The sequence below is a fragment of the Coenobita brevimanus genome, chromosome 53 (assembly GCF_032717465.1).
Source record: "Coenobita brevimanus isolate Jiangsu-jjx chromosome 53, ASM3271746v2, whole genome shotgun sequence".
In the NCBI taxonomy this organism is placed as follows: domain Eukaryota; kingdom Metazoa; phylum Arthropoda; class Malacostraca; order Decapoda; family Coenobitidae; genus Coenobita; species Coenobita brevimanus.
Window position 1 is genome coordinate 31,522,340 of NC_137006.1, and position 72,089 is coordinate 31,594,428.

Consider the following 72,089-nt stretch of genomic DNA (forward strand, 5'->3'; position numbering starts at 1 on the left):
TAAAGTTCAGTACCTTGGGTATGTAATTGGTGATGGACATGTTGCACCACCAGGAGCTAAGGTTCAGGTTATAAGTGATCTTCCCAGACCTAAAAGTAGGAAAGAGCTACAAAGATTTTTGGGAATGGTAGGTTATTACAGGAGATTTGTTCTTAACTTTTCTATTCTTGTATCACCACTTACAGACCTACTGAAAAAGGGAGTTAAATTTGTCTGGACCGATAACTGTGAATCCTCTTTCAACAAACTTAAAGCTATCCTGTTAAGTCAGCCAGTGCTCGCTACTCCAAATTTTACTAAGTCTTCTAAGATGGCTGTTGATGCAAGTGATACAGGAGCTGGGGCTGTTTTGCTGCAAGAGGATGATCAGGGTATTGAACACCTTTTATCTTATTACAGTTAGAAGTTCACTCCACCTCAAAAGAACTACTCAACTATTGAGAAAGAGCTTTTGGCCTTGATTTTGGGTTTACAGCATTTTTCATTTTATTTGTGTTCTGGTTTTGACCCCATAGTCATTTATACCGATCATAACCCACTGAAATTCCTTAGTAAGTTTAAAGATAAAAATCAGAGATTGACAAGATGGAGTCTACTTCTTCAGGAGTATTCATTAGACATACAACATGTCAAGGGGAAAGGAAATGTTATTGCAGATTGCTTATCTAGACTTTAGACAGATTGTTTTAGAGGAATAAGAAATTTCCTTTGTAAATTTCTTTTTCTTTGTGGGGGGTGTTACATAGCCTATGATTTCATGATCCTTTGTGTAATTTTAACGCACAGTATGCTGCATGTTTGATCACGAGCGTGTTCTGCCTCGGTCCCCCCCTTCTACCGTTATAGTAGAGTAAGTCGTCCTTTCTGTTGTTCAGAGCGGGATTGTCAACTCTTTGTCCCCATGGCTTCATTTGCACGTCCTTTTTACAAGTTGTATCAAGCTCTGCCGGCCCCTATATAATGAGCTCAGTCTCTACATTAATTGCCACTTAGATCTACTCCTCATTTTGTTCACATCTCTGTCCTCCCCTGTACAGTTATTGTTGTGAGTGCTCAGGAAGTCTCCAGCCATCTAACTGCTGTGTAATTTGAGTATGATTGTTATTACATTTTGTTCTTGTACTGTATAGCATGGGGTGTTGGTTTGTAGGCCTAGTGAGGTTTTTGTGCTTGGTGTTTGGTTTTACTATCAGCCATCATTAATAATATTTTGTATCTGTAATAATATATCTGGCATTCACTGAGTATTATCTGGTATCTTATTTTGACAGGGCTGACTTAGATAAATTTACTCATGCTAATTTCGTGTTAATAGAGGCTATTGCAGTTAACCATATATTTAACCTGTTTTTTGCCATTACATTATCCTTATGAGTCCTGAATGTTTTGTTGTTGGTTTGAGCATTAAACTTTAACTTGTAATTTTACCTAACTCTTTTGTTTTGAACCTGGAACTTTACGGGACAGTAGTGATTATTAGTATTCTCACTTAAAGTGTACATTATCTTTCTCTGTTCCGTAACAATATATATATATATATATATATATATATATATATATATATATATATATATATATATATATATATATGGTGTTTCAAAAGTCCCTTGTTATTAAAAAAAAAAAAAAATTGCAATTACAAGAGGAACCAAGTGACAATTTGGTTGCTGAGTCTACGATTCACGAGAATTTTGGTGGCATCAAACTTGGCTTCATAAGTCCACTGGAAAGTCACTGGTACACCTCAACGTGGGCACCACATTTTTCAAAACAAGCGAGCCACCGTTTTACGCATTCTTGGCCGACACTGGACAACATTTCGGGAGTAACAGAAGCACATGCATTCCTGATCCACTCTTCTGGTGTGGGGAGGTCTCGTGGCTTGGTGGTGTACACTTTGCTCTTAATGTAGCCCCACAAAAAGAAGTCGCATAGTGTAAGATCCGGCGAGCGAGCAGCCCATTCGATGGAACCACGGCGACCATTCCACCGATCTGGGAACTGCTCATTCAGAAATGAGCGAACCTCATGCGAGTAATAAGCAGGGGCACCGACTTGCTGAAAAATGACTTCTTGCATGTCGGTCACAGCTGACAGCTGGGGGATGCAGAACTCCTGAAGCATACGATGTTGATGTTCATGGAATTTCCATCTTTATCCTGGAAGAAGAACGGACCAATCAGCCCAACTGAGGAGATGGATCACCAGAACCAATTTCGGCGTGTCCCTTTCATGTTCACAGATTTCCACAGGACTGTGAGTTCCCCAGATGCGGGTGTTGTGCCGATTGACGTGACCAGAAAAGTGGAAGAGAGCTTGATCACTGAACCACATGTGCTCCATGATCGATGGGTCTCTTTCGTAGTGATGCAGCAGTGTCTCACACATCTCCTCCCGGCAATCGTAGTCTTGAGGTTCCAGCTTCTAAACCACCTGGATCTTGTTCAGATACAACTTGAGATCCAGCTGCAAAATCCGTTAGATAGATGTCACGATGATGTTCAGTTCCGCAGCTCCTCGCCGAATGGACTTTCCTTGACTCTGAGCAAAAGCCTAACGGACAGTTTCGACATTCTCCTCACTCCACCCAATTCAAGGTCTTCCTGATCGGGGTTTGTCCTTAACGGATCCAGTCTCCATAAACTTCTGGTGGGTGGCGACGATGGTGTTCCTATCCTGTGCATAATGCTGTCCGTAGACTGCCTGGAATCGTTGCTGCACTTCAACCACAGATTGGAAAACCTCCTGCCATGCAGAGATTTTACACCTCTGTTCTAAAGTCAGCATGGTATCAGAAGAAAAAGGTGCAAAACTTCAAATGTAGACTCAAAAATTTTTTCAACTATTGAGTAAGAGTTTACCACAAGATGAACGTCGTTGGTCGATTATCTGCAAAGAAAATTGAGAATCAAATTAGTGAGGGATTTTTTACTTTTATATATATATATATATATATATATATATATATATATATATATATATATATATATATATATATATATATATATATATATATATATACTGTGTAAAATCCTTTACATAAGTTCAGTAACAATGTACTTCTCCAGTTATCTGGGTTATCAGCTACAGATTTTTTTTTATCCGTGGCTGCGGGAAGAGATAAGTTTTCTATGACTGATAAATGGTAATTTAGCTATTTAGATTTGTGGTAGGTGGGGGAGCTCACCATCCACTCACTCAATGTAGTGTTGCTCTCGGGTGTCTGCCCTGTCCTCTCCTCCATCCTTCTTTCTTTCCATCTTCTATCTTTCTTTCCTTCATTCTTTCCTCGTCCTTCTGCCTAAGGGTGACTTTACACTCCCTCTTCTGTCTTTCATTCCTTCTTTCCTTTTCCTTCTGCCTATGGGTGACTACACTGAGTGACAAGCCAAATGGTTTCCTGTACACCAGTAAACTATTTACTACGCTGGGTGGTAACCATATAACCAAATTTTGGCGCCTGGTGATTTAGTGGGTAATTATTGTGCTCCAATCGGATTGAGCCTGTGAAGGTTTAGATCCAAGGGGTGGTTGGGGTTTATTGTTCACGTAATGCCACTCGGGGATGAGTGAGGTTGGTCACTCTCATCTTAAATGTCAGGACCAACTGCCTAGCCCCGGGCTCCTACGCTCCTCATGGGGCGACATAGGATTGGATGATGGATGGATGGATGGAAGATGTGCTGACGTATTGCATTCCCTTAGTTTGTTTATTCTTTCTTCTTTTATTCCAAAGACTTTCAGGTCTGGTGCCATTCAATCATTTCTCCACAAATTCACTACAAATTTGGCACACTTACTTCTTGGTCCGTTGACCCAAAACATCAATTTAGGTCAATTACAGGGATGTATGGGATATACGAAACCATGTAAACATACATCTTTGTTAACCTATATAACTGTATGTTCATTAATCATCATGGCAATTTGCACTGAAGCATATCAGTGCTGTGTAGGTACGTGGAGACCATCTTGTATTCCCTTGGGAGTGTTGGGAGTGTTTAAGATTACTGTATTTAGCCTATAGGGATGTTTTAAAACATTCCTCGACATCCCCGTTAAGACAGTCACGGCCTTATTTTAACAATGCCGGCACGAAAATAATGAGAGACCTTAAAACGAACTGGTAATAAATTATCTCCGCTGATCCTTTCAGTCCGCAGATGATAATCCCTTTTTACTGTGACTATCACAATCACACTTTTTTTTTTTTTCCAAATCAGTGTAAAATTTTCAAGCTATGGCAGATAATCAAGTCATTGTATAATTTTATTATTTTTGTACTTATACCCACTAATTTAGTATAAATGATGTATGTACAACTAACACCATAAAGTATCGGTGCACACTTGATGCAAAGCAATTTGAGACATGGACGATGGCTACTAGGAACTAAACAACGATTTTTTCTCCATGCTGATAAACTTGCTCTCTCAAGCATGCAATGTATGGCTTGTTTATGACATTTTCTAGTCCGTATTTTAATTATATATATAGCAAAGTAATCACAAATAAATCTTACCGGGAATTTATGAGGTATAATGGTCATTTCCGATATCATCGTGCCTTAGCTGCGCGATAATTTTTGGTGTGACCGTACAACTAACAATATAGAAAGATGTATTCTTTTAAAAGCAGGGTATCCCGAATGATATTTAAACAATATTATATTAATATAGATAAAGCGAGTTCCTGCTACTCTTGTGTACGATATGGATGGGTGCCATCATCCTGTAACATCAGTGTAACCAGATGACATCGTTGCCCGGTTATATACTCCTTTAACTCCTTCCCTGTCTCCCGAATGAATAATGGTGGACTGCGTGAGAAAGGCTGCTTCAGCCTAAAGTCCACCTGGTTCTCTTTCAGATGAATATGTGACTACAACTACTACTACTATTACAAAGGAAAACTAATCTTTGTTCTTAACCTTTAGTGATAGTTCAGATGTCAGAGTCATCTCAATATGAACCCATAAAACAGCAGAGTGAAGTTGTCATCCCTTCCTGCAGTCCTCTTTTCGCCTTTCAGGGGACAGAGAGAAAGTTGAAGGGCGTTTGCATAACCAGGCAGCTGAGCCTTCCAGATATGTCAATGACACCTCGCGAGAGCACCCCTCTCCAGCGCCATCATAACTCATACAAATAGTACCGGTAGCCTACTTTATTAATGCCATAATAATGTTTTTTATCTAACCTAATTTCATTTAATCTTGTTTGACCTATGATAAATATATGTTACTATATTTTCATGTCGTAAAAGACTTTGTAGTTACTTGTAGAGAAGTTATCTATTAGACTTGTGGACGAGCGGTTGTTATCCTTGAGTTGTTTGTAAGTAGATAATCTTGGTTTCCATTTGTCATGCAATGACAGGAGAGGTAAAGAATAGTATGGGACTATTTTTATTTGTCTTGGAAATATTAACAAAGTCTCTCACACACGAGTGAAGTATAAGTAGAGTCCCGTTAGCTACCTCCCTGTCTCGCTCTCTCTCTCTCTCTTCCAAGTTGCTAAGCCTTTCTCCCTACTACCTGCCTATTCTATGACCTCTCTCCTTCTGAGCTCTCTTTCCTAAATTCTGGTGAAACAGGGGTCGTGTCACGTGTGTTACACTGTTGTTGGAAAGTTCCAGAAACCTGTGTGTGTGTATGTGTGTATGTCACTAGGCTTTGTTCCCCTACTATTTCGCTGACAAACTACCTGCATCATCTCCTGACATTGCTACTTCCTAATCTGTCGTCAGCTTTTCCTCAGATAACTTGCAAGATCATTTCCCATTCCCAGGCTCGCATAGAGCTGTCTATCTGTCTATTTACCTATCTGTCTATTATGATTTGTAAATATAATATGGACTCATAACATTGCTCGGCCGTGCCGCTGAAGGTCCTCCAACAGCAATTATCATTGACATATGCTAATCTGTTAGTACATAATATTGATTATAATATTGTATACATATAACATTCATAGTAAATAGCAATTATCCAGTAATATTACATTATAAACAAGTTGTATACATATTTGAATAAATGCATTAAAAGTAAACTATTTAACTGTAATACAGTATGTACTTGGGTTATTGTAGTAAAATGCATACATGCAAGAAAAAAAAAAAGTTTAAAATTCAGATTATGGTAAGAGTTATTGATATTTCATTTAAAGATAATGGTACTGGTATGCCATACATGGGTCATTCTTCTTTGTATATACATATATATATATATATATATATATATATATATATATATATATATATATATATATATATATATATAAAATTGATACTATATACAAAATATGTACACTTCATTCAGGGGGGTTAACTTGGATGTTAACTCTCCCCCCACTAAATACTGACTCCAAATTAGCAATTCTTGCATGCATTCTGTGCATTGCGAACAGCAGTACTGCAAATACAATGCAGAAGATTATAAAGACAGTAGGTGCTTGGCTATACACATAATATGGGTTGAACATACTCAAACTCAAATCTTTCCAGGGCTTCATTGTTTCATTGATCAGCTGCATAGTTTCAAACTTAGGTGAAGTCAACTTAATACTTGTGCTCATGTTTAAGTCCATATCAGGCAGTGGGTGGAAATGTTTGTGTGTATGATTGAGAATGGCTTAGTGATTGATGATGGATAAAGTAGACATGGCTGGTGTAAATACCGCACAGTAGTCTGGTGCTATGTATAATCCTGAGGTTGAAGTATGAGATGGTGGTATATCTGGACAGACTATGTAAACTGATGTGTTATGAGTGAAATAAAAAAAACTGTGAATGTTCGATGCGTTGATGGTGTACAAGTTTATCTGGAGCAAAAGTGAAGTTGCAATGATTTTGAATATTGTCATTTCTGATGATAGCCATTTCACAAGGGACTGTATCAGTAGGCTGAAACATGAAAATGTACGCAGGACAAAGATGAACAGCATGTAAGGATGTGCGGCACTTTCGTTCAATCATTGATTCAGTTGTGAAAGTGACAGTGTCCCGTCTTTTGGAGACCATGATGAGTTCGGTGTCTGTGTTGATGTTGATGATGACCAAAGTGTTGTTATTTTTATAGGGGAAGGGATGTATTTGGTATACTGTGAACAGGTCTTCAGTTATGAATGGTACATGAACTACTACTGATGTTGGTGTTAGTGTTGCTTCTAAATATGGATAATATTGCATGAATTCCCTACTGCGGAACAGCGGCTTCAATTTATGCTTATGTATGCCTTGACTAATTATCTGACGTAGCTCATCAACTGGGAGTAAGTCAGTTGTGATCTTGCCGTCACCAGCATTCGAAATTCCTTGCATAATAAGTGCCCTGAAACGATCTCTAGTGTTGTGTAATTGGAGAAGAATCGCGTCAATATGTTCTGTGATGATGGAGAAGTGTTGGAAAAGTGTAATGTTTCCTTCCATTTCATTTATTTTATCTACACTCTCGAGAGCTATGTTTTCTGCCTTTTTCAGATTTTTCACAATTGTCTTCATTGCTGAGTTCTGTCCTGTGATGAATTTATCTTGGTATGTTAGTATCTGAGCTAGTTTATTAAATTTGTTATTTATTTCTTTAAGGTCATCCTCTGTAGCCAATCCAAAGATGTTCCCAAGAACTGCGCCACCCAAGTCGAACAAACCGCGCTTTTGGCGAGTACGTGTGATGTTGTTCCTGTCGCTCAGTACCTCCGTTCCATAAGATGGGAGATCTTGGATCATGATGAGCATAGTTGACTTTGCCTGTTCTAGTTTCCATTTCGCTAACTTTACCATTTCATTCACTTCCTTTGTGTTATGTGCTTGTGAAACATAATTTCCTATCATGAAGTCCAGAGTTCGCATCGGCTTCGCAAGACTGTCTCGATAAGTAGGTAATTCATACAAGTAATATAGACTTATTTCAGTACTCATGACGTCCTTAACGATTGTAGTCGTGGCCGTTGGAGCTATGAGGCATCCTTGTCGTACTATGTGTTGGGGATCTAAGTGCGCATATCCTCTTGCTATGTAGAGGAGAATCCATAGCTTAAGTTCCTTCATCGTAACCTACCGAAAAAAAAATCTATTAATTTCCTAATATGGTCATGCTGTTGTCAATGATAGTGATGATGTGCGTTACGGTTGATTGTTATTTCATTTATAGAAGGAGTTTAAATCGATATGTAATTCTTGTAAATGATGTACTGTAGATTTTATTGGAACAGTTGCACCTATGTTCGAATGTTTGGTATATGACCTTAATTTCTTTTTGTAATCATTGTTGTTTTCTTGCTGGTTTTTTTGAGGTACGTTCGCCTGTTCGGTTGTATCCGAGGCTGAATAATTATTGGATAATTCCCTTGAAACTCGTTTTAAATGGTCAATATGAACTTGTTTCTCTTCGCCACTTGACAGTGACTTAATTAAAACTTTGCTTATATGTTAATTACTCTGTATGGGCCCTCAAATTTTGGGGATAATTTATCGCCTCTCGTATGAATGATACCGTAAACAATGTCTCCTAAGCTGATAGGTGAATCTCTTGCCTTCTTGTTAAATGCCTCCGTCATTTCTTCCTTGGACATCGTTAATTGTTTTTTGACTCTTTTGTGTATGTCCTGGAATTCACGTAAACGGAGTTTAGAGTAATCATCGTAATTGTATATGGGCATACTGTCACCTTGTAGGAGCTCATATGGTAGTTTGTTATCTGTTCCATATATAATGAAATGTGGTGTGTCACCTATGGATTTATTTATAGATCCATTAATTGAGGCTTCTACTCTGAGAATCCAATCATCCCAGCTTGCATAATTTTCACTGAGAATGTGTCGTAGCACATCTAATACTTTTTTATTTTGTCTCTCTACCAACCCATTCGATGCTGGGTGATAGGCTAAAACGTTAACCTTTTTGATGTTGTATTGTTTACATATTTCTTGTAAGATCTCAGAATTAAATTCTCCTCCATTATCACTTATTAGTACCTTTGAGGTAGTAAAGCGACATATTACATTATCTGTTATTGCCTTTGCTACTGTCTCTGCTGTCTTATCTTTAATTGGAGCTAAAATGACAACGGGAAAAATGATCCGTTGCTACGAATAAGTATAGGTTATTATTGTATGATAATGGCATCTTGAGTAAATCAACAGCGACAACGTCCCATGGTTGATGTGGTACAGGGTAATTACCCATCGGTGCAGGTGTGATTGGGTATCCTTTGTGTTTCGCACATGATTCGCATCTCTCTATATGATTGTTTATATCTTTTCGTAATGAATGCCAGTAATATAACAGCTGGGCTTGGTTGAATGTCTTATCCTTTCCAGGATATCCTGCATGTGGGCTGTCGTGTATCGTTCGTAATACTTGGGGTATCATGTCATTAGGTACTACCAACTGGTTAGTATTTCTTTGGCGTTTTGGTTGTTTAGAGTTAATCTTGTATAATGTATTATTGACCATTGTGAATTGTTCGAGTGGGACATGCAGTTTGGGTAATTGTATGTCATCTCCACTTTCTGACTTGTATATAACTTTAGACCATATTGGGTCAAGTCTTTGTGCCTTTGCGATATCATCGTGGTTTGGGATATTTCCTTTGAGATCTAACGCCGCGACCTGAATTGTGTTCAGGTTCCTAGATAATGCGTCAGCTACTATGTTCATATTACCTTGTATATAATGAATTTGTACATTGTAGTTTTCAACTGTACATTTCCATCTTGCTCTCCTCCCAGAAAGGAGTTTTTCTTTAAACATAGCCACCAGTGGTTTATGGTCGGTGAATAAGTGGATTTCGTAACCATATACCAAATCTCGAAACTTTTGTAATGCAAAAACCACTGCAAGTGCCTCTAAGTCTGTAGTGCAATAATTTTTCTCTGCACCTCTTGTTTGTCTGCTGGCAAATGCAATTGGTTGATTTTTTCCTCTTTTATCTTCCTGCATCAATACAGCCCTTACTGATGCGTCTGTACAAATAAGAAATGATTTTGTGTAATCTGGATATGCTAAACAAGGTGCATTTGTTAGTTTAATTTGTAGATTGTTAAATGCCCTTTTTTGTTCTTCTTCCCATTGGAATACAGCATCTTTTTTGAGTAGTTGGAATAGACGAAAGGTTCTATGAGAGAATTGTGGTACGAATGACCTATAGTACCCAGCCAGACCTAAAAATTGTCTAACTTCGTCAGTCGTAGTAGGTTCAGGAAAACCTCTCTGCCTGTATTTTGTCATCATTAGAACTTAATTTGTGGCCTAAGAAATTTATTTCCTTAAAGCAAAATTTGCATTTAGAAAGTTAAATTTTTAAACCAGCATCACTAAGCTTTTGTAAGAGTAAGGCTAATTTCCTGAGATGATCCTTAATATTCTCCGTTGCGATTATAATATCGTCAAGATAAACAAGTATTCCTTGTAAAATTCAGGACAATACGTAATTCATAAGACGCTGTAATGTGCCTGGGGTTGTCCTCAGTCCCAGTGGCATTCTTGTATATTGATAATGGCCTCTTTGTGGAAAAGGCAGTGTATTTACGTGACTCCTCCGAAACCGGAATCTGATAATAGCCGTTTAGGAGATCGATGGTTGAGAATATATTATTCTCAAGACCAATATTCTGTAGAACGTCGCTTAGCAATGGCATGGGAAATCTGTCTGGGATTGTGTGATTATTAAGTTTACGGTAATCTATTACCGCACGCATTTCTCCATTTCGTTTGGGCACGAAGAATAATGGGGCATTCCACGGGGAGACTGAAGGCTCAATAATTCCAAATTATAACATTTCATCGACATACTGATTTGCAAGTGTACGTTGGGAGTCTGGTACGCGGTAAGCTGGTACGAAAATTGGTGGTGTTTCTGGGTGCACATTAGTCATGTGATTAATCAAGTTAGTACACCCTAATTGTTCTCTGGGTAATGCTACGGTGTCCCTGTGTGTTTCCAGCAGGGTTAACAAATCATTTTCTTCATCAAATTCACCTGAGTGAATTAAATTCTCTTTTATTCTTTCTCTATCCCTAGATTTTATCTCACTTATCACTCCAGCTATAACTATTTCCTTCACAGGGGCAGGACATTTTTCAATATTAACTATGCAAGTCCCCTTTTTCAACTGAACTTCCCCATTCATGTGATTAATTATGAATATCTGAGTTTGCCCTTCGTCGTTCGTATGACATAATGCGTTTTCTACTGACAATCCCTTTACTTTACATAATTCTTCTAAGACAAGAACAGTACTATTCCGTAATTTGCTCTTTATGGTAACTTTCATGTAGGAATTAGGTGGTATAACTAAATCATTAGTGAGATGGGCTGGAAAAATTGATGAATCAGTACTGTTATCTGGGTCACTAATTCTGGAGGATGGGGTGGGTGGTGGGAGTGGATCTATACACTCATCTGTTTGTGTATGTTTGTTTAAGCCTTTAATATTACCAATTCTTTTTGGCTCTCTTTTACCAATCGGTGAGGGCTATGAAGGTATTTCCTCTATGAATTCATTGTCAAAGTCTATTTCATTCATTTGTGGGAGTATAGTTATGTTCTCTGCTCTCATGGATCTTAAGCCCAGTAACATATGAGCTTTAATTGCTAAGTTTTCAACGATATAGAAAAATGCAAAGAATGGTCTTGTAGTCTCTGTGAAACTGATATTTAATCTTATCATACCTTTCACTGTAATTTTTTTTCCATCTACCGTGTATAAATCTAAATCAGCTTCGTCCAGAAAAGTTACCTTCTTCTTATTTTTAAGAATTCTATTTATTTCTTCATGTGTTATTAAGTTCACTGGAGAGCCTGTATCTAAAAATAAGGAAACGTTTTGATCCTCACATACGGCTGGTATCAAGATACATTCATTTCCCAACATGCCTCCTATGTGAATTTTGGACTTGTTTTTCTTTACGTTTGTTCGTTTTTTGTCATGACTTGGTCTTCCCCCGATTTGAACATAGACACAATTTTTTCTACTGTTTTGCAATCACTGGTCCAGTGCCCTTGGTATCTGTGATGCCTACAGTAAGGACCAAATCCTTGTGTCTTTTGTTTGTCCTCTTTTGCTTTGATAAAGCATTCATACCTTGTGTGTCCTGGTTTTGCATAATAATGACATAGAATGGACCTATCCCTTGACTGTGACCTACGAGGTGACTTCCCATAAGTAGTGTTGTTTATGGCGCAAGACCTGCTCGGGCTGCGCGAAAACTTATGAAACTGCCTGTAGCCTGGCGTCTGTGATTGAGCCCTCGTCAGATTTGCTTGTTTGCTCTGCCTGCTTTCGGGTAGCGATCGATTTTGTTCTCTGTTTGGGGTCGGTGTAGATGTTTTCGCAGGTGATACTGTCTCAGGTACCCTCATTCTACTAGAATGTGCATGTGTGTCGACCATACCTGCTTTACTGAACTGCATCTCTACCTCGTTCATTAAGTCTAGTAAGCAAATGCCTGGGGTGTACGCGATCGTCTTGGCGATCTTAAGGGTCCTATCAGGTAATTTACACAAGGCAGCTACATAATCAATGATGTCCACGACGAGATCTGGGGACATCTTTCCATCATCTGTTATCCAATTTGAGTTTTCCAAAGTATCTAACAATGTTCTTTTGATTGTGGAGACATCAGCAGTTATTTCACTGAGCACATGGTTTGTAGTGTGCTCCCTTACAAGATCTACAATTTTATGTAATTCTGGAATTATACCTGGCAAGAAGTTCATACCTCCAGAAAATTTCTTCAAAAATTCAGTTTTAAATTCATCATATGTCCTAGCTTTATGGAGCTTATCTGATCGCAATAAATTGCTTGCTGGACATCTTTCCTGGCTTATGCAAGATGAAAAAATAGCAACTTTCTCTTGTTCATCTAGTATGTGGCGCTTCATGAACATTTGTTCGCACTGACTGACTAATGAAATGACATCAATGCGATCTTTTTCTGTGCCAGAGAATTTTGGGGCAGTTTTATCCTCGTGATACACAAACACATGAGGTGTGGTTGTTAGATCATCGGTATTTGTTTCTTGATTCATTTTCACTGTTTGCTCTGTTAATTTAACTTGGACTTGTTTATCATTGTGTGAGGGAATGGTGGAATATGTACGACCGGACCGGTGAACCCTGTTAAGTATATTGGCATACGTGTGCAAGTCAGCGACAAAGTCCTCATTTGCTACGTCAGAGGGGGTTTCCCACTCATCTGAAACTGCCGTATTTGTTTCTTGGTCTTTAGTTTGTGGTGAGGTTTGTACAAGGGGTGGGTTGCCTTGGTGCTCTCTTATTTGTGAGTCTGTTGTTGTGGCTAATTGTGTCATCTGGTGTGTTGCCTTGGTGCTCTCTTAATTGTGAGTCTGCTGTTGTGGCTAATTGTGTGTCAGCTGGTAATAACGTGGGTGGTGGTGAAAATATTCCTATCATTAAGATATGGTGTTATGAAATACAAAATGGATGAGTAAATAAGTTGAAATAAATGATAGATAGTGAGAGTATAAGTGTATATATGGAAATAAGTAAAAAAGTTGAATATAGCTAATTTTAGCACTGAGAAGAAATGAGTAAGTATAATTTTACCCACTTGATACAGATCGTAGAGGTGTGTCGATACAAAAGTCGATCTCGGAAGAAAAATGCAGGGTTGACTGAAGATCTCTTGATAATTCTAGTGCTGTGTTGATGGACGATATTACTCAGGAAATTCCATGGCCTGGTGCTTGTGGTGGTTAACAGCTGTCCCAGGCAAACCTCCGCATGGAACGTCGAATTTCCAACTCAATACTGTGGAAATAAATGAGTATGAGTAGGAGCTATGTGAATAATGAGTAATGAGTAGTGGGTGAGAAGTGCCTGGTGTCAGTCACACGTTGCTTGGCGTGGCAAACTCGCGTTGTGATGTCATCTCAGCACATGGTGACGTCGGCTTCCCACACTGGTAGCTGTAGTGAATACTGTTACGGAACAGAGAAAACTGTCCCGCAAAGTTCCAGGTTCAAAACAAAAGAGTTAGGTAAAATTACAAGTTAAAGTTTAATGCTCAAACTAACAACTAAACATTCAGGACTCATAAGGATAATGTAATGGCAAAAACAGGTTAAATATATGGTTAACTGCAATAGCCGCTATTAACACGAAATTAGCAAGAGTAAATTTATCTAAGTCAGCCCTGATAAAATGAGAAAACCGGATAATGCTCAGTTAATGCAATATATATTATTACAGATACAAAATATTATTACTACTGGCTGACAGTAAAAACTCCACATTAATCACAAAAACCTCACCAGGCCTACGAATTAACACCTTATGCTATACAGTACAAGAAAAAATGTAACAACACTTATACTCAAATTACACAGCAGCTAGATGGTTGGAGACTTCCTGAGCACTCACAAAAATAATAACAACTGTACAGGGGAGGACAGAGATGTGAACAAAATGAGGAGTATATCTAAGTGGCAATGAATGCAGAGACAAGCTCAACTTGCAAGAAGGACGCGCAAATGAAGCCATAGGGGACAAAGAGTTGACACTCCTGCTCTGAACAACAGAAAGAACGACTTACTCTACTATAAGGGAGGAGGGGGGGAGTGAGGTAGAACACGCACTATGGAAGCCACGAGGCGAATCGTGATCAAACATGCAGCATACTGTACGTTAGAATTATACAAAGGATGATGAAATCATAGGCTATGTAACACCCCCCACCCCACAAAGAAAAAGAAATTTACAAAGTAAATTTCTTATTCCTCTAAAACAATCTGTCTAAAGTCTAGATAAGCAATCTGCAATAACATTTTCTTTCCCCTTCATATGCTGTATGTCTAATGAATACTCCTGAAGAAGTAGACTCCATCCTGTCAGTCTCTGATTTTTATCTTTAAACTTACTAAGGAATTTCAGTGGGTTATGATCAGTATAAATGACTATGGGGTCAAAACCAGAACACAAATAAAATGAAAAATGCTGTAAACCCAAAATCAAGGCCAAAAGCTCTTTCTCAATAGCTGAGTAGTTCTTTTGAGGTGGAGTGAACTTCTTACTGTAATAAGATACAGGGTGTTCAATACCCTGATCATCCTCTTGCAGCAAAACAGCCCTAGCTCCTGTATCACTTGCGTCAACAGCCATCTTAAAAGGCTTAGCAAAATTTGGAGTAGCGAGCACTGGCTGACTTAATAGGATAGATTTAAGTTTGCTGAAAGAGGATTCACAGTCATCGGTCCAGACAAATTTAACTCCCTTTTTCAGTGGGTCTGTAAGTGGTGATACAAGAATTGAAAAGTTAAGAACAAATCTCCTGTAATAACCTACCATTTCCAAAAATCTTTGTAGCTCTTTCCTACTTTTAGGTCTGGGAAGATCACTTATAACCTGAACCATAGCTCCTGGTGGTACAACGTGTCCATCACCAATTACATACCCAAGGTACTGAACTTTAGCTTGACCAAACTCACACTTTGATAACTTAGCTACAAGATTTGCCTGAACCAAACGCTCAAGAAATTTACTGACATGGCATAGGTGATCTTTCCAGTTGTCACTGAAGATTAATACATCATCAATATAAACAACACACCCTGCCAAACCCTCTGTTACAACATTCATGAGCTTCTGAAATGTGGCTGGTGCATTCTTCATACCATATGGCATTACGGAACATGCAAAAGTCTTTCCTAGTGTTACAAAACATGAGATCTCCCTAGCACATTCAGTCATAGGTACTTGCCAGTATCCCTTTAACAAATCAAACTTACTTATGTACCTAGCCTTTCCGATCTTGTCTATGCAATCTTCCACGCGAGGGAGAGGGTAAGTGTCTGTTTTAGTTATCTGATTAACACGTCTGTAGTCGATGCAAAGCCGTTGTGACCCACCTGGCTTAGGGACTAGAGTGACAGGAGAACTCCACTCGCTCTGACAGGGCTCAATCATCTTGTGGTCCAACAGGTAGCCAAGCTCCTTCTGGATGAGAGGAACTTTCACTGGGTTCACATGGTAAGGAGGCAGTTTAATTGGCTTTGCGTCTCCAACATCGACATCATGCATCAACACAGTGGTTTTTCCTGGAGTAGCACGGAACACTTGCGGGTACTCCTGCATTAATGCTCAAAACTCCTGCCTTTCCTCGGGAGCTAGATGAGAAAGCTTAATTTGGAGATCATTCATGATATCAGGATTCTTCCCCAAACTATCACTCAGGCTCATGCTGCATGGGAGAACTTCACTTGCAGACTCGGGTGGAATAGCTACAGTGCAGATTGAGGTATTTTCATCCCGCCTGTGATATAACTTTAGCATGTTGATGTGACAAAGTTGCTTGTTCTTTCTACGATCTGGTGTGGCGATGACTTAGTTGACATCACTGAGTTTCTTCTCCACGAAATAAGGACCACTAAACTTGGCTTGAAGAGGTTGCCCATGAACTGGTAGCAGAATCAAAACCTGATCTCCTGGCTGAAAGTGGCGTAACCTGGACTTCTTATCATACCAAGTCTTCATCTTCTCCTGAGCAGCTCATAAATTCTCTCTCGCCAGCTGTCAAGCAGTGGACAGCCGTTCTTTGAACTTCATCACATACTCCAGCAGGTTGACGTCATCTTCCTCCCACAGCCAGCATGCATTGAGTAGCTGAAGGGGTCCTCTTACTTCATGGCCAAACAGTAGTTCAAAGGGTGAGAAGCCCAGTGATTCATTTGGAGATTCTCTTGCGGCAAATACAACGAATGGAAGACCTTTATCCCAGTCTTTCTGATGATCCCAACAGTATTTCTTGAGCATCGATTTGAGTGTTTGATGATATCTCTCCAACGCTCCTTGGGTCTGGGGATGGTAAGCTGAAGATGTGATCTGGGTGATGCCCAACTCTTTCAGAGACTGCTTGAAAACATTTGACATGAAATTACTTCCCCGGTCTGACTGTACCTCCTTGGGCAGACCAAACTTTGTGAAGAACCCTAGCATTTCCTTAACCACGTTCTTTGCTGAGATATTTCTAAGTGGAATGGCTTCAGGATAACGAGTTTCCTTATCAATCAGGGTCAACACATAAGAAAATCCTGAAGAAGTCTTAGGAAGAGGGCCCACAATATCCACCAACACACGGGTGAAAGGCGCCTCAAAAGGAGGAATGGGAACTAGAGGTGCAACCTTTTCGGTCTCATTACACTTCCCCACAACTTGACAGGTGTGACAAAACTTACAATACCAGGAAACATCTCTGAAGATACCTGGCCAGTAGAAGTGTTTCAAAATGCGTGCCACAGTCTTCCTCACTCCAAGGTGTCCTGCCAAACTGGAATCATGAGCCACTCTAATGATATCCTGCCTACAAATACGAGGGATGACAACTTGATGTACAACCTCCCATTCACAGTCGGCTGATGCTGTTGGGGGTCTCCACTTCCTCATAAGTACTCCTGACTTTATATAATAACAAGTAGAAGAACCAGCTGATTCTTCCTCACTGCAAGCAGAGTTAGCTAGACCTTTCAACCCAGGGTCAGCAACCTGCAACTCAACCAACTCTTGACGAGACAAATTATCAACACTACGGGGTACTGCCTCATCTGGTGAGTGGTCCAAATTAGGAAGAAAAGTGTCAGCTAGGATAACATCATCATCATCATTATCCTCTAAGTCACCGGTAACTTTAGACTTAGCCCTAGTGACAGCACATGTAGAGAACACATCAGGGACATCACAATCCTGGGTCGCAGCCACTAGCTCACTAGACAACTGAGGAGCTGGACACACTTGACTTCCACCAATATCATTTCCAAGTAAGAAAGTTACACCTGACATTGGGAGTGTCTCAACCAACCCAACCATAACGGAACCATTAACAAAACCAGACTCTAAATTCACTCTACACAGAGGGACAGAGAAGTAATTATTCCCTACACCTTGTAAGATTACAGTTTCATCAGAGGAATTAACATTAGAGCCTAGAACACTGGTCAGCATAAGGGACTGGCAGGCACCTGTATCACGATATATTTTAACTGATTTCCTGTCATTATTGTCCAGAGGACTGACAAAACCATCAGACAGGAAATTAGCACATGAACTCTTCAGAGTGTCACCCACGTTACTGCTCAAAAGAGGAGCTTCATTATGAGAATTTAATTTACCCCTCAAAGCAGGTTCAGTTAACTCAGTTAAAGAATTCTGGGAACTCTCAAGGGTGGACACTAGACCAATTGACTGAATATTTAAAGACTCCTTTTTGTTCACATCACGCTGTCTCCTGAAACATTTCTCCGTAGTATGACCAAGCTTACTACAATAAGTACATTTACTTTTCTGAAATCTAGAGGTGAAGCTGGTATTTACTTCCTGAGAAACATCATCTTTATTCTCTTTCCTGTTACCTGTACTCTGAGTAGAGGCAACGTACTTACTCTCAGCTTTCCTTTTTTCTTTATAATATCTCTTGTGAGTGAGAACATATTCATCAGCTAAAACTGCAGCATCAGACAAATTATCTATTCTTCTCTCATCAAGATATAGGTTTACATCTTTATTAATACACCTTTTGAAGTCCTCCAGCAAAATCATCTGCTTAAATTTATCAAAATCAGAATTTACATTCTTAGAATTTAACCACTGCTCTAACAGATCTTCTTTGATTTTTGCATACTCAACATGGGATTGCTTATCTTGCTTATAAGTTGTCCTAAATTTTACTCTATAGGCTTCAGGAACAAGCTCATAGGCCTTAAGAATCAAGCTCTTAACTACATCATAATTATCAGATTGATCCTGAGGCAAAGATGCATAAGTTACTTGAGCTTTACCGGTGAGAACAGTTTGAAGGAGTACTGGCCAATACTTTTTGGGCCAATTAAAACCTGTAGCTACCCTCTCAAACAACTGAAAATACTTTGTTAAATCAGATTCATTAAAAGGAGGGACAAGTTTAACATTTTTAGCCACATCAAAATCATCAGAGCTAGATGATCCAGTTCCAATTTGTTTCATGCGATACTCATGGTCTGCCTGAATCCTAGCAAGTTCAACTTGTGCGTGAAACTCAGCCTCCTTAGCACGAGCCTCCTGCAGGGCTAGCTGTAACTTAGCTAATTCAATCTGCGTTTGCTCATCTGGAGGAGTTAAATTAAACAAGCTTTCACTAATCATGTCAACAATTTGATCTTTAGAATGATGAGAGCAAACAGCATTTCCCAATTGTTGCGCAACAAGCTTAAGTTCATTCTTTGTTCTGTTTTCTACATCACACACTGTTTGCACATTTGACAAAAAATCTTTGGCTTCATCAAGAGTAGTAATAGTAGACATCATGAATAAATCACAGTCACAAAATATCAAGCAATATCCTTATGATAATATCCTGAATATCCTGATAAGAGGTCGCCAAATTTATGTTACGGAACAGAGAAAACTGTCCCACAAAGTTCCAGGTTCAAAACAAAAGAGTTACGTAAAATTACAAGTTAAAGTTTAATGCTCAAACTAACAACTAAACATTCAGGACTCATAAGGATAATGTAATGGTAAAAACAGGTTAAATATATGGTTAACTGCAATAGCCGCTATTAACACGAAATTAGCAAGAGTAAATTTATCTAAGTCAGCCCTGATAAAATGAGAAAACCGGATAATGCTCAGTGAATGCAAGATATATTATTACAGATACAAAATATTATTACTACTGGCTGACAGTAAAAACTCCACATTAATCACAAAAACCTCACCAGGCCTACGAATTAACACCTTATGCTATACAGTACAAGAAAAAATGTAACAACACTTATACTCAAATTACACAGCAGCTAGATGGTTGGAGACTTCCTGAGCACTCACAAAAATAATAATAACTGTACAGGGGAGGACAGAGATGTGAACAAAATGAGGAGTAGATCTAAGTGGCAATTAATGCAGAGACTGAGCTCATTACGTAGGGGCCGGCAGAGCTTGATTCAACTTGTAAGAAGGACGCGCAAATGAAGCCATGGGGACAAAGAGTTGACACTCCTGCTCTGAACAACAGAAAGAACGACTTACTCTACTATAAGGGAGGAGGGGGGGAGTGAGGTAGAACACGCACTATGGAAGCCACGAGGCGAATCGTGATCAAACATGCGCATACTGTACGTTAGAATTATACAAAGGATGATGAAATCATAGGCTATGTAACAATGCTGAGTAGCGATGCTTAAGCTGGGTGAAGAAAAGTGAGTAAGTCGCGTTATAAATGTGGCTCTGGTGTTTTGCTGCGTGTCTTGACCTTTGCGTCAGCGATGGAGGTAGGCGGAAGAGAATGGTAGGGGTATGTTAGCTTGTTGCTTTAATATTTCCTTTTCTTTACTTGCTTTGTTTTTTATTCTTCTTGCTGCTGCTTGAAGTTACGTGAAGATTATAGAGTTGTTTTGTAGACTTGTAGGCTATTTGCACTGTAGGCTGGATTTTGTAGGAATTCACTGTAGAACTGAAGTTAATCTTGTAGAGTGTCGCCTGCTTTTGTAGAAATTCACTGTTGATTCAAAGACGATGTGCGTTCTTTCGCTGCTACCAAATGTCATAAACGACTTTGTAGTTACTTGTAGAGAAGTTATATATTAGACTTGAGGACGAGCAGTTGTTATACTTGAGTTGTTTGTAAGTAGATAATCTTGGTTCCCATTTGTCATGCAATGACAGAAGAGGTAAAGAATAGTATGGGACTATTTTTATTTGTCTTGGAAATATTAACAAAGTCTCTCACACACGAGTGAAGTATAAGTAGAGTTCTGCTAGCTACCTCCCTGTCTCGCTCTCTCTCTCTTCCAAGTTGCTAAGCCTTTCTCCCTACTACCTGCCTATTCTATGGCCTCTCTCCTTCTGAGCTCTCTTTCCTAAATTCTGGTGAAACAGGGGTCGTGTCACGTGTGTTACACTGTTGTTGGAAAGTTCCAGAAACCTGTGTGTGTGTATGTATGTATGTCACTAGGCTTTGTTCCCCTACTATTTCGCTGACAAACTACCTGCATCATCTCCTGACATTGCTACTTCCTAATCTGTCGTCAGCTTTTCCTCAGATAACTTGCAAGATCATTTCCCATTCCCAGGCTCGCATAGAGCTGTCTATCTGTCTATTTATCTATCTATCTATTATGATTTGTAAATATAATATGGACTCATAACATTCACATTATTAGGATACTGAGTCTACAAAGCGGCTAACCTAATTTCCCTTAATCATGGTTGACGGATAAATAAATACATTTGATACTACACTTAAAAGTTACTGAGATACTGAGTCCACTGAGTGGTTCCAGCTGAGTCGATTATTTCCGTTATAAGTGGTGCACTAGTTCTTCAGAAAATAAACAAGTGAGAGATATACCATACATGTGAGATTGCAGTAAAGAGAAAGACTCAAGTCCTGCAGCAGAATCTCGTGATTTTGAAACTATTACAGCATCTCTGTAGTGAGTGTTTTTTTTAATTTCAGTCCCTGTTGTATGTACTATTAAAAGGATAATAAAGTCCATTAACACAAACAGGTATTTTATTCATTATGATATAGACCAATAATAGTATTTTGAGATGAATGTTGTTAACGACACAAATAATTTGTAAAAATACCCTTAAAATGTAACTGATAATTACATACTGATGTGCCTAAGCACTTATTCAAATTTCCATGCTTATCGTCATGAACAAGGTTAAATACGTTATGTGGTCAATAATTCTTTACAATTTCAACACTGTGCATTACATTCGTTGAAAGTAAATTAGTTATGACAAAATGTAAAATTCTCAAGTTCGAAACTCCAAATTAACAACAGTCAAGTTGAGCTATTACTCCTCACAGAATATCAGTCTTGCATCATAACTAAATGAAATTAACAAAACTGAATCAAAGGTGATGGAGTATCTATTCAATAGAAGAAGCTCGTAACCTCGACTATGTGGTGTAAACTGTACCAGTGTAAGTGTCATATAGTCATAATGTCATTAAACATAATAAATGATGGTAAAGTTGTTGCATAATAGCGCCATATTTATGAAAACTGTAGATAGGAGGAGTTGACTGAATGATGGAGTGACTGCAAGACTGAATATATGAATCATCCTAAGGTCACAAATCACAGGTCATTGATGCACACACACACACACACACACACACACACACACACACACACACACACACAGACTGCTCTATAAGACCAAAACGAGACTGTGTGTAATGTTATCCTTGGAGCTTATCAAATTTTCCAGAATGTAAGTATTATGTTAGGACGTCATTACTGTTCGACAATAATGTGAATGTAGTAAGAATAAACAAAGAAGAATTAATTAAGATGTCATGAAGGGTGCCAGTGAAGGAAGTAGGTACTAAAGGGAGGAAGAGATTCAGATAAAGAGATGGTATGGAGCGAGAAACTGGGAAATGAGTATGCAAGAGGAGGACTGGTAGACGAAGAAATGGGAGGAGATGAAGGAGAGTGGCCAAACACTACTGGATATAAGGCCATGTAGAAGAAATGATTATATATATATATATATATATATATATATATATATATATATATATATATATATATATATATATATATATATATATATGTATAAAATCTTCAAGGCAGATCACTTGCAAAATGTATCCTCATTCGTGGTGGTCGGTATTCAGTTGAGTGGCCTTGGAAACAGAAGCAGATCCGCTCTTAAGGACTCCACGAAAAGCCAAAGGTGCCCTGATTGGAGTGAAAAAGACGGGTTATAGTTGAGGTAGGGAAACATTTTATGCTATAACTTCTCCTAATCTTTTCACTACGATGAACTTTCTTCTTTCAGTATTACTACCACCTGACAATTTTATTCTATGTAAGAGGCATGTTCGACCTTTTTTGCTAACATCTTGAAATCATCAATACGGGGACATATCATCAATCTGTGGGAGGATGGATTAAATATGTAATGTAAGTTTAGGAGGCATTATTTTTTAAATGCAATTGTTTTATACGAACTCTGTAATCCCTTTTCAATTGCAGACACTCTGTATGTTGAATATAGTCGTCTGGTAAACCAGGGTTTACTTCAACGAACACTCATGAGGTCACACCCATTTCACTAAGAAGAACGCGGCTGAGGCTCCCAGCAGCTTCAGTTTGCCCCTGGACCGGTCAGAAGAAAGTTATATCACTCAGCTCCAATTCCGTTTTTTTTTTTTTTTTTCACAGACTTTGTGTTGGTTTTTCTGGACCTAGGGTAAGTGGCAGTGCTTAAACAAACAAACAAAAAAATAGGGTTTGCAGGAGCCATGGCCAATGTTTGCGTACAAATTACAAGTGTTGTGCTTTCATATTTTCCCTTTCAAGTTGTGTTTCTTGTGTTCCAGAGTGACTATTTATGATGACGATCAAAGAAAACCTTTAAAATGTTACAGAAGCTAGGAAGAGATCTTTCTCAGGAAAAATTAGAAGAAATGATGAATCGTGAAAGCAGTAAAGAGAAAGTTGAGTACTTGAAACAGGAATAACTGTATGATAGTGATATTGATGTGGACCATGTGCAGGGACTGAAGGAAGACAGTAGTGAAGATGGAGACAGTGACCTTGACCCAGGATTAGCACGGCACCGAAGGCAAACATATGTGACGAGGGGTCGCGCTGGTAGGCCTAGACATTCCCCCAGCCATATGTCTGCTACCTCTTCCCCTGCCTCCTGTGTTGCTGTTTGTTCTGCATCCTCTGCCTCCCCTTCTGCAGCCGTCAGTCCTTCTGCATCCCCGGCCTCCCCTGGTTCCAGTACATCAACTTTACCTTGCTGCTGCTAAACGCTCCCACCCCTCCTGCTGCTTCTGCTAGTCTTTGGGGACGACGACGTCTCCATGACTAGGAAGTGGACGAGGATCTGGTTGTCAAATTCAGCTTGAGCACCGTCAAAAGTATAGCAGGCTTTGTTTGGAGCTGCAGACCTCAGATACCCTCAGCAACATGAACATCAGCAAGGAATATCATGCCTACAACCATGCCTGGGCCCACCAAAGAAGTTTCTCAAGCTAACACCCCAAAGAAGTGTTTCTCTTTATTCTTTCAGGATGAGATCGTGAACAAAGAAGTGCACTGGACGTACAAAAAGATTGATGCTGAGACAGTGAAATTCAGAAGGAGGACAGCCACCATGCAGAGAACTTGCAAAGATTCATGTCCTGCTAGGGATCCTTATCTTTTGTGACTACAAGAAAGAAAACCACCTGTCCACTAAAGATGTGTGAAACCCTAAAAAATACCCCACTGTTTACAGGGCAGCTATGTCTGAGGGGCGCTTCACCTCACCTCCTGTCCTGCCTAAGTAAGGTTTGACGACCCCAACGAGAGGAAGCAGCAGCAGGCCAGTGACAAATTTGCCCCAGTCAGAAAGGTGTGGGACATCATCATTGCTAACTGTAGCATGCCCTGTACCCCACATGAGAACCTGACTGTGGACAAACAGTTGCTGGCTTTCAGAGGGAGGTGCCCCTTCTGTTTGTGTATGCCGAATAAGCCAGAAAAGTATGGCATCAAAACTGTCCAAGCAAACATGACATACAAGTACCTGCTGGCAAAAGGTCTCCTACCTCGGGTAGCAGGGGACATGGCCGAGGGATGAGCAAAACCTCAGCCACCACTCTACAAAAGAAGTGACAAAGCTGTACCACCACAGCAAAAGAAATGGGATCACCGATCACTGGTTCACCTTCGTACCCCTCACTCATGATCTCCCGAAGCATGAAGCCATTTCTCTTCAGAATTCACAAAAGCACACAGTTTCTTGGCGCACTGGTTAGCTCATTCAGCTCATAACTGGAAGGACCCGAGCTTGAAGCTCGGGTGTTACTTTGTTAGAGGTACCCTGTAATTTGCTTCCCTCTTCAGCCGTACAATTTGAGATCGGGATATAACACCAGCGGTTGCAGGACGTATTCTAGAGAAAGACTTGGGTTAAAAAAAATAACTGTCTTAATGACCTTCGAGTAGTCGAACTGAATAATGTATTCAGTTTCCAGTGTTAATACTTAAATCCTTGAGCCCAGGATGTGTTTGTTCTACTTCCAGTCCCGGATGTTTTTATTCACCCAAATGCAGGGGGCTTTCCTAAGCTGAATCATGTCAGGTAGCAGCACAAATATGGTAAAATGACGTCCTAGGATTAAAGTGGAATTAAACATTATTTTGTTGCATTATTCACCTTTTAATGTCAAGAACAGTTTCGTACTGAAAATCTTTAAATTAGTGAACAATAAAACACCAGATTTGTGAGATGAACCCTAATTAAGTATTTTGAGAAGAATCATATAGGGCCTACTAGTGCTCTGGTGGAACACCAAAAGTATTTTAACCCTTGGAAACCTGTGACTTCTCATTTTGTTTAGCATTGCTTCCTCAAGACGATTTTGTTGAATTTCTGAAAGGCTTCATGAACTGAAGGGATTGACGAAGGCTGTATTGAAATTTTCCAGATTGAAAAGTTTCTCCTAAACTGGATAAAACGTGTGAAAGTTGAAAAAATACAATGAAAATGACATCTCCGAAGTGAGGAAGGTTTGAGGGAGCGACAGCGGTCTTTTGAATAACTTAGCAGTTGTCCTGCGGATTTGTGTGTATGTGTGTGTGTGTGTGTGTGTGTGTGTGTGTGTGTGTGTGTGTGTGTGTGTGTGTGTGTGTGTTTTCTGGTGCCAGGGAAATTTGTATTGTGGTAATGGAGACATCTGTGCTGTGGTACTGAGGCTGTTGTACTGGTATGCTTTGTGTTGTAGGGGTGATATCGGGGTGACGAGACCAGGCCCGTAGCCAGGACTTGAAATTCGGGGGGGGCCATCTCCATCGCAGGGGGCTTTATTTTTTTTATACCATTCCTTCCACGTATGTTTCTTCTAGAATTTATTGTATGAACATGTAATGAACTAAATATATGCCGCATTATACTAGTGTAAACACTAAAACCAGCTGAAACCAGTTCGTTGGTACCAAGATGAACATTATTCTTTTCTCTACACGTGAACGTCACTTACATGTCTGTGGAACTGATATCATACGGACGAAAATTCCGACGGAAGATTTAACTTTTCTGTCCAAATTACTTTCACCTGGAGAAACTGATATTGTCTAAGAGTATCTTAACCCTCTCAGGCTCGAGGAGTTTCCTTACGACGAAAAAAAAAATCGTCTGGCGTTAGCCAGAGTAAAACACAAAGTGCGTTTATGAGGCTGAAAATGTCTAAGACCTGTAACCTATACCAGCTTATTTTGCATATAATGAATTACCTCGTGACCATATGATAACCGTCATTAAATATGTAGCTGTATAGAATCAAATCATGTGTCATGAATAAGTAGTATACCTGGCTTGAATTTTCGTATATTTTCCAGGTTTGTGTGTAAGCAAATCATATACAGTTCTAAGTGAAAAAAAAATGTGGGGGGGGGGGCTAATGAGATTTTTTTGAGGGGCTAAGCCCCTCCATAGACCCCAGTGGCTACGGGCCTAGACGAGACAACGAGCAAGGATATGTAACAGAGTGCTGCCTCTTTGTAACTATAACTGGATTCATTCGAAGGCTGCGTGTCGTACTTTGAGGAAGATCAGAATTTTGGTAAAATGGAAGGTCTACCATAAGTAACGACATATAGTCAAGACATTTACCTAAGCATTCTTTTCCTTGTTAGGGAGAATTGTGTATTGTTACTAAGGCCATCCCTATGCAGCGTCATGGAATAGACAGATGAATAGATAAAATGGTTAAGAGCTTATGCGGAACGTATTCTCGTTGAAACTGTAACACCTCTTCATTAGTAATGTAATTTATAATACACTTTATCATCCTCTTGTATGTAAGGTTCATAAGGTATTTCGACATAAAAAGCAAAAAAGAACAACCAAGACATTATGTAGATGAACTGTGGAAAATGCATTTCAAAGATGAAGCTACGAATTCCGAGTCAGCGAGAACACGTTTAATTGTGGCAGTGGCGTCACCTGGTGCCTGGAGGGAGGATGGAGACGTCAGCACAGGCGCGAAACTCCTCCTGAGGGCCACACCCCAGCGCTCCCATCCCGTTCTCACACAAGCCCCAGTTGTTGCCACTCACGTAGCGCCACTGGCAAAGTAACAAAGCATACACATCATTTAGCTTTTTTTTTTTTTCAATATTGCAGATGAAAAATACTTCATCGCCAAATTCATTGCCATATCCCAACCCTTGTCATTGCTGGCGTGTGCCCACTGGACAGTAGAGAGCCGACCACTTCAACCAGTTATTGCAGGAGATCTTTTGTTGAAGTTAATATTGAAGAACTGTGTTGTGAGAGCATTGTGAAGGAGAGGTGCATAAGTGTGTTCTGATGTGGGGTGCTGCATTGCATTGTGGGCATAATGCATTGTTTGTGATCTGTAACCTGTTTTGCTTACTGAGACTGGAAAGGCTGATGGTCGCATCGTGGATTGGATGTGTGCACTCGTGTCCCCTTTCTTAGAGATACTTCTTAGGAGTGAGTGTTTTTAATTCAAGAAGGATTCTGTTTAGCTGGGGATTTTGAATGGCTGTGATGATTGTGCGTTTATTTAAGTGTTTGTGGAGTGTGTTGAGGTGTGAGTCGTGTTGGGATGTTGTTTTTGTTTCTTTTTGCTGAGGACTGATAAAATATGAAGTTATATCGATGATACGGGTTCTAAGCTAAGAGGACGAACTGTCTACGTTTCATGTTCATATTATCTTTGATTTGGAGTATTAGTGTTTCGTAAGATAAATGCCTTGTACTTGAGGCTTTTTGTACATTGTGGTAGTAGGCTATTATTAAGACATTGTTATGTGTTTTTGAAGCATTTACCTGTTTGTGTTTGCTAAGGCCAAGCTTGGGCACTATTGAACCGTTGTTGGCTGTTTGCAGAAATTCCTTCTGCTGTTCGAAGGCAGTGGTTGGGAGTGCTTTAAAAGCATCGAATTTAAGAGATGCCTTTGTACTGATGCTTCTTGTGTGTTCAGAAAAGGTGATGTGTGTGTCCTGGAACGTCCATCATTTGGGTACACCAGTGTCACCATTGGAAGGTTTCCGTCACTAGCAAAATTTTTACCCTATTCCCCGCTATTGAACATAGTTGATGTAGGTGAAAATCAGGATACAGAAAAAAGAAAGCACAAAAGTATGGAAGCATCAATGTTTTGTGGATTCCAATGGGGATGGGGGACACAGTTGGTGCAGGTGAGAATGGGGGTGGACAACACAATAGGTGCAGGTGGGGTGAGGGTGGGGCACTCAGTGGATGGGGGTGGAATACATAGTGGATATAGATAGGGGTGAGGGTGGGATACACAATAGGTTTAGACAAGGGTAAGGGTGGGATACACAGGGGGTGTAGGTAGGGGTGAGGGTGGGGTACACAGTGGGTGTTGGTAGGGGTGAGGGTGGGGTACACAGTGGGTGTTGGTAGAGGCGCTGGTGGGATACACAATGGGTGTAGGTGGGGATGAAGGTGGGATACACAGTAGATGTAGGTGGGGGTGATGGTGGGATGCACAGAAGGTGCAGGTGGGGTGAGGGTGGGGGACTCACCTGGAACACACAGTGGATGCATGTTAGGGTGGGGGGGAGGCTAAACATGGCGGTGTGAAGTCCAGTGTCGTCGGAGATGTTAAAGTTGTAGCCAGAACCGTCCGCCAAGGGAAGTTGGTGACTGCGGCCAAGCAAAACCATCAACACAACTTGTACAAAAATTAGAAAGATGTGTTTCGACAAACAACACCAAGACTGTTATTTTAATGATACATTTGAGATTTGCAGAAATAAACAGGAAGCCCTGCTGTATGTGCTCTCACTCGTATAAAAGCTTTACAGTATTGGATTTAAAATTTGTTTTGAACACCACAGACTATAAAGAAAATGTAAAATTTAAAATGAAAAATAGAGCTGTTAGTCCAGTTTTTTTTTTTTTTTTTTTTTTTTTTATGTGTTCGACTCTGGGCATAGGCTTCACAGCCTGCCCCCAAGGCCCAGCAGTCCTCTTGCATACTAGCAAGGGGTATATGTCAGAGCTATATATTCCTTTTCATTAATGAGACATCGTAGCATTTCTTCCATATCCATATATTTTGCATTTTATACCCTAATATGCCCTCCATAGTATCGTTTAAAACTACATCGATATCTATCTATCTATCTATCTATAGCCCGACGCCCTAATCCCGCAAAGGGTGGCCGCAGACAAAACGCCTCCAAGTCACTCTGTCACCCACCATTTGACTACCCTCCCCCCAACTCACCCCCCCTCCCTCATATACCTCTCAACTCCATCCCTCCACCTCATCCTTGGTCTACCCCTCCCTCTCCCTCCCTCCACCTCACCTACATACACCCTCTTAGTCAGTCTTTCATTCTACCATTCTCTCCACATGTCCAGACCACCTCAGTGTATTTCTCCTAATCTTTTCAACCACATCCACATCTACCCCACAACGTTCCTTCACTTCTTCATTCGTCAACCTGTCCCTCCACATCACTCCACATGCTCCTCTCAAGTAACTCATTTCCACTGCTCTCACTCTTGACTTGTTCCCCTCTTGCAAGGTCCACGCCTCGCTTCCATATGTCAGGGTAGGGATCACAATACCATCATGCAGTGACTTCTTAACTTCCATATTCACCTCCCTATTTCTCATCACTGCATTCAGTGTACCAACAACCTTACTTCCCTGCTGTACCCTTTCACGTACTTCATCCCCCAATGTTCCATCCTTACTCATCACACTACCCAAGTACTTGAATGCACTCACATTCTCCATATCCTCACCATCCAACCTCACTGCACACTCTGTGACTTCATTCCTCTCAAACACCATAACTTTACTTTTGTTTACATTAACTTTCAGCTTCCTCCTCCTACACACTGTCCCAAATTCTTTCACCAAACCTTGCAACTCCCATTCATCTTCACTCAACAATACTGTATCATCAGCAAACAGCAACACCGGAAGCTTCCAAATCTCACCCTCATTCATTAGGGCCACCCCCACATCCACTGCCCTACCTTGCACCTCCTTTACAACCCCATCCATATATATATTAAACAGCCATGGAGACATCACACACCCCTGTTTCAGTCCCACATTGAGATCAAAGAACTCACTCAGCTCACCATCCACTCGCACCGTAGCCCTAGCTCCCTCGTACATACTCTTCACAGCGTTCAACAATTTCCCCTCCACTCCATATATTCTTAATACCTTCCACATACCTTGCCTATCTATTCTGTCATAAGCTTTCTCCAAGTCCATGAAGGCAGCATACACTTTCCTTCCCTTCTTTAGATACTTCTCCACTAAACATCTCAGAACAAATATCTGATCTACACACCCTTTTCCCTTCCTAAATCCCCCTTGTTCTTCTCCAACTAGCTCCTCTGTCATATGCCTAACCCTATCAATGAGTATTCTACCATATATTTTACCAGTCACACTAAGAAGGCAAATACCCCTATGGTTACCACATACTTCTCTCTCCCCTTTTCCTTTGTACAGAGGAACAATTATACCTGATTTCCAGTCCTCTGGAACCCTTCCCTCTTCCCAAGCCAATCTACACAACTTCCATATCCACTCCACAACAATCTCACCCCCATACCTAAGCATTTCACCACACACTCCATCAATTCCTGGGGCCTTTCCCATCTTGATCTTCTTCATCGCTTCCAATACTTCCAACCTACTGATCTCTTCCTCCCTCCTCTCATCTCTTCTTCTCCCAGCCATTCCCCAACCACTTATACTCATACTGCTCTCACTCTCTACATTCAACAAATCCTCAAAGTGCTCCTTCCATCTCCTCAATTTCTCTCTCTTCTCCACCAACAATCTATTATTCCTATCTTTCACTCCCCTACTATTTCCCCCTTCACACTGCCTTACTTTCTTTACCTCCTTCCAAAACAATTTCTTACTCTCCCTCCATTTCACACTCAGATTCCTCCCAAACTCTTCATCCACTTTCTTCTTACTCTCCATCACCAGTCTCTTAACCTCCCTTTTCCTGCTCACATATACCTCTCTCTTCTCTCTCTCATCTTCTCCCCTACCTCTACTCGCCAACCATTCACCATATGCCTTCTTCTTTTGTTCCACAGCTCGTTTCACCTCATCATTCCACCATGCTGTCCCTTCCACACCCTTGCATCTCCTCCTCACTCCACAAACCGCCTCACACGCTGCGCTTATCTCTTCCGTGAATATCTTACATACGTCTAACACCCCTTCCATCTGCTGTAGCTCATACCTTCCCAATCTTTCTTCCACAGTGATAAATATTACATGGACCATAAGGGTGTAATATACAATATAATTACCAGGAGAAAAGACATTACCAAATCAACAGAGCCTAGTAGAACACAGCTTTCAGACTCACGCATCAAGGCACTCCTGTGTGGCCTCAGGGTTGGCATCAGGACAGATGCGCGCCTCAAAGTGTCCGAGGTGGTTGCTGGTGATGTCAACGGTGAGGATGATGTCCTGACCCTGCGTGTATTGCCTCACCAGCGTGCCAGTGGCGTATAGTCCGTCGGGCGCCTCATGTGGTCGCGGCACATCATCCCAAGCGTCACCACAAATGCCACACTTACCACCGTTCACATCATACTGGTGCTGCATCATACCATATTTAATGTTTGTGTCAACTATAGAATACGATTTTTTTTTTTTTTTCATACTGTACATAAACATCACATTATATCATTGGTGTAACCTGTCGATCTGGCCATTTTAACAGGCTAATTCAATCCTGAACAGGTATATGCGAGTGATCTTAACGCTAAGTGCGCAGTTTATGTGTCGATACGTTTCATGGCTACCGAGTCATATTGATCCTTGTAGTTGTGATCAAGGCTAAACTATCATTAAGGATGTAGGTGTTTTCTCTGTAACTGTTCAGTACTCTGTGACATTAATCTATGTTTCTACAGCACCTGTTTAAGCCTGTAAAGAAATTAAAATGCCAACTTCTTGGTACGAATAAATTTTAGTCTAATTATATTCTTAACCAATGCTTGTGCATGAAATGTTGGAAATATCTTCAAATGATATGGTCCAAGCAAATGGGAGCCTACATTTAATTGGTTAAGCATTCATATGGATTTCGCTATAAAGTACGATTTGTTAGATAATGTTCGACACGTCAATGACTGGTCTCCCAATGCATATATCCTAACTGCCTCGACAGTGGCGGGGTTACACCCTTGTGTACCTGTACCATGATTTTAAAAATGAGAAGCCAATTTACAGACATTAAGAAGGACCGTGAAAAGGAACGACTGAAATGCCATAACAACAGGAAAATATTAGATAGGGGTATGCCTGGAATAGCATATGAGAGAACTATATTGAGCTAATATTACAAGACATCTTATAAGATATGGGCACGCTTGAAAATAATCGAATTACATTCCCATCAACAATAGTAACGCACCCCTGCAAAATGGCAGTAATATGATAAACAAGAGATGGATATGATCTAATGACTCACCCTTGGAAAACACATGGACACCAAACATTCGGATTCGTCTAAATCAGACATGTTGAGCTGAGGAATGAAGTACTGGCATGGTCACCAATTTCACTATTAACATCCATAGCATTCAATATAGCTGCGGTGTAATTTATGTCAATGGAATGTTTTCTTGGAACAGTAAAAGATGTGCCGCGACCTGACATAGTGCCTGTCTGTGCGATTATTCGTTTCTTTCAAGAGAATGGTAGTAGATATCGACCTATATGTTTTTTCATTAAGCCAGGGTAAGTCTAGGAAGTGTCAAAAATATCAAACAAAAATATTCGCAATCGCGCGCGACACGACTGCACAAAATTGTCAAAAATCACGACCCGCAAAAATATGTGACTTTTTGTCAGCATTGGTCATTGTGGGCTCCATAATGGTATGGAACCAGATAATGGTATTTGCAAACATTTTGTGATGGAACGGCTATTAGGTAGTCACGTAAGTTTTTGCAGGCAAGAACTAATATATATATATATATAGAGAGAGAGAGAGAGAGAGAGATATATATATATATATATATATATATATATAAAGTGTTTGACATTCCAGTCAGGAATCGAACCCAGGACCTCTAACAAGAAGTTAGGCACCGTTACCACTACACCATGGCGTGATATAAGTCAAAGCACCTGAAATCCTTGAAGAACCAGGTAAATCCGTTATGGGAGTTTTTTTTTTTTTTTTTTTTCAATGCCAACCTATATGATAACATATTTCAGACACATCAGAATTTTTGCTTGGGCCTACGTAGTAGAGCATATAATGGAAAAATCGTGCAAATGGCGACGCAAGAATGAAATTTGGCATGATCAAACCCTAGGGGCTACTTATCAAATCGGCCCAATTGGTCATTTGGATATCCAAGATGGCGGCCATTTTTAAGATGGCTGCCAAACTGACCTTCGAAAAATGATTTTTTTTCTTTTTTAGAAAGTGATGTAGTTGATCACTCTAAATGATCTTAGCGTTGATAGGTATGTTTTCAAGCATGCTCAGATGATTTTTTCTAATTCTGTTACTCTCAGATATATATGTCTTATTTATGGCTGGTTTTATGTACTGGTTTTATGTTTTGTCCTGAGAGCAAGGCTTGCTCGCTTCTAACATTGTACATATCAGTAACTACTAATATAATAATACACGGGGTGTAGAGTTCTAGTGGTAGAGGTAGTACGTTTGTTTTAGCATTCAGCCACATGCTTTGCATGGACTGCTGACACTGGTCCTCACCTATGTACATGCTGTACATGTACACAGCAACGGCCATATCCCGGTACACAGCGTTGGCTCACAGGCTAAACTAAGTGAGGGTAGCATGTAGAGCAGGGGTCGGCGGCAACCTTTTGAACATGGTGTGCCAATTTATAATTAATGCCAATTTTTTCGCCACTTTGCGTGTCAGGTAAGATTTTTTAACACTGTAGCGACAGTGTTAATTGATTTAGTAAGAAAGGATGTGCCCACCTCTCTCTCTCTCTTTCTTTCTCTCTCTCTCCCTCTCTCTTTGCATTTTCAATATTTTCTTTGTTACACTGGATCACGTTGAGTGCCATAGTATAACACTTCACGTGCCAAGTCTGGCACGCGTGCCTAGGGTTGCCAACCCCTGATGTAGAGGGTCTCTGCATGTCAGGGAGTAATTGGCGGCCACTGCCAGGACACACTGGTGACAGCACTGCTGTGCAACCCAGTATGGGATTCAGTGTCAGCTAAGAAAATGCATGTCATAAAGCAATAGCTAAGTGTCCCTAATGTTGCTTAACCAGCCCCATATCAATTAAACAGCAGCACCTGAATTGACAGGATGTGCCAGTGCAGGAAAGCCGAGCCAAGGATAGCGGGGTTTTAGTTATCTGGATGATGTACAAATTGCACAGGACTATTAACACTGGATGAACAGTCGGACTAGCTGTAGGGCAAAAGGCATGAACCTAGTTGTCCCATACAAGAAAGTGCTCATCACGATGGTAAAAGGATAAACAGTCGGTCCTGAAGGTCAAAAATTGTTATGGACACAAAATCTACCAACGAATCATTCCTCACTGACTGGGCAAAGTGTTGTCTTTGCCAGCAGGTTGAGAAGGAAAATCTTTAGTCTCCACGTGCAAATCCTTCCAAAAAAGGAGATGACTGTTACAAGACCTTGGCAAGAAATAATACTAAATTTCATTCAACCAGTGCACAAAAAGGCTTGACCTTGCAAGGCTTGTTGATGATGATGGGATAGAGGAGACCTTCAGGAGAAACAAGGCACAGTATCATGAGAGTTTCGGGCTTCTGTTCAACAACACAAAGTTAAATAGAGCTAAGAAAAGGCGAATCTCTGCATCTGCTACAGAGGAGGGCAGCAGTAGCAAGATACCGCAAATGGTCAGAGACACCAAATCAACAGAATTCCTTCTATATGAGGAAGAAACTTCGGGAGTTGACATAAGACATGCAATGACAATGATACTGAATAAAAGACTGAATGATTGTTCGAGACACTTGGCGATGAAAAACTTCTTGCCAAACTAAGTGCAGGAGATGTGGCACAAGAACTGAAGTAACGCCCTCGCTGCCTGACAGACCTGTACAACCGAGAAAGAACACACCAAAAAAGCTAATGAGCACTGATTTTATACGTTTTTTTTTTTTCCACCACTGCGTAGAGAACAAGTCTCATGTGTGGGGAGGCTGCCCACACACAGCTCTTCTCAACAGGATGGAGTCAAATGGTTTTTGTTTCATTAACTCTCCTCCTCTTACTGATTCTCTTCAACCTCTGTCTCATTGCCGCACTGTTGCATCTTTATCTCTTTTCTATGCTACATCAATGTTCATTGCTCCTCTGAACTGTCTGCTTGCATCACTTCACCACTACGGTGGGCACATAGCACTCGTTTAGCAACAAACTCTCATCCCATTTGTCAAACTCTCTAATGCAAGAATTAACCCCAACTCCCAATCCTTCATGTATGCAACAGCTCAGCTCTGAAACTATCTCTCTTTGTTTTTCCTACTACCTACGATCTCTAGTCTTTCAAACGCAGTGTGTTCAGGCATCTCGAACTGAATGGTTCTTGAATTTGGCTTTCTGTTTTTTTTTTTTTTTTTTTTTTTTTTTTTTTTTTTTTGTGGGAGCAGTTCGCAGGCCCCTGGCCTTTTGTTTTCTTCTTTGAATATATATATATATATATATATATATATATATATATATATATATATATATATTATGCGAGGAAGAAGGAACTAAAGGCCGCTAGCCCGCAATTATTGTTCCTTCCAAGAGAAAAACAAAATACAAGAGAGAGCCAAATTCAAGATCCGATCATTTCGAGATGCCTGGACACACTGCGTTTGCAAGACTGGAGATCATAGGAAGCAGGAAATACAGACAGAGGGAGACAGTTCCAGAGTTGACCTGTTGCATAAATGAAGGACTGGGAGCAACGGTCAACTCTTGCATTAGAGAGTTGGACAGAAAAGGGATGAGAGTTTGCTACTAGACGGGTGCTACACACCCGTCGTAGAGGTGGAGGAATGCATGCAAACAGTTCAGAGGAGCAGTGACAACTGAAGTAGTGATAGAAAAGAGATAAAGATGCAACAGTGCGACGAAGAGACAGGTTGAAAGGAGTCAGTAAGAGGAGGATAGTTAATGAGACGAAAAGCCTTTGACTCCACCCTGTTGAGAAGAGCTGTATGTGGGGAGCCTCCCCACACATGAGAGTTGTATTCTAAACAGGGGCGGATAAAACAGGGCAAAACTGTATAGAGCCAACAATTTTGCAGGAATAAAGAAGGAACGGAGTCGGCTTAGCACACCTAATCTAATGTATACCGGTATATATATATATATATATATATATATATATATATATATATATATATATATATATATATATATATATATAGTAATCAGCACATCAGCAATGGACCCATGGCACCGTAATTTCCATAAAAGACAAATAAGGATGGAGATGACACCCGCCAGCATTTTCTTTCAATATATTTCTCCGAATTTTCGGACACTACACGTGGCCATCATCAGGGTACATATGTGGGATCCTACCAAAGAGCAACACTCGTTGTACTACAACAGATATGGATCTAAAGTTAATCATTTTCTATATACTTTATATATGTATTATTAAAATGAAGAACATGAACACAAATTATAAACTAACATAAACCAAACTTATCAAATCTATAGTCTTCGTATAGTATAAATAAAGACAAGAAAAGGAAACTACAGCAAAAATACACATATAAAATTAATACACAGAAGCAATGCACAAAAAATATAATAATATAATAATAGGCGATAACCTGAGAAACAGGATTAAGGAAATTGCAAATTACAACTATAGTTTAGCCAGAAGGCATTGGGATAAAATTCATTCCATGGTGTTCAAGAAGGAGGACATAAAAGTGCTTGAAGAACTTGGTGCTGATGACTCCATTGTGATAGTTAGACCGGACAAAGGGAAAGGAGTTGTTGTCATGGATAAACTGGACTATCTGAGTAAGATGGGAGGGATACTTAATGACGAAACTAAATTTATAGAGATTAAAGGTGATATATTTGACACTACTGTGAAACTTGAGGATAGATTGAACAGAATGCTTAGATCTATTAAGGATAAGATAGGATCTGTAACTTTTAATAATTTATATGCGTCAGGTTCAGTCCCTGGAGTTATGTGTGGTTTACCCAAGGTTCACAAGTCAGGAGTTCCTCTTAGACCAATAGTTTCCTCCATTAAGACAGCGGTGTATAACTTGGCTAAATTTCTACAACCTTTGGTGATACCACTCACGACTAATGAGTTCACTGTTTCGAATTCTAGTAGTTTTGTTAGAGAAATTTTAGCACTAAAGTTACCGAAAGAGTCTATATATTATCTAGTTATGATGTACAATCTTTGTTTACAAATGTACCTCGATGAGACTTTGGATATAATTTTGGAGAATTATAAACCATCAGACTTTTTCGATATAAGTAAGGAGCTAATCAGGAGATTGTTTAAATTTGTCACTTCTGAATCTTGCTTTCTTTTTAACAGTAAATTATATAATCAGGTTGACGGTGTCACCATGGAGTCTAGCTTAGGTCCAATTTTTGCTAATGCTTTTTTATGTAATAAGGAGGTTAAATGGTTAAGGGATTGTCCGATTGATTTTAGGCCTATATATTATAAGAGATATGTGGATGACACGTTCCTAATGTTCAAATGTGAGGAGGATAACCGTAGATTTTTCCAGTATTTGAATAGTAGGCATAAAAACATAAGGTTTACGTGTGAAAAGGAAAATATTGGTTCACTGTCATTTTTGGACATTCTTATTACAAAGTCTGGTAGTGGGTTTGTTACTGGGGTTTATAGAAAACCTACATACACAGGTCTTGGATTAAGTTGGTTTAGTTTTTGCCCTCGGATCTATAAGGTTAATTCAGTCAAAACCTTGCTAAATAGGGCCTATGATATCTGCTCCAGCTATATGACTTTTCATGAGGAAATATGTAAATTGAGAAGCTATTTTGTAAGTAACAACTATCAGCAAGAATTGTTTGACTGTATTCTTAAGAAATTTCTTAGCAACAGGCTGTCACAGGACTATAGAAAGAAATGTGATGTACATAAGTTGATGAAATATGTTAAGATGTCATTTTATGGTAAAATTAGTTATGAGTATCGTAAGTTAGTTATGAACATTTTAAGAAATAGTTTCCCTGCCGTAAATTTTAGGATTATCTTTACCAACGATTTCAGAATAGGATCTTTTTTCAACTTCAAGGATCGTGTGCCGGACCCTCTGTGCTCGAATATTGTTTACAAGTTCACTTGTCCTAGTTGTCAGGCTAGGTATGCGGGGTGCTCTAGTTACTAGTAGGGCATTCCGAATACGAGTATTCGAGCACATTGGGAAAAGTTACAGGTCTGGAAAGTTTTTGCATAAGATGTCCTTCTCTGCTGTTAGGGATCATTCACTGAACAACGATCACCCTTTCACGCTGAATGATTTTCAAATTATTGGTAGGTTTGAGACTCACGGGGATGCATTATTGGGAGAAAAACTGTTCATTAAAAAGCTTTTTCCGGAATTAAATATTGTAAACAATACTTAGTGGTTTGATGTCTGACCTGTCATTTGACATAGTTGTACCAGTTCCTTACGAGCTCTATTCAGCTTAGTGTCTTGGGGGCTTTACTTCTGATTGGTGAGCTTTATATTTTTTGTGCATTGCTGCTGTGTATTAATTTTATATGTGTATTTTTGCTGTAGTTTCCTTTTCTTGTCTTTATTTATACTATACGAAGACTATAGATTTGATAAGTTTGGTTTATGTTAGTTTATAATTTGTGTTCATGTTCTTCATTTTAATAATACATATATACAGTATATAGAAAATGATTAACTTTAGATCCATATCTGTTGTAGTACAACTAGTGTTGCTCTTTGGTAGGATCCCACATATGTACCCTGATGATGGCCACGTGTAGTGTCCGAAAATTCGGAGAAATATATTGAAAGAAAATGCTGGCGGGTGTCATCTCCATCCTTATTTGTCTTTATATATATATATATATATATATATATATATATATATATATATATATATATATATATATATATTGCCAGACGCCTCAATCCCGTTTGGGGTGGCCACAAACAAATCGCCTCCAAGTCGCCCTGTCCCCCGCCATTTCACTGCCCTGCTCCCAACTCACACCCCCTCTCTCATATACCTCTCCACCCCATCCTTCCATCTCATCCTCGGCCTCCCCCTCCCTCTTCCCCCCTCCACCTCACTCACATACACTCTCTTCGTCAGTCTTTCACCCTCATATATATATATATATATATATATATATATATATATATATATATATATATATATATATATATATATATATATATAAGTACTCCCCCAGTATCCCTGCTTGTCGTAAAAGGCGACTAAAAGGGATCGCGGAGGGTTAGTGCCCACCCACGGAAAACAACTAACTAAAAAGACAAACAATAAGCCTCGGACAAGGACTGACCAAAAGATGACGACCAAGGACAGGACAAAGGACATGGTTACCGGAACTTGGAATGTAAGGGGACCGAATGATGAGGTGAAAGAGAGAGAGATTGTCCAGGTGCTTGAGGGTGTGAAAGTTGATGTATGCGGATTAACTGAAACGAAATGGAGAGGTGAGAGTGAGAGAGAATGGGAGTATGGATGGGGTATATGTGCAGGAGTAGGTGAGAATGAGAGGGCAAAAGAAGGAGTATGTATAGTTGTGAGTAAAAGATGGAAGAAGAGCATAAAAGAGTATGGATTAGTTGGGTCAAGGATTGTGTGGGTAAGATTGAAAGTTGGAATACAAATGTGGGCGATTGTGTGTGTGTATGCGCCAACGTAAGATCGTGCAAGCAGAGTGAGAGAAGAGTTCTGGACAAATGTGGAAGTTTGCATGGAAAAGTTTGGAAGGAATGAAAGAGTGTTTTTGATCAATGATATGAATGGTAAAGTAGGGAATGTGAAGGTGGATGGAATAGTTGCTGACTGGGGTGTGCCTGCTGAGATAGACGAGAATGGCAGTGCGTTAGTGGACATCTGTGCTGGGAGGGGGTTGGTGATAGCCAATACCCTCTTCAGGCACAAGATGGTCCACAGGTATACATGGCGAGTGTTGAGAAGGGTGGGTGGTGAACTGAATGAAAGGAAGGCAATGATTGATTATATGTGTGTGTTGATGAAAGGATGCAAAAGGGTGTAATGGATGCAAGAGCTTATAGAGGTTGGGGGAGTGGACTTTCTGACCACTACTTGATGGTGGCCAGAATCAAGGTCCAATTAGGATGGAGATATACAAGAAGGGAGGGATGGGAAGAAGGAGTATTTGTAAGGAGAGTGGAAAGGTTACAAGAGGATGAGAAAAAGGCAGAGTATAAGAGAGAAGTGGAGGAACGATTGGGCAAAAATGAATTGGAGCAGATCGGGGACATGGAAGGTGTGTGCAGGATATTTACAGAAGAAATATGTGCAGCATGTAATGTGGTGTGTGGGATGAAGAGAAGACGGAGGGGGGTGCAAGGAAGAGCGTGGTGGAGTGAAGAGGTAAGACAGGCTGTGGCACAAAAGAAGAAAGCATACAATGAATGGATGAGAAACAGGGGCGTGGAAGAAGCTGAGAGGCGGAAGAGAGAGTTATATGTAGAAAGAAAGAGAGAGGTGAAAAGATTAGTAAGAGAGAGTAAGAAGAGAGCAGATGAGGAATTTGAAAGGAATTTGAGTGTAAAGTGCAGGGACTGGAAGAAAATGTTCTGGAAAGAGGTGAAAAGAGTAAGACAGGGTGGAAGTGAAGTTAGCAGGGGAGTGAAAGAGAAAAATGGTAGATTACTCGTGGAGAAGGGAGAAAAAGTGAGCAGATGGAGAGAACACTTTAAGGAACTGTTGAACATAGAGGATGAAAGTAATGCGAGTATAAGTGGCTGGGGAATGGCTTGGAGGAGGAGGGAGGTGAGAAGACAGGAAGAAATCAGTAAGCTAGAAGTTGTGGAAGCAATGAAGAAAGTTAAATTGGGGAAAGCCCCAGGAATTGATGGAGTGTGTGGTGAAATGCTGAAGTATGGGGGAGAGATAGTAGTAGACTTGATGTGGAAAATGTGCAGATTGGCCTGGGAGGAAGGTAGAGTCCCGGAGGATTGGAAGTCAGGTATAATTATTCCCTTGTACAAAGGAAAAGGGGAAAAAGAAGTTTCTGGAATTCATAGGGGCATCTGTCTTCTTAGTATAATACGAAAAGTCTATGGTAGGATACTTATTGACAGAGTTAGAGAAAGAATAGAGGAATTAGTTGGAGAAGAACAGGGAGGCTTTAGGAAGGGAAGAGGTTGTGTAGATCAGATATTCATTCTTAGATCTTTAGTGGAAAAGTTTCTAGAGAAGGGAAAGAAGTTGTACGCGGCTTTCATGGATTTGGAGAAAGCATATGACAGGGTGGCTAGACAAGGACTGTGGAAAGTATTAAGAATATATGGAGTAGATGGGAAGTTGTTGAATGCTGTGAAGAGTATATATGATGGTTCTAAGGCTGCAGTGCGTGTGGATGGTGAAGTGAGTGAATTTTTCTCTTTGAAGGTTGGGTTGAAACAGGGATGTGTCATGTCTCCATGGTTGTTCAATCTGTACATGGATGGGGTAATAAAAGAGGTATAAGGTAGCGTAGTGGATGTTGGAGTGGCCCTGGTGAGAGAGGGTAGGTTTGGAAACTCCCTGTACTGTTATTTGCAGATGATACTGTGTTGTTGAGTGAAGACGAAGGAGAGCTGCAAGGCTTGGTGGATGAGTTTGGGAGAGTGTGTAAGAAATGGAATCTAAACATGAATGTAGGGAAGAGTAAAGTGATGGTCTATGAGAGAGGTGAAGTCAGTGAATGTACAGCGAGGTTGGATGGTGAGGAACTCGAAAATGTGAGTACGTTTAAGTACTTGGGTAGTGTGATGAGTAAGGATCGAGGTTTGGAGGATGAAGTGCTTGAAAGGGTACAGCAGGGAAGAAAGGTTGCTGGTTCCTTGAAAACAGTGATAAGCAGCAGGGAAGTAAGCATGGAAGTGAAAAAGTTACTACATGACAGTATTGTGATACCAACTCTAACGTATGGAAGTGAAGCTTGGACGTTGTTGGAAGGACACAAGTCAAGAGTGAGAGCAGTGGAAATGAGTTATTTAAGAGGAGCCTGTGGAGTCACATGGAGAGACAGGCTGACGAATGAGAATATAAAGGAGCGTTGTGGTGTGGATGTGGATGTGATAGGAAATGTTTGGAGGAATACACTGAGGTGGTTTAGCCATGTAGAGAGGATGGAGGGTGAAAGACTGACGACGAGAGTGTATGTGAGTGAGGTGGAGGAGGGAAGAGGGGGGGGGAGGACGAGGATGAGATGGAGGGATGGGGTGGAGAGGAATATGAGAGAGGCGGGTGTGAGCTGGGCGTGGGGCAGTGAAATGGCTGGGGACGGGGAGACGTGGAGGCGATTTGTTTGTGGCCACCGCGAACGGGATTTAGGCGTCTGGCAATATATTTATATATATATATATATATATATATATATATATATATATATATATAAATATATATATATATATATAGATAGATAGATAGATATATAGATACATATATATATATATATATATATATATATATATATAGAGAGAGAGAGAGAGAGAGAGAGAGAGAGAGAGAGAGAGAGACGCTCTCTCTCTCTCTCTCTCTCTCTCTCTCTCTCTCTCTCTATATATATATATATATATATATATATATATATATATATATATATATATATATATATATATATATATATATATATATCTGTCTGTGTGTGTGTAACATTAGAAAAAATGATATCCTCGAGTATGAAAACTGATAGCGATCATTATGTTGCTTTCATATACTATAACCTACACAACTACTGTATTTTATTATTAAAACCATTGACTCGGGTGTGTTAGTTTAACGACATGTGGAGTACACGTTAACTGCCCTAGGCACGTGACTGCTTTCGGCCCACTTCGATGTTGCCAAATTCAAACTAACTGGAAGCTGGTAGTGAGGATGGGCGTATGTCCGAGCAATCTTAAAGTATAATAAATAAATTAGCTGTTAAGAACTTTGCCGACGTTATACTAAATCTAACCCTCCCTGGTTTTTTATTGACCACTGCATTGTCGTTGTTTGTTAATTGTTGTGTGGACTTGGTGATGGCATGATTAATGACTGAGCTGGCAGCATCAACATCTCGTGATTCTTGTCTCACATAGCGACTGCAAAGCTGGTTGAGTATTGTTACTTCTAGGCTAATAATTATGTACAGTCGTCAGCATAAATTCGCTGCAAGTCTACTCGCGTGATGTGAGTCCTTTTGTCTGGCAACAGTGTAAGGGGACTAGTTGCCACGTAGCCTTTTATACACTTTAACGACGTGTTTTTTAAAAATGGTACTGGAGGCTGGCTAGAGTACAATATTATGTATACCGTATTTAATAAGTATAAAAAAAAAGTGCAAAAGCTGACAATGTTATGAAACGACGTACGAGAGTAATACTCTGATATTCCTCATAACCGTGTCTAAACTCCCTTCCCCTCTCTCCCCCTTTCTCCTCCTGATGTCCTCCCACCCCTCCTTCCCCCTCCTACTCCCCACTCACGTTCATGCCTCTCCACTTTCTCCTCTCCTCACTCTACCTTCATTCATTTATCCACGGCATTAACCCGACTGGTGCATCACAATTCTCTCTTGACTGTTTACTAAACCAATACTGTCCTGTTCTCAATTGCTCGAAAAGCTTTAATAAAATGTATCCAAGGCTAATTACCAATATTCCTTCCTGTTCTAATCCCATTCTCACCCTCCCCGTCTGATTCCCACTCTTTTTATTCCAGTTGTCATTCTTTTCTCCACCCTTTGTCACTACCAACAGCCGCTAGATACAGAAACGTTTGAGGTCTCGTTCTTGTGATGTATTATTCCTTACTGTGTGTGTGTTTGTGTGTGTGTGTGTGTGTGTGTGTGTGTGTGTGTGTGTTTAGTGAGCCTGGCAGTTGATGGCTATTATTTCAGTAGGCGAAATTAAACAAACATTTGTGCCCATTCCTCCTACTTCCTCTGTCTGTCTGTCTGTCTGTCTGTCTGTCTCTCTCTCTCTCTCTCTCTCTCTCTCTCTCTCTCTCTCTCTCTCTCTCTCTCTCTCTCTCTTTCAAGGAAAATGTTCCCATCCTCCTCATACTGTTCACTGATTCATGAAGCAGAATCAGAACCCATCATGTTTCGAACTACTGCATCACGTTTGGAGTAAAGAGTGGGTGAAAAAGACTGAGGCATGGCAAGATACTCTCCAATGTAAGGAGCTAAAAGTTTCAGGAATAGACAAGAAATGGAGAAGAGTGCAGTTCATTACGTAGATCTGCGCCGTGGTTAAGGTAGACAGGGTGAGGAGAGAGGGGAGTGGAAATTAAGGAGCACGGGGGGGGGGGAGGTTGAGAGGTAGGGTGGGGAGGGACATGGGGTGGGTACGAGGGAGAGAGCAGAGGTTTCATCACTCTACAACATTTTTCTGTCGTCTTTTGCTCACTTTTATGCTAATCAGATATAAAGACTATTGCATTCTTGGCGATTTATAGCACTAATTCTTACAAACACGTCTTTAAAGCGTATAAAAGCCTGTGTGGCAACTAGTTCCTATACACTGTTGCCAAACAAAAACAACCACATCACACGAGCAGGCTTGCAGCGAATTTGTGCTGACGACTGTACATAGTTAGGTTAGCAACATGTTACTAAAATCAGTGTTTTAGGTCATAATCAGGAATTTCCTTGGGACTCACGAAAGTATTCAGAGTCTTCTTTATTTGGCCAGCCCATGTTTGGTACTGCACGCATTATTCTTTGCAAGGAAATTATTCTCGAATTATAAGTGGAAAAGAATGATTTTATAGTATTAATATTACTGTGCCCATTGTCTTAAGTACAACAGTGGCATTAGATTCGTTAAGCTGAAGTAAATGTTGTTGCATATATATTAGTATAATAATGAAAATGATGGTGACGATGCTGATGATGATAATGATGATGATAATAATAATAATAATAATAATAATAATAATAATAATAATAATAATAATATTGATAAAAAAAATTTATTATTATTACTATCATTATTGTTATCATTATTATTATATGTGAGCAGGAGAAAGGAGGTGAAGAGACTAGTGAAGGAGAGTAAGAAGAAAGTGGATGAAGAATCTGGGAGGAATCTGAGTGTGAAATGGAGGGAGAGTAAGAAATTGTTTTGGAAGGAGGTAAAGAAAGTAAGGCAGTGTGAAAGGGGAAATAGTAGGGGAGTGAAAGATAGGAATAATAGATTGTTGGTGGAGAAGAGAGAGAAATTGAGGAGATGGAAGGAGCACTTTGAGGATTTGTTGAATGTAGAGTGAGAGCAGTGCTAGTATAAGTGGTTGGGGAATGGCTGGATGAAGAAGAGATGAGTGGAGGGAGGAAGAGATCAGTAGGGCGAAAGTAGTGGAAACAATGAAGAAGATCAAGATGGGAAAGGCCCCAGGAATTGATGGAGTGTGTGGTGAAATGCTGAGGTATGGGAGTGAGATTGTTGTGGAGTGGAAGTTGCGTAGATTGGCTTGGGAAAAGGGAAGGGTTCCAGAGGACTGGAAATCAAGTATAATTGTTCCTTTATACAAAGGAAAAGGGGAGAGAGAAGTATGTGGTAACCATAAAGGTATTTGCCTTCTTAGTGTGACTGGAAACATATATGGTAGAATACTCATTGATAGGGTTAGGCATATGACAGAGGAGCTAGTTGGAGAAGAACAAAGGGGATTTAGGAATGGAAAAGGGTGTGTAGATCAGATATTCTTTCTAAGATTTTTAGTGGAGAAGTATCTAGAGAAGGGAAAGAAAATGTATGCTGCCTTCATGGACTTGGAGAAAGCTTATGACAGAATAGATAGGCAAGTTATGTGGAAGGTATTTAGAATATATGGAGTGGAGGGGAAATTGTTGAGTGCTGTGAAGAGTATGTAGGAAGGAGCTAGGGATACGGTGCGAGTGGATGGTGAGCTGAATGAGTTCATTGATCTCAATGTGGTACTGAAACAGGGTTGTGTGATGTCTGCATGGCTGTTTAATATACACATGGATGGGGTTGTAAAGGAGGTGCAAGGTAGGGCAACGGATGTGGGGCTGGCTCTAATGAATGAGGGTGAGATTTGAAAGATTCCGGTGTTGCTGTTTGCTGATGATACAGTATTGTCGAGTGAAGATGAATGGGCGTTGCAAGGTTTGGTGAATGAATTTGGGACAGTGTGTAGGAAGAGGAATCTGAAAGTTAATGTAAACAAGAGTAAAGTTATGGTGTTTGAGAGGAATGAAGTCACAGAATGTACTGTGAGGTTGGATGGCGATGATATGGAGAATGTGAGTGCGTGCATTCAAGGACTTGGGTAGTGTGATGAGTAAGAATGGAACTTTGAGGGATGAAGTGCGTGAAAGGGTACAGCAGGGAAGGAAGGTTGTTGGTACACTGAAAGCAGTGATGAGAAATAGGGAGGTGAGTATGGAAGTTAAGAAGTCACTGCATGATAGTATTGTGATCCCTACCCTGAGGTGTGGACCTTGCATGAGGGGAACAAGTCAAGAGTGAGAGCAGTGGAAATGAGTTACTTGAGAGGAGCATGTGGAATGACATGGAGGGACAGGTTGACGAATGAAGAAGTGAAGGAACGTTGTGAGGTGGATGTGGGTGTGGTTGAGATGATAAAGAGAAATACACTGAGGTGGTTTGGACATGTGGAGACAATGGAGAATGAAAGACTGACTAAGAGGGTGTATGTAGGTGAGGTGGAGGGAGGGAGAGGGAGGGGTAAACCGAGGATGAGGTGGAGGGATGGAGTTGAGAGGTATATGAGGGAGGGGGAAGTGAGCTGGGGGGAGGGTAGTCAAATGGTGGGTGACAGAGCGACTTGGAGGCGTTTTGTCTGTGGCCACCCTTTGCAGGATTAGGGCGTCGGGTTATAGATAGATAGAATATAGATAGATTATTATCATTATTACTATTATCATACTATTATTTCTAATGTTTATTATTATTAATTTTATCATTATTATTATTATTATTATTATTATTAATATTATTATTATTATCATCATTATTATTATTATTATTATTATTATTATTATTATTATTATATTCTATCTATCTATATACTCGGGTTGCTTCCCCCAAGGAAAGGAAGTAGCCGAGACAGGACGACATACTCCCAATTTACTCATCCACTCAAACACATTCATTCGCATCTTAGCCCCAAAGGGAAGGAAGGATAGATCCTCACAGCACCATACCGCCTGAGGGTCAACTGTGCAGTGCAATCAGTGACGTCCGCAGCAGGGCCCGACAGCAGAGCTGGTTTACCCCTGCCACATCATACTGGACCCATCCTCTTACACACACCTGACAAAATGCGGGAGAATATCCCCTCAGAGCTGTGTCATCATTTTTTCATTCACAATTTCTCTCCATTCATTTCTGTCACGCACAGCCACTCTTCTTTGTTCAACAGACATCCCTCTCGCATCCAACACTCTCTTCACACTGTCCATTCATCCTATTTGTGATCTTCCTCACAGCCTTACACCTCTCACATCAGATCTAGTTATCTTTTTAACCAATCGCTCATTATCCATTCCCTCCGTATGCCCAAACCATCGCAACACCCTCTGCTCAACTCGATCAGCCATCTCTCAAAGAACTCCAGTTCTCCTTCTCACTCCATCATTTCTCACTTGATCCATACGTGTCACTCCACACACACTCCTTAGACACCTCATCTCCATTACATTCAAACTTTTCCTCTCTGCTATGCCCATATTCCATGTATCAGCCCCATATAACGCAGTTGATACCACAACACCCTCATACAGCCTTCTCTTTACGTCCATTCTAAGTGAACGACATCTAAACACTTTTTTCATTCCTCCCAGCACCTTTCCTACTTCATTCATTCTAACTTCGCTTCTGCATCTATTCTTTCATCCACAACAACATGTGACCCTAAATACTTAAAACACTTTACCTCCTCAAGCAAATCACCATTCAAAACTATGTTCATCCTCCTACCATCTGCCAACCTCATACACTTCATCACTTTACTCTTATTCTTATTTACTTTCAATTTCCTCCTTTCACACACCCTCCCAAACTCCTTTACCAGCTGGCTCAATCTGTCCTCTGAATCAGCTACCAGTGCAGTATCATCCACAAACAGCAGCTGCTTCAGATTCCACTCTGTACCATCAACATTCACCAGACTCAGACCTCCACCTAACACTCTTGCATTAACCTACCTTACAACACCATCCATATAAATATTAAACAACCAAGGCGACATCACACATCCCTGTCGCAGCCCCACTCTCACGGGAAACCAATTACTCAGTATTTCCCACTCTTACACACGCTTTATTATTTACATAAAAACTTTTCACTCCTTTTAGTAACCTACTGTACCATCAAGTCCATACAATCTTAATACAGTCCACAAAGCCTGCCCTATCAGTTCTATCATACACATTCTCTGAATCCATGAACGCCCAAAAGACATCCTTACCTTTCACACACCTGTTTCACAGCAAACACCTAATCCAAACATCCCCCCCCCCTCTCCTAAAGCCACACCGCTCATCACCAATCACTCCCTCTGTTCCTTCTCTAACTCTACCATTCACCTTACCTACAACACACAACAGACTTATACCCCTACAGCTGATACTTTCATTACTTATCACCCTTGCCTTTATACAATGTGACCACACAAGCACTTGCCCAGTCAATTGGCACCATACCTTGCACAAAGCACACATTCAACAATCTTACTAACCAGTCAACAATAGTCGCTCCACCACCTTTCAGGCATTCCACAGCACACCCATCTATACCTGCAGCTTTCCCTGGTTTCATCTCCTTTACAGCCTCCTGCACTTATTATTATTATTATTATTATTATGATTATTGTAAATACTATTACTATTATTATTATGATTATTATTATTATTATTATTATTATTATTATTATCATCATCATCATCATCATCATCAGGATTCAGAGAGGATGATGTTGAACCCCACCATAATCTCGTGAAAATCTGAACGTCTATTACAAAGGTGTAAAGTTTAGCACTTTTTTTGTGTTTGCTTACTATCTATATATAGACTGCTTCCTCTCCTCCCCAAAAAGTGGGTAACCGAGAGAGGACGACACACTCCCAATATACTCATCTTCACACACTCATTTACCTGTATCTTAGCCCTTATCATTCTGGATCTTTTTATGTAGCCAAGAAAAGCCATGGCGTTTCGACTGGATCCGATGTGAGCCGAATCGAGTTATTTACGGTGAGTCATACCTTATCAAGCCTTTCCTCTGTTTAAATCTATGGAGTGAAATATGGCCAGGGCAAACCGAAGACCAACATACTGATCGATTTTGTTTCAGCTTTCCTATAAATAGCCTACTTCCTTTAACCTGCCCCGTCCCGTCGACGTATGGGTACGTTGCAACATTTTGCATTTGCCAGTCCCAACGACATACTGGTACGTCGTGCAATTGCAAGGTCCCTAATTTGCACAATTTTCAATTTTCGCGCGTGATTTTTTGTATGTATACACTGGACACCTTCCTCTATTCCTCTACAAGATGCCAAGCAGGGACAATGCCTTACACCACATAACCTCCCCCCTCCCCCCCTCACGCCATTGTCTCGGCAATTCACCTGTTACCAGTGACCTGGCCAGTAAAGATATTCAGGGCCAGAATGATTCCCCAATCGATGACAATGTGGGGGACAAAGTTTACGTAGCATTAGAAGAAGAAACAGTCAGAAATGATAATCAGGTAATGTGGCAAAAAAAGGTCAGGTATGGTGATTAGTTAGTGAGTGAAACAGTGCTTATAATGCCAATATTACTGCTTGAAAACCAATATACTCTCATACTACATATAAAATCGTACCAAGTAAATAAATAAATACCGTTTATGAGTTGTGTGAAATAGTTACCCTCCCATAGAGCTCGTTTTCTTTGGTGCCAGCATGTTAGAAAACCCAGTCAGGTGAGGAGGAACTCCTACCTAGATCGAGTATTTTAAACCTCAGGTGAGCGATTTCTCTATGAATTTTCGATGTTTCTCACCAAAAGCTGAGGTTTTAGCCAAAAAAAAAAAATTTTGAAAATACCTCGGGATTGGGGGATGTCGGAGGTGCAGAAAACCTCGGGACGTGACGGGTATAGCCTACTCAGCTTCCCCAAAAAAGTAACTCAGAGTCATGCAGGATTACATCAATTCTGAATGAAGTGGGTTGATTCTTCATGTGAATTATTTTGCAAGGGACACCGAATCCCGGGTTCCAACCATCAGGGTGGACGGCTTTACCTCATTTGTTTTTTTCCAAAGAAGATAATCCGGAAGGCTAAAAGACTGCAAAGCTTTTTCTTTCAAATAAAAGCGAAGAGAGAAAGAAATGCAAAAGTAAAGTCAAATTCAAGATTCTTTCATTTCGAGATGCTGGGGAGGCATTGCTTTCCAAAGATTGGAGATTACAACCAAAGAGAAATACAGACCAAGAAAGATGGTTCCAGAGTTGAATGGCTGCATGCATGATTGACAGAGCATCGGTTAACTCGCACATTTCAAAGTTTGACAGAAAAGGGGTGAGATAATACTGCCAGACGGGTGCTATGCATCCGCTATAATGGAGGAGGGATGCAAACAGATGTTTCAGAAAATTATTGGCACTGAAGTGGCGATATTAAAGAGATAGGGATGCAACACTGTAGTGAAAAAAGAGAAGGTGAAGGAAGTCACTGAACGGACACGAACTGACTCCACCCTGTTTAGAAGAGCTGTACGTGGGGAGTTCCCCTATATATGCAAGTGTGTACAACACACAGGGGTGAATGAGACCTTGGTATAATATCAATAACACTGCAGGGGTTAAAGATGGCACGAAGCCGGTAGAGCATATATGATCTCTTGGAAGCGGATTTTCCAGGGGATGTAGTATGATCTTTCTATGACTGTTCCCGTGAATCAGAAACCCTAAAGACAGTAAAAAGGGTGATGGATTGAACTGTCAGATACTAAAGGATATTCCTGTGGACGACTTTGCCTTGTTGAAAGAGGTAGGAATTACGTTATTGATGAACTGAATTCTTATTTTTTATTTAATCAAAAGTATTGCCCAAATCAGAAATTGAGTTTGCCAGAACCTCATCCCGTGACTGCTGACACAACTGCTGTTAATGACTTGGATAGAAGTGGGTAGAAATGTGAAGGGTACAGTCATCAGCATATGAGTGGAGAGGACCAGACAACACTTCTGATCATGGATAAATAGAATGAAGAGGGTTGGTGACTGGTCAAACCCTAAGAACAACTACTATTGATAACCTTAAAAGAGGAACAGTGGACTCTTCAACACCAGTTACAGAGTGATAAGTATGAAGTGAAGCCCCCGATAGAAGGATAGAATCTTTTAGAGGGCAAGAATGGAAACTAAAGATTTGTGTCGGACTAGGTCGAAAGCCTTTGAGATGTCAGTGCGATGGCAAAGGTTTCGCCAAAATCCCTAAAAGAGGATGTCCTACATTCAGGACTGAAAGTAAAAGGACCGCCAATGGAGCTTCCCCGGTGGAACCTATACTGGCGATCGCAAAGAAGATTATGAACAGAACGATGTTTATTGTCAAAATCATCGTGTTAGTAACAGATTCAAAGAATTTTAAAAAACGCAAGATATTTAAGCAATTATTTTGTATAAGCAAGTCAGAAGGAAACAGTGATATGGCGGCCTGATCTTAGTCCTTTTTTGACCATTATACTTTTCCGTGTACCTATTATAGTATTATGTTAATTGTTAGTAGGGAAGAGTAGAGTGATGGTCTTTGAGAAAGGTGAAGTCAGTGAATGTACAGCGAGGTTGGATGGTGAGGAAATGAAAAATGTGAGTACGTTTAAGTACTTGGGTAGTGTGACGAGTAAGGATGGAGGTTTGGAGGGTGAAGTGCTTGAAAGGGTACAGCAGGGAAGAAAGGTTGCTGGTTCCTTGAAAGCAGCAGGGAAGTGAGCATGGAAGTGAAAAAGTTACTACATGACAGTATTGTGATACCAACTCTAACGTATGGAAGCGAAGCTTGGACGTTGCTGGAAGGACACAAGTCAGGAGTGAGAGCAGTGGCAATGAGTTATTTAAGAGGAGCCTGTGGAGTCACATGGAGAGACAGGCTGACAAATGAGGATATGAAGGAGCATTGTGGTGTGGAGGTGGATGTGATAGGAAGGGTTAGGAGGAGTACACTGAGGTGGTTTGGCCATGTGGAGAGGATGGAGGGTGAAAGACTGACGAAGAGAGTGTATGTGATTGAGGTGGAGGGGGGAAGAGGGAGGGGGAGGCCGAGGATGAGATGGAGGGATGGGGTGGAGAGGTATATGAGAGAGGGGGGAGGCGTGAGTTGGGAGCGGGGCAGTGAAATGGCGGGGGACAGGGCGACGTGGAGGCGATTTGTTTGTGGCCACCCCAAACGGGATTGAGGCGTCTGGCAATAGATAGATAGATAGATAGTTAGTAATCTGTAATTATTCTCCAGTCATTTTGAGGGGCGTACAAGGAAAGAAAAGTATATAGTGTGTTGGTTAGTACTGGTGCTGCATGTTATTTAATACTGGTGCTGCATGTTATGTTAATAATGGTGCTGCATGTTATGTTAGTACTGGTGCTGCATGTTATGTTAATACTAGTGCTGCATTTTATGTTAGTACTGGTGCTGCATGTTATGTTAATACTGGTGCTGCATGTTATGTTAGTACTGGTGCTGCATGTTATGTTGATAATTGTACTGCATGTTATGTTAGTACTGGTGCTGCGTGTTATGATAGAACTGGTGCTGCATGTTATGTTAGTCCTGGTGCTGCATGTTATGTTAGTACTGGTGCTGCATGTTATGTTAATACGGGTGCTCCATGTTATGTTAGTACTGGTGCAGCATAATACTGGTGCTGCATGTTATGTTAGTAGTGATTCTGCATGTTACGTTAATACTGGTGCTGCATGTTGTTTAATACTGGTGCTGCATTTTATATTAATACTGGTGCTGCATGTTATGTTAGTACTGGTGCTGCATGTTATTTAATACTGGTGTTGCATGTTATGTTAGTACTGGTGCACCATGTTATTTAATACTGGTGCTGCATGTTATATTAATACTGGTGCTACATGTTATTTAAAACTGGTGTTCCATGTTATGTTAGTACTGGTGCAGTATGATATGTTAGTGCTGGTGCAGTATGTTATGTTAGTACTGGTGCTGAATGTTATGTTAGTACTGATGCTGAATGTTATGTTAGTACTGGTGCTGCATGTTGTGTTAGTACTGGTGCTGCATGTTGTGTTAGTACTGGTGCTGCATGTTGTGTTAGTACTGGTGCTGCATGTTGTGTTAGTACTGGTGCTGCATGTTGTGTTAGTACTGGTGCTGCACGCTGTTATGCAAGGGATGGATTTTCTTGGTAACAGCACTGCATGTTACGTTCATATTGGCGCTGCTAATATGTACCCCCACTATGTCCCTCCACACCCAGAATCAGTACACTGTGAAAGATATTACACACACACACACACACACACACACACACACACACACACACACACACACACACACACACACACACACACACACACACACACACACGCACACACACACTCACTATTCGTACATTTTGAAGGATATATATATATATATATATATATATATATATATATATATATATATATATATATATATATATATATATATTGGAACTGCATAATGTATTTTGGTAGTTGCATTGATGCATGGTATTAGTACTAGAGCCACCATATTGCAATGATATTGATTATATCAAGCTAAAATATGACCTGATACTTCAGCTAAGCAATCATGAGACTGGAGTTGGGTGACTCACATTGAAGCCGCCACAGAATCCCTCGTTGTCGTTGTAATCAACCGGTGTGGACCAGCCCATTCGCCAGGCTGAAGCTCGTGAGGGTGGTTCCAGCAAACGCCCATGGCTGTTGACCCCACCACCCATCTGCCCTCACACATGACACGATTAGTACATTAGGATGCGTTTCAACATAGGCATTAATACCTACACCAGCAGTGTTAGAGGATACTGATTATTCACTTGTGTCTGCCTGTCCGTGTGTCTGTGGATGAGGCTACTACAGAGAGTTGTTATTGGATTTCAATGAAATCAGGTGAATAGCTGGCCATGCGGTCAAGGAAACCTTTATTGGAATTTGATGTGAATTCGGATCGGGATGCAGGGAAAATTAATTATTTTTATTAGCGTCGCTGGAGGCAGACTAAAACTGTGAAATTAATTACCTCCGCCAACGACTCTGGACAGAAGTTGGAATACAAATAATAAATTTTATTAGTACATGTTGAAGGATATATATATATATATATATATATATATATATATATATATATATATATATATATATATATATATATATATATATATATATATATATATATATACGTATAAAGAGAGAGACTGACAAAAATAAATATATATATGTATAAATAATATACTGTATATATATATATATATATTATATAACTATATATACAGTATATTACATATATTATACATATATCTGGTGATTTAGTGGGTAATTACGGCGCTCCAATCGGACAGCCGGTGAAGGTTTATATCCAAGGGGTGGTTGGGGTTTTTGCTCACGTAATGCCACCCAGGGATGAGTGAGGCTGGTCACTCTCATCTTAAATGTGAGGACCAACTTGCCTAGCCCCAGGCTCCTACGCTTCTCATGGGGCAACGTAGGATTGGATGATGGATAGATGGATGGTTTATACCATATTATATATATATATATATATATATATATATATATATATATATATATATATATATATATATATATATATATATATATACTGTAAATATCTATCAATCTCTGTCTATCTATCTATCTACTTATATATATATATATATATATATATATATATATATATATATATATATATATATATATATATATATATACTGTATATATATATATATATATATATATATATATATATATATATATATATATATACATATATATATATATATATATATATATATATATATATATATACTGTAAATATCTATCAATCTGTCTATCTATCTATCTATCTATCTACTTATATATATATATATATATATATATAAATAGATAGATAGATAGATAGATAGATAGATAAATATAGATATAGATATAGATATAGATATCTATGATAAACTCTATCTCTCTATCTATCTATAGCCCGACGTCCTACTCCCGCAAAAGGTGGACGCAGACAAAACGCCTCCAAGTCGCTCTGTCACCCACCAATTGACTACCCTCCCCCCAACTCACTCCCCCCTCCCTCATATACCTCTCAACTCCATCCCTCCACCTCATCCTCGGTCTTCTCCTCCCTCTCCCTCCCTCCACTTCACCTACATACCCCCTCTTAGTCAGTCTTTCATTCTCCATTCTCTCCACATGTCCAGACCACCTCAGTGTATTTTTCCAAATCTTCTCAACCACATCCACATCCACCCCACAACGTTCCTTCACTTCTTCATTCGTCAACTTGTCCCTCCATGTCACTCCACATGCTCCTTTCAAGTAACTTATTTCCACTGCTCTCACTCTTGACTTGTTCCCCTCTTGCAAGGTCCATGCCTCGCTTCCATACGTCAGGGTAGGGATCACAATACTATCATGCAGTGACTTCTTAACTTCCATACTCACCTCCCTATTTCTCATCACTGCTTTCAGTGAACCAGCAACCTTCCTACCCTGCTGTACCCTTTCACGCACTTCATCCCCCAACGTTCCATCCCTACTCATCACACTACCCAAGTACTTGAATGCACTCACATTCTCCATATCCTCGCCATCCAACCTCATTGTGCATTCTGTGACTTCATTCCTCTCAAACACAATAACTTTAATCTTCTTTACATCAACTTTCAGATTCCTCTTCCTACGCACTGTCCCAAATTAATTCACCAAACCTTGCAACTCCCATTCATCTTCACTCAACAATACCGTATCATCAGGAGACAGCAACACCGGAATCTTCCAAATCTCACCCTCATTCGTTAGAGCCAGCCCCACATCCACTGCCCTACCTTGCACCTCCTTTACGACCCCGTCCATGTATATATTAAACAGCCATGCAGACATCACACAACCCTGTTTCAGTCCCACACTGAAATCAAAGAACTCACTCAGCTCACCATCTACTCGCACCGTAGCCCTAGCTCCTTCGCACATACTCTTCACAGCACTAAACACTTTCCCTTCCACTCCGTATATTCTCAATACCTTCCACATACCTTGTCTATCTAATCTGTCATAAGCTTTCTCCAAGTCCATGAAGGCAGCATACACTTTCTTTCCCTTCTCTAGATACTTCTTCACTAAACATCTTAGAACAAATATCTGATCTACACACGCTTTTCCCTTCCTAAATCCCCCTTGTTCTTCTCCAACTCACGTAGTGTATTTACTTGTACTACTACCACTCTGCCCTCACACAACACTATAGTATTAGTACAAGGTCATGGATTACACATTGGCATTTTTGTTCGTCATCCCATACGCACGACATTTAACAATGATGTTGTACACCTTCATTATTACCCATTTCTTGACACACACAACAACATTAGTAAAGAATGGGTGATTTATATGCTGACAGTGTATAAAATGGTGCTAAGAATGTCACTTATTAACATGGCAGCAACTCACCAAAATGATCACACCATTTTAAGTATTCTAAGGATTATTTTATACTACCCTTAATATAACTTGTTTTGGAAGACTCACTTATATACATGGTAGAAACTTACCAAGACTATCATAAGAAGCACGAACCAGAGTGAGAACACTGGCATTGCACGCCTTTGAGAAATATTTAAATGAATATATAAAATGTACTTAGAACGGTGTGTGTGTGTGTGTGTGTGTGTGTGTGTGTGTGTGTGTGTGTGTGTGTGTGTGTGTGTGTGTGTGTGTGTAAAGAATAAGCGAGGTGGTGGCGTCGTAGATTCAAGAAGTGGTGATATGGTGGACTCAAGAGATGGTGTTAATTTGGAGTCAGGAGGTGGTGTTATGCAGAAGTCAGGAGGTGGTGTTATGTTGGAGTCAGAAGGTGGTGTTATGGTGGAGTCAGGAGGTGGTGTTATGTTGGAGTCAGAAGGTGGTGTTATGGTGGAGTCAGAAGGTGGTGTTATGGTGAAGTCAGAAGGTGGTGTTATGGTGGAGTCAGGAGGTGGCGTTATGGTGGAGTCAGGAGGTGTGGTAAGACGATGTCAAGATCTGGTATGTTGGAGCACAGGTTAGGCAGCATGATATATATATGTGGCCCCTGGTGGCGTGGGAGTCACGGCCGGAAGAAACAAATTTTTCACTTGCCCTTATCCTACTTGCCGGCATCTGGGGCCTCGCGGCACCCAGCTCACTTCTCCCTGCCCACCTTCACACCCCACGCTTTTTTAACTGGGCTATTGTGTTTGCATGAAGATACCATTTTGCCTGATCGTAAAGATAGTTCTAGGTAATATATGCTGTCAGACAGGGAGGTGAGATTATTAGTAATGGAGACTTGGAGGCATAAATGAATGAGCCCTGTGGTTAAATGTCTAGTTAAGTACATTTATTACTCCTCCTACATTTCCTGTTATTCAATATTTTTTTACAGTACCCGCCTTCTTATATGCATAAAACTTTTTTTTTTTTTTTGCCTATCGACCATTGGGGCCAAAGCCCCTGATCATTAAGGCCGTATATATATATATATATATATATATATATATATATATATATATATATATATATATATATATATATATTGTACATATAAACATATATACATATATATACAAACATATATATACAGACATACACACACACACACACACACACACACTTCCATGCATATATACAGACACACTTTCATGTACACGTACACATATATATATATATATATATATATACATATATATATATATATATATATATAATAATTTTTATTTTATTTGTTTTTTTGTATTTTGTTTTATTTTTTATTTATTTTTTTTTTTGACACATTATTCATAATCATAACTAGCTAAAGACCCTAAAACTAATCACCTAACAGACAAATCGTTAACCTATACTAAATCCTACAGAGGCATAAAACCAAACATGTGTTCAGTTAAAATGTCTTCAGTACGATAATCAAAAATTTTAATGGCACGTCGTACCTTGCAACTGTTGATTAGTGCAAATATTTGCTTTCCAGAACAGCCTACTAAATATTTAATTCCATTTTGCGTTTTGATATGCAAATGTAGGATAATCCATCACACTCTTCTAGTACTACACCCTTTTTACTCTAACTTGACCTAACAATACCATCTCTCCATCTTGAATGCTGAGTTGTAAGAATATTTAAATACTAGAATATAATGATGGTCGCGAAGACGTGCTATGGAAAGGATGCATAATTGTATTATTGTCTTTTTCTGCCACTGAAATACGTGAAATAAACTGCAAATGGAAAAAAAAATATCCAGGCCGGGTTAGTTTAAAAGAGGTATGATAGTAATAAACAAATACCTGGCAGCCAGAGATAGTCATATCTTCATAGCTATGGCAAAAGCGCATTTCATCTACGTACAGTGGAGTCTCTTTTATCCGAAATTCATTTAACCGTAATATGCCATTAACCGTGAATTTTACTAAAACGTTCTCATTTCGATTAACCACATAAATCTGAAATCTATCCGAAAATTCAAACACGGCGGGCTTGTTTCGCGCCACTAGCGTTAGTTTACGGTTGCTCCGCTACTCGCTAGAGCGAGCGAGTTGCCTACTCCCTCACCTGCATCCACCACCTCAGAAGATTAGGATGATGTGGGAGATGATGTGGATGATTTGGAAATGATTGAATAAGAAAACAGAAAATATGAAAAAAACAGTTAGGTTTAAGACTTTATTTGTTCGAATTGCTTACAATGACGTACGTAATTGTTTTGGTGAAGATTTATTTAAGTTTATTTAAGTGAAGATTTATTTAAGTTGACAGTTTCTATTACAGTTACAAAAGTGCAGTTACATATGTAGTTACTACAATGTATTAAGTGTTTTGGTAATGGTTGAGTGGCTTTTGGGGTGCTGGTGGTGGTGGTGGGCTAGACGTCGCCAGAAATGGGTGATGGGTGAGTACCATACTGTTAACTTGTATCCTGCATATTAATACAGTATCTTTTATCCGAAAAAAATCGATTAAACGAAGCTTTGAAAGTTCCATGATTTTTGGATAAAAGACTCCACTATATATATACACCCGTCCGTTAAGATGTGAAGTATTATATCACATGACCGATTACCATTGTGAAAACTCAAATGTACAGTACCACAAGCTGGTAACCCCTTCTCTTGGACAAGCGGAAATGTGTAAGTTCATTAGTCACTACATTACTGAGGACTAATCTTATCACATGTCGTCGGTGATGATGTAGTCATTCCAAGCTGCTTATATCGGTGATAACTTTATCTGGCCATATGGGAGTTTCACACCTTATCTCTGACGCACGTGAAAGATAATAAGACACCTTCCACAAGGGTCGATATTTTTCTCATTTTTAGAGGTCTGCGTCATACCCTTCAGTGTTGTAATTCACACAAGTGATGCAACAGTGCTTAGGGGGCGGCATCCGTTGTGCGCACGTTCGCCAACTCCATCGTGATAGCATCACATACAATCCTAGTCCTGAAATTTGGGGTCTAATCATTTACTGATGCTTCCCGTCAAAACGTACAATGTTTCATCAAGCAGCAAAGGAGCTCCGCATGGTTTTATAGTTATGGACGCTAAGAAAATGAAATGTAATTTAAGCCACACAAAATCCACAAGGATTTTTCAGGTTAGGAATCAGGATTTGTAGGAAGATAAAGCGTAAGGGTCGCCATTGAATTGTAACAGTTAATTGTATAAGAATGCTGACTGACATTATTCTTAATGATTACCGTGTGACACCGATAGTTGTAAAAATGCAAGTCCAGAAACTCAGTCATATGACCTCAAGAAATGCAGTAAATACTGTAAACATTTGAACAATTAAATAAGTAAACAAAGCAAGATAAGTGGCGTACAGTACTTCACGATACTGTCACAAAACCAGGGTTGGATACGTAAGGGATTGAGCTCATCAGAGATATGCATATTAAAAGTGGAAGATTGGTTAACATAAATACCATCGCTTCTGCCTCAGTAAACGATTTTCAGTAGTGCATATTGATATACTACCAATACCAAAACTTATGTTACACTTTACGATCATGTGCCGTTAGTTTAGTAGTTTCATTATAAATGGATAAGGATTTATTTCATTTATTCTGCAGGAATCGCAAACACTGCACCCTTAAATTTCACCGAGCTTTTCTTGAGATAACCTTGATCGAAAGTGAATGGCATAGAAATTGAAGAGAGAAATCTGTTTTCACCAACTTTCCATGCTCCGCATAACTTTGTTCTGTATAACTGTCGGTCCATACAGAACTTTCTTTACATTATAATGTAATGCAGTTTAAGAATAACACAGAAAATACCCTCCAGGCCATGTCGGCAAGTTTTCAGACGTAATGTTAATAAGGCTAACTAGATGAAACTGGCGTTATGACATATGATACATAAGATGGGTATTTGTATTACTAATATATTGGGTGTCACTAGTGAAATCTATTAATTTTCTGTTAACCAAATCATATTCATGCCTCTGACACTGCATCATTTTGGCACCACAGCAATGTCATTATTTCAGCTGTATTTAGTTCCTGAGAATTCAATGGTTAAGCTCCATAACAAGAAACGATCATCTTACTGTAAATGATGGGTGTTTAATTTTAATTGCAGTTGTTCCGTATCGGCAAATACTCTCATATAATTTCCCTCGTAAATTCATGCATACCAATGTACCATTGTATAGTGAGTGAAATACATTATACGTAAAACAATTACGCTTCCACTCTACAGTAAGAGTATATATATATATATATATATATATATATATATATATATATATATATATATATATATATATATATATATATATATATATATATATATATATATATATATATATATATATATATATATATATATATATATGAGCCTCTGTGGTACACTGGTATGAGTGTGCGTCTCGCACTCTGGTCGACGCGGGTTCGCCTCCCACCAGCGTTGTAAAAACTTTGGGAAGCGTTCACCGAGCCACTGACCGCTTTGGCGGACGTAAGGGGTGCTGTGGTTGAACCAGTGTCGCATACCAGTATGCTTTTTTTTTTGCGAGGAAGAAGGAACCAAAGGCCATGAGCCCGCAATAACAGTTCCCTCTAAGAGAAAAACAAAATACTAGAGGGAGCCAGATTCAAGATCCATTCATTTCGAGATGCCTGGACACACTGCGTTTGAAAGACTGGAGATCATAGGCAGCAGGAAACACACACAGAGGGAGACAGTTCCAGAGTTGACCTGTTGCATAAATGAAGGACTGGGAGTAACAGTTAACTCCTGCATTAGAGAGTTGGACAGAAAAGGGATGAGAGTTTGCTGCTAGACGGATGCTACGCGCCCGTCATAGAGGTAGAGGAATGCATGCAGACAGTTCAGAGGAGCAGTGACCATTAAAGTAGCGATAGAAAAGAGATAAAGATGCAACAGTGCGGCGAAGAGACAGAGGTTGAATGGAGTTAGTAAGAGGAGGAGAGTTAATAAGATGAAAAGCCTTTGACTCCACCCTATTGAGAAGAGCTGTATGTGGGGAGCCTCCCCACACATGAGAGTTGTACTCCACACAGGGGCAGATAAAACCCCTGTATAGAGTCAACAATTGTGCAGGGGTAAAGAAAGAACGGAGTCGGCTTAGCACACCCAATCTCTTGGAGGCAGATTTTACAAGAGATGCAATATGATCTTTCCAAGATAAGGCCCAAGTAAATGAAACCCCAAGCATGTTCAACGATGATGCAGGATTAAGCTGAATATTATTAAACATTAGTGGGTATACCTATGGAAGATTTTGATGGGTTGAAAGGTGTAAGAACTGAGTCTTAGATGCATTAAAAACAAGATTATTTTTACTCCAGTCAGAGATACGAGCCAAGTCAGACATTAGGTGTGCCATAGCCTCATCCCTTGTTTGTTGAAGTAACTGCTGAGATGGGCATTGCGGGAACCGAATGGAAAGGTGAAGGGTGGAGTCATCAGCATATGAGTGGACAGGGTTAGATGTACAGCTTAGAAGGTCATTGATGAATAAAAGGAAGAGAGTTGGTGATAGGACAGAGCCATGAGGAGCACCACTGTTGATAGACCTAGGTGAAGAACGATGGCCATCTACAACATCGGCTACAGAATGACCGGAAAGGAAGCTAGCAATGAAGTCACAGATAGAAGGATAGAAACCGTAAGAGGGCAGTTTGGAAATTAAAGATTTATGCCAGACTCGATCGAAAGCCTTTGAGATGTCAAGTGCAATGGCAAAGCTTTCGCCAAAGTCCCGAAAGGAGGATGACCAGGAGTCTGAAAGGTAGGTGAGAAGATTGCCAGTGGAGCATCCCTGACGGAACCCGTATTGACGATCAGAAAGAAGGTTGTGATAGGAAATGTGCCTTAAAATATTTCTATTGAGAATTGACTCGAAAACTTTTGAAATACAGGACATTAAAGCAATTGGACGATAGTTGGAGGGTTGGGAGTGGTCACCTTTCTTTGGGACTGGCTGAATGAGAGCAAACTTCCAGCAAGAAGGAAAAGTACAGGTTGACAGACAAAGGCGAAAGAGTTTGCCTAGGCAGGGTGTAAGCACAGAAGCACAGTTCTTGAGAACAAGAGGAGGGACTCCATCAGGCCCATATGCCTTGTTAGTATTGAGGCCAGTGATGGCAGAAAATACATCAGCTGAAGAAATTTCAATGTCAGCCATGAGGAAGTCAGAGGAGGGAAGTGATGGAGGAACAGCACCAGAATCGTCTAAGATGGAATTGGAGGAGAAAGTCTGTGCGAAGAGATCTGCTTTATCAGTAGAAGAAATAGCTACAGAGCCATCAGAGTAGAAAAGAGGAGGGAAGGATGATGTGGTAAAATTGTTAGAAACGTTTTTGGCATGGTGCCAGAAGGAGCGGGAAAAATTCGAGTTGGAGAGTTGAGAGCATTTAGTACGGATGAAATAATTTTTTGCAGAGCAAAGAACTGACTTAGCACGATTCCGGGCAGAAACGTAAAGATGATGTGATTCAGGGGTGGGTTGGTACCAGTACCTTTTGTAGGCCCTCTTCTTGTTGTGGACAGCATTAGAACAAGCGTGATTAAACCAAGGCTTTCTTGTGTTAGTCAAAGGATATGAGAAAGGAATATATGCTTCCATGCCCGAGAGAATAACCTCCGTAATGCGCAAGAAACAGTCAGATGGCTTCCGGCCATGGAAGGCTATAATCATTCCAGGGAAAATCAAAGAAGTACCGCCTGAGGGCCTCCCAATCCGCGGCTCCAAAATGCCACAGACGATGTTTCCCTGGAGGGTCCACAGGCCAAACCAGAGTGATAGGACAGGTTAAGGTGATAAGGTTATGATCGGAGGAGCCCAATGGAGAGAAAAGATTAACAGTGTAAGCAGAAGGATTAGTTGTAAGGAAGAGGTCAAGTATATTGGAGCTCTCTCCAAGGCGGTCTGGGATGCGGGTAGGGTGCTGTACAAGCTGCTCTAGGTCATTAAGGATAGAAAAGATGTAGACTTGTTCACCAGGTGGATCAGTGAAAGGAGAGGAGAGCCAAAGGTGGTGGTGAGCATTGAAATCTCCTAGAATGGAGATTTCGGAGAAAGGAGAAATGGATAGAATGTGTTCCATCGTAGAAGTAAGATAATTAAAGAATTTTTGATAGTCAGTAGAATTAGGGGATAAGTAAACAGCGCAGATAAATTTAGTCAGGGAATGACATGAAAGCCGAAGCCAGAGTGTAGAGAATTCAGAAGAATCGAGTTCAGGAACACGAGAGGAAGATAAGTCGTTGCGTATATATACTGTACACAAAAGCCACATTTGGCTTTGAAATGAGTATAGAGAAAGTAGGAGGATACAGAAAAGGATTTGCTGTCAGTTGCCTGAGACAGCTGAGTCTCAGTTAGAAAAAGAAGGTAAAGTTTAGAGGAGGAGAGGCGGTGCTCAACAGAGCGAAAGTTAGAGGAAAGGCAGCGAATGTTGCAGAAATGAAGAAGGAGAGAGACAGACAGTGGTTCCAGGCACCTCGAGTCGTCACCAGGAGAGGGGCGGAAGGTGGGGGCATTTATGGTCCCTCCCCCCTGGGGACTCCGAGGCTGGGTGTTGAGACGCCATGATATTTTTTTTTTTTTTTTTGGGGGGAAAGGAATGTAGTGTGTACTGTGCATGTAGTTTGGTGTAGTTAGAGAAATTTGTGTTGGAGAGCATGCTGGCCTACTCTGTGTAACTGAGACACTGAAAAAGTTCAGCAAAGGGGGATGGTCAGGAACTAGTCTTGAGGACTGATGAAACGGGAGCTCCAGCACTCCCTGTCATCAGCTTTCCATCCACCTCTGGAGTACTGCCCTGCTCGACTGATGCTACAGGCGGGCCGATTACACTTGGTTCACAGACTACACACACATCCAAAGCCACTACAACACTACAGTCACACTCACAAACACTTCTCACCCTACATACAGTCTCTACCGGACAGCCTAAACCACTAGGTAGATATACATTCGCTGTATCGTCCCTGCTTCGGTAGGGATAGGCTGGTCCTGAAGTGGATCTCAACGGCTGATGATGATGATGATATATATATCATAAGTATGAAAGGATGTTGTAGAGAGATTGTACCAACATGATTGACCAAATGTGTCTGACTTTCCGTTCAGTGTTTCAAAAAGTAGAGGTCATTCTATAGTTTTTAAGAGATGGAATAGATTTAATAAAACAGTTAGGGCAAGATGAGTCATAATTTCTGTGAAGCCAGGTAAGGGGAGGGGATAATGTCAATAACCGGACAAATTCTGACGAATGAAAGTAGATGTTTTTATTATTATAGTTAGAATGAAGAATAAATTAAATACAATGTTGAGGAACGGCGGAATCAAAACTGGAATTGAAAACTTTGTTTCACTTTATGCAGCTGGATCAGTACCAGGCATTATGTATGGTAATCTAAAGATTCGCGGACAGTGAATTTAACTTAGGTCGTTTGTCTCTTCTAGAAAACCAGCAGGCTATTATTTAGCCAAATTCTTGTTTCTATTGTGACTTCCTTGACTACTAAAGAGTACAATATCACAAATTCAAAAGTTTTTATGGATGAAATTATGTCTTTAACATTACCCTCTCAGTATGTTATGACTACCTGTGATATATTTATGCATTAATGTACTGTACCTCTTGTTGAACCCATAGAAATAATTCCTGAATTTTATAAACCAAGCATTTTTTTTTTTTTTTTTGGATGCAGCTCAGATGAGAAAGTTATTAAAATTTGGAACATCAGAAACATGTTTCCTCTTTGACAATATTCTTTATAATCAAGCAGATGGTATTAATACGGGTTCGCAATTTGCACGTATTTTGGCTTTTTTTTTTTTTTTGTGCATTAGGGAGATGTCATGGTTGAACATTTGTCCATGTGAACTGCGATCATTTTATTTTAGAAAGTACGTGACTGCCTTACTCATGATTTTCAGCAATGATCAGGATCACCTATGATTCCTTTATTTTAAAGGTACAACACCAATTTTCCGGCTTTGGATGGTTCAGCATCTCATTTAATCAGGACAGTTTTACGAAAGGGCACTTGATATTCCCGAGTCCACCAAATTAATTCACCTAGGATTTCATTATATGTAATGTTTAGGTATAGTGCTTTTTTTTTTCTTTGTTAGCTAAACGTTACTGATATTGGTGCCTGTATGAGCTAATAAGCTACATAGGCAGTTACACAAGCAGTACCTTTGCCCATTAATAATCCGAAAATAAATTCGTTTATGTCAAAACTTGCTACCTTTTTATGTATATGTTCTATAAATATTGCACGTAGGCTATTATGCAGATGCTCTATTTTCTTTGTAATATATATATATATATATATATATATATATATATATATATATATATATATATATATATATATATATATTACAAAACGAAGGTGATTTAGTGATTGATTGACTACTATCCTACTACTGCTACAACGTCTGTAAAACGTCAATAATCCACATAGTCAGTGTAAATAACAATGCTATACTCGTTTTTACTTTAACACTGCTATCTTCTTTCTGTATCCTCCTGCTTTCACTATACTCATTTTAAAGCCAACAGTGGCTGTAGTGTATATGTACGCTACAACATATCTTGCTCTCGTGTTCCAGCACCTGAATCTTATGAACTCTCTATCCTCTGGCTTCGGCTATCCTGTCATTCTCTGACCAAATATATCTGCTCTTTACTTACCCCATAGTTCTACTGAGTATGAAAAACTCTTCAACTGTCTTACCTCTAAGATGGAACACATCATATCAATTCCTCATTTCTCTGAAATCTCCATTCTAAGTGATTTCAACTTTCACCACCACCTTTGGCTCTCCTCTCCTTTCACTGATCCACCTGGTGAACAACCCTACTTTTTTTCTATCCTAAACTACCTAGAGCAGCATGCACAATAGCCTACCTGTATCCCTGACTGTCTTGAAGAAAGTTCCAGCATATTTAACCTCTTCTTTGTAACTAGTCATTCTGCTTATTCTGTTAATCTTTTCTCTCCACTGAGCTCCTCCGATCACAATCTTACCACATTAACCTGCCCGATCGCTCCAGTAAGGCCTGTGGACCCTCCAAAGGAACGTTGGTTATGGCACTTTGGAGCTGCTGATTGAGTTGCCCTCAGGCAGTACTTCTTTGACTTTCAGTGGAATGATTATTGCTTCCATATCCGTGAGCCATCTGAGAGTGTTTTGCGCATTACGGAGGTTATTCTCTCGAGCATGGAACCATACATTCCTTTCTCATATCATGTGATTAATACAAAAAAAAAAAAAAATGGTTTAATCACGCTCTTTCTAATGCTGTCCACAACAAGAAGGCCTACAGAAGGGGCCGGAGCCAACCTACCCCTGACTCTTACCTTTTTTACGTTCTGCCCAGAATCACGTTCAGTCTGCTCTTTCCTCTGCTAAAAACAGTTTCATTCATTCTAAGTGCTCTGAATTCTCCAGCTCAAAATTTTCCCGTTCCTTCTGACACCTTGCCAAAAAACTTTCTAACAGCTTTCCTGATCATCCTTCCCTCCTCCTTTCCACTCTGATGGCTCTGTAGCTATTTCTTATACCGATAACCTTAGATGATTCCAGTGCAGTTCCTCCATCAGTCCCCCCCTTTGACTTCCTCATGGTTGACATTAAAACTTCTTCAGTTTTTGTATTTTCTGCCATCGCTAATCTCAATACTAACGAGATATTTGGGTCTGATGGGGTCCATCCTGTTGTCCTCAAGAACTATGATTCTGTGCTTTCACCCTGCTTAGGGAAACTCTTTTGCCTTTGTCCTTCAAGATGTACCTTTCCTTCTTGCTGGAAGTTTGCTCTCATTCAGCCTGTCCCAAAGAAGGATAACTATTCCCAGCCATCTAACTGTCGCCCAATAACTTTAACATCCTTTAACATCCTGTATATCAAAAGTTTTTGAAATTATTCTTAACAAAAAAGTTTAAAGTACCTTTCCTATCACAACCTTCTTTGCGATCGTCAGTATGGGTTTGCCAGGGACGTCCAACTGCCGATCTTCTCACCTACGTTTCAGACTCCTCGTCATCCTCTTTTCGGGGCTTTGGCAAAAGCTATGCAATTGCACTTAACATCTCAATGGTTTTCTATTGAGCTTGGCATAAATCTTTAATTTGCAAACTGCCATCACAGCGGTTTCTATCCTTCAATCATTGTCTTCGTCTCCAGCTTCCTTTCTGGTCGTTCTACAGTATAGCTGCTATTAAAGACAGCCACCATTCTTCTATAGCTATCAATAGTGGCGTTCCTCAGGGCTCCGTCCTAACGCCAACTGTTATCCTTCTGTTCATTATTGAGCTTCTAAGCTTTACATCTAACAGTATTGACTCATACGTTGATGACTCCACCCTTCATCCTTCCATTCACTTCCCGCAGTGCCCATCTCAGCAGTTTCTTCAACGACCAAGGGGTCACGGTATAACACACCTAATGTCTGACTTGGTTCATATCTCTGATTGGGTAAAAGTAATCTTGATATTTTTAATGCATCAAAAACTCTGTTCTTACTTCTTTAAATCTGAACAAACCTTCCACAGGAGTACGAGTATCTTGTAATTTTTAACAATATTCATCTCATTTTTCCATCTTCTTTAAACATACTTGAGGCTTCATTCTCTCGGGATTTATCTTTGAAAGATCATAATGCTTATCTTGTGAAATCTGCTTCCAAGACATAAGGTGAACTAAGCTGACTCCGTACCTTCTTTACCCCTGCACGGTTGTTGACTTTATACACGGGTTTTATTTGCCCCTGTGTACAGCACAACTCTCATGTGTGGGGAGGCTCCGTACATGCAGCTCTTCTCAATACGGTGGAGTCAAAGGCTTTTCGTCTCATTAATAATCCTCCTCTTACTAGCTCGCTTCGACCTCTGTCTCTTGGTCACACTGGCGCATCTTCATCTCTTTTCCATTGTTTCCTCAATGGTCACTGCTCCTCTGAACTTTCTGCTTGCATCCCTCCACCACTACGGCTGGCGCGTACCACCCATCTGCTATCAAACTCTCATCCCTTTTCGTCCAATTGTCTAATGCAAAAGTTAAGAGTTACTCCCAGTCCTTCATGTAAGCAACTGGTCAGCTCTGGAACTGTCTCCATCTGACTGTATTTCCTACTTCCTATGATCTCCAGTCTTTCAAATGCAATGTGTCCAGGCATCTCTAAATGAACGGATCTTGAATTTGGCTCTCTTAGCTTGTTTTTTGTTTTTTAATTGAAGGAGAGGATTTTATGGGCTCCTGGTCTTTGGTACCTTCTTTCCTGCATAAAAATTAATCTCTTCAGTTTAAGTACTGAGATGTAAAGAGATTGACTTCAAAATATAATGCTAGTGAATATGCAATAGTACAAATAGGACGTAGTGCCGTAGTAGTTTTTTGTTTTTCATTGACCAAGGTAAAATTAGCTTTAAAAGGATGAAATGATTAATCAAGTAAAGAATCTGGTGTAGTGATCGAAGGAACAGCATAATGCTGTGACCATTCCACCGTAGAGAATGATGCTGATGCACTGAATTTTACAAGTTGCTGTCTTCCAGAGGTCTTTTGTTGAGGTTTATGAAGAAGGGCTGTCTGTGTTGTGATAGTGCTGTGTATGAAGTGTGTGTGTGTGTGTGTGTGTGTGTGTGTGTGTGTGTGTGTGTGTGTCTCGGTGCACTGCAATGAGGGCGAAGTGGATTGATTGCGAGTTGCATTTTGTGTTGGTATTGTAGCAGGGAAGGGTGGTAGCTGCATCACAGTCATGCTAGGTATACTTGTGTCTCTCTGGGTAGGGTAGTTTCACAGGAGTGTATGTCCGGTGGCGGTTCTTGAAGGAAATCTACAGATAAAATGATATTAAAATTGGCTGTGGTTTCAGCATTAAATAATGGACAATAATTGCACAAGGGTTTATTCAACCAAAACTAGTGTCATATTCACCTATTAAAGATTATGCAAAGGCCAACAGACATTTTGATATACCGAACAAAAAACAGAGAATGTTCATGCTTTTTGAAGTCTGGTGGGATGCTGATAAACTTAGGGAGTGATTCTTCTCTCTCTCTCTCTCTCTCTCTCTCTCTCTCTCTCGACCCAAACAGAATGATTCCAATGGCTTGACGACTTTTGATATGGAGGCTAAAATTTTGAGTCCAGGCCTACAGCAACATTTCAGGTGGCATAGGAGGCTTTACAGTGTTTCTTGTGCGATTTTTTCTGCATATTACACGAGAGGGACATTATATTTACTCAGCGTGTATGAACGTGCATGTGTGTGGGGGGGGGTGTTAAAATAATTCAAAAAGTTTTCATTCTATGTGAATATACCTTGAAGGTTAGCCAATAAGATAGTCTTTTTCTTTTTATATAATACATCAAAGGTCCAGGTCACATGGCTAGGTTAATGTTTGCCATGAGCTAATGTTGCGTGGTACCACAACAATTCAAATTGTTGGAGAGTTCATTCTTGAGTTTTCAAGGGTTTGTCAGCTTGTTCCACTGATTTGATGAGTTAATGCTTTGTCTCATTCTCCTGCAAGATTTGGTGGTGTTCCCAGCCCCAGGATCGCCAGTCAACTATATGTCTTCGGCGGAGGAACACTTAGCCACAGCTACCGGGATTAATGCTTGTCCCTGGGACTATTACAGTTTGTTTAACAGGAAGGACCCCAAATTGTGAAGAAAATAACCACTGTGTTGGGATATTTTGTGCCGATGAGTGAAGCAAGAGACCACCTCCTATAGCCATTGAACATCGTGACAGGGTGTTGTGTCCTTCCATTACTGTCATGTTTGTAATTTTGTGTGGGTGTCATGTTAAATGGAAGGAACTTCGAAAGTAGAATGGTGTGGTGCTGTGGTTGGTGAGTTTGTGGTCAAGCGTGTTGATTCATGTTTAGGTCATGTGTATGTACTACAAGGATTGGTCACTTGAATCTTTTACTGTTACTGGTCACACATATATACAGTTTCATTATTTTGTTGCTTTTAAATTGTCAAACTTTTATGGAAATAAGCTTGTCCCATACAAACCTAGTCTGATGAGTGTAGTTTAACTACGAGTATGATTGAGTGAAAGAACGGGAAAAGTCTGCCAGGAAGATCATGTACTACTCGTAGATGTTATGACAAAGTTTGACCTAGCACAGTCTGGTTAAACAGTTTCTGTCCGATCTATACCAAGCTTGAGGAAATGGTTCAAGTAAAGGGACGAACAAAATGAGTCAATTTTAAGAATCATTAGTCAAAGATCAAGGTCACGGAGCACGGTCAAATTTCAATCAGTGTGTCTCTGTGTGAACAAAATAACTAAAACACTTTTATTTGATTTATCTGATTTGGGCCAAACATACTGAAAGTGTCAAGGGTCAACCAAGAGATTGACGTACAGATTTTTAGGACAATAGTCAGATCTCAAATCACAGGGCCAGGTAAACTTTAGGTAAACATAAACAACTTGAATCCTGTCCACACCAAGTTTTGTGGAAGGATTCAGGGTAAGGCAAGAATAATGGCTTTAGATTTTGAGGACAGCCAATTAAATGTTAAGGTTGCATGGAAAAATAAAAACTTAAAGTCACATGGCAAGTATAATTGGAATAGTTTCACTCTAATGTCGACTAAACTACGTGGGAGAATTCTGGATAGAGCACAGATGAAGGGATTCGATTTTAGAGCAATCAGCGAGGGTCACAGTCATAGGCCAAAGTCCTGTGTTCAGCCTTTAGTCCAATTGAGCGTTTTTATTTTTATTTTTATCATGTGTTCTAATTTCGATATAGCTTGCTTGAGTAATATACATGAGGATAAAGAGAGGAAAAAGGTAAAATAAATCGCTGATGAGGAGGCTTTGCAAAATCTCTGGCAGCTCCCTGAGTCACAGCAGCTCCTTGGCTTGGTGGTCTACTGTTTGTTATGGCACCACACGAAGCACCTGAATCCCGTGCCTGAGATATCTGAGTTAGTGGCGAAAGTGATGCGAGCCCACCCATCATAGGTGATGATACCACTGGGGGAGTTGCTTCCACAGTACCTGAAGAAGACAATAAATAAACAAGAATTAATGCCAAGGAACAGCAAACCCTTTCCCAGCAGTCATTTTAGTGCTGACGTAT

At 40.1% G+C, this 72,089-nt stretch overlaps 2 protein-coding genes across 3 annotated transcripts in view; both read right to left on the reverse strand.

Annotated features, from left to right (window-relative positions):
• Positions 1-26,950: 26,950 nt before the first annotated feature.
• On the reverse strand, positions 26,951-57,063 carry LOC145400789 (uncharacterized). The gene is made up of 5 exons (XM_080273226.1): positions 57,019-57,063; positions 54,061-54,186; positions 31,371-31,606; positions 28,530-28,650; positions 26,951-27,076 (listed from the first exon to the last, which is right to left on the reverse strand). The coding sequence occupies exons 1-5, from the start codon at positions 57,061-57,063 to the stop codon at positions 26,951-26,953; spliced, it is 654 nt and encodes a 217-aa protein (XP_080129352.1).
• Positions 57,064-71,732: 14,669 nt separating this feature from the next.
• Positions 71,733-72,089, reverse strand: part of LOC145400661 (CUB and peptidase domain-containing protein 2-like) — an 8,955-nt gene continuing 8,598 nt past the window's right edge. For both annotated transcript variants that reach the window (XM_080273095.1, XM_080273094.1), the window contains exon 4: positions 71,733-72,007. In XM_080273095.1, the coding sequence (XP_080129221.1) occupies positions 71,878-72,007 (130 nt within the window). In that variant the 3' untranslated portion in view covers positions 71,733-71,877. The remainder of the gene's footprint in view (positions 72,008-72,089) is intronic.

Bases quoted from the DNA above. Each gene is read 5' to 3' on its own strand.
- LOC145400789 (XM_080273226.1), bottom strand. From the start codon at position 57,063: ATGCCAGTGTTCTCACTCTGGTTCGTGCTTCTTATGATAGTCTTG. The intron at 31,607-54,060 runs GTGAGTCACCCA...GGTATGATGCAG, and splicing joins GATTCTGTGGCGGCTTCAAT to CACCAGTATGATGTGAACGG. The intron at 28,651-31,370 runs GTGAGTCTGAAA...GCTTGGCCGCAG, and splicing joins ACACAGGAGTGCCTTGATGC to TCACCAACTTCCCTTGGCGG.